The 57,088-nt window shown below is 48.1% G+C and overlaps 4 protein-coding genes and 1 pseudogene across 14 annotated transcripts; 1 reads left to right on the top strand and 4 right to left on the bottom strand.

The window, feature by feature from the left end:
• Positions 1-4,973: 4,973 nt before the first annotated feature.
• On the bottom strand, positions 4,974-11,013 carry EIF2B4 (eukaryotic translation initiation factor 2B subunit delta). Of its 9 annotated transcripts, none has more exons than XM_030799520.1 (13): positions 10,817-11,013; positions 10,409-10,452; positions 9,947-10,082; positions 9,544-9,750; positions 9,187-9,266; positions 8,925-9,016; positions 8,577-8,691; positions 8,298-8,374; positions 8,009-8,111; positions 7,628-7,755; positions 7,313-7,490; positions 5,341-5,521; positions 4,974-5,221 (listed from the first exon to the last, which is right to left on the bottom strand). In XM_030799520.1, exons 1-13 carry the CDS (start codon positions 10,845-10,847, stop codon positions 5,022-5,024), a joined length of 1,572 nt encoding a protein of 523 aa, XP_030655380.1. In that variant the 5' UTR covers positions 10,848-11,013; the 3' UTR covers positions 4,974-5,021. The 9 variants fall into 9 exon arrangements, with proteins under 9 accessions (XP_030655380.1, XP_030655384.1, XP_030655381.1 ...); XM_030799524.1 differs by having other exon boundaries at positions 8,577-8,665; positions 10,817-10,990; XM_030799521.1 differs by having other exon boundaries at positions 9,544-9,747; positions 10,817-10,984.
• Positions 11,014-11,043: 30 nt separating this feature from the next.
• On the top strand, positions 11,044-17,728 carry SNX17 (sorting nexin 17). 2 transcript variants are annotated; one of them, XM_030799529.1, is made up of 15 exons: positions 11,044-11,344; positions 11,802-11,876; positions 13,164-13,281; positions 13,786-13,850; positions 14,403-14,513; positions 14,627-14,717; positions 14,885-14,972; positions 15,227-15,296; positions 15,598-15,690; positions 16,107-16,319; positions 16,445-16,570; positions 16,710-16,787; positions 16,917-16,991; positions 17,083-17,124; positions 17,210-17,728. In XM_030799529.1, the coding sequence occupies exons 1-15, from the start codon at positions 11,282-11,284 to the stop codon at positions 17,321-17,323; spliced, it is 1,422 nt and encodes a 473-aa protein (XP_030655389.1). In that variant the 5' UTR covers positions 11,044-11,281; the 3' UTR covers positions 17,324-17,728. The 2 variants fall into 2 exon arrangements, with proteins under 2 accessions (XP_030655389.1, XP_003270697.2); XM_003270649.4 differs by having other exon boundaries at positions 16,107-16,310.
• A 102-nt stretch (positions 17,729-17,830) lies between these two features.
• ZNF513 (zinc finger protein 513) lies at positions 17,831-21,385 on the bottom strand. Its single transcript, XM_030799527.1, has 4 exons — positions 21,069-21,385; positions 20,690-20,845; positions 19,066-19,653; positions 17,831-18,970 (listed from the first exon to the last, which is right to left on the bottom strand). Exons 1-4 carry the CDS (start codon positions 21,121-21,123, stop codon positions 18,144-18,146), a joined length of 1,626 nt encoding a protein of 541 aa, XP_030655387.1. The 5' UTR covers positions 21,124-21,385; the 3' UTR covers positions 17,831-18,143.
• A 392-nt stretch (positions 21,386-21,777) lies between these two features.
• PPM1G (protein phosphatase, Mg2+/Mn2+ dependent 1G) lies at positions 21,778-51,274 on the bottom strand. The gene is made up of 10 exons (XM_003270656.3): positions 50,873-51,274; positions 27,951-28,020; positions 27,062-27,147; positions 26,616-26,748; positions 25,231-25,646; positions 24,510-24,650; positions 23,924-24,158; positions 23,052-23,181; positions 22,703-22,805; positions 21,778-22,393 (listed from the first exon to the last, which is right to left on the bottom strand). The coding sequence occupies exons 1-10, from the start codon at positions 50,990-50,992 to the stop codon at positions 22,187-22,189; spliced, it is 1,641 nt and encodes a 546-aa protein (XP_003270704.1). The 5' UTR covers positions 50,993-51,274; the 3' UTR covers positions 21,778-22,186.
• On the bottom strand, positions 34,000-34,551 carry LOC105737880 (annotated as a pseudogene). The gene has a single exon (XR_004026946.1). The product of XR_004026946.1 is annotated as a ferritin heavy chain pseudogene (transcript).
• Positions 51,275-57,088: the final 5,814 nt, after the last annotated feature.

Genomic DNA, 57,088 nt, shown 5'->3' on the forward strand with positions numbered 1-57,088 from the left:
ACACTACTGAGTGCAAGCGATCCTCCTGCCTATGCCTCCCAAAGTGCTGGGGTTACAGGTGTGAGTTGCCATGCCTGGCCCGGTTAACTTTCTTTTTTTTTTTTTTTTTTTTTTTTTTGAGACGGAGTCTCACTCTGTCGCCCAGACTGGAGGCTGGAGTGCAGTGGCGCAATCTCGGCTCACTGCAAGCTCCGCCTCCCGGGTTCACGCCATTCTCCTGCCTCAGCCTCTCCGAGTAGCTGGGACTACAGGCGCCCGCCACCACGCCCGGCTAATTTTTTGTATTTTTAGTAGAGACGGGGTTTCACCTTGGTCTCGATCTCCTGACCTCGTGATTCGCCCGCCTCGGCCTCCCAAAGTGCTGGGATTACAAGCGTGAGCCATCGTGCCCGGCTGGCCCGGTTAACTTTCTAAAGCATAGAGCAACCCTGTTGATCCTCTGTTTAATTTTGATGATTAAGTAGTATGTTCAATATGTAGAAATCCATGTATTCATAATGATCTTTAAAAAAAAGTAAAAGCCAAAATATCAGCTATTCATCCTACGCCATTGAAAGTAGTGACCAATTCCCGAAAATTGGCAAAAAAAAAAAAAAAAAAAAAAAAGGAAGAGTAAGGCATTTATCTTGCCTTTCCAGTATGAACTCTAGTTCAAAATAACTGATGAAAGTTTTGTTTGTTTTTTGAGACTGAGTCTCGCTCTGTCGCCCAGGCTGGAGTGCAGTGGTGTGATCTTGGCTCACTGCAACTTCTGCCTCCCAGGTTCAAGCAATTCTTGTGCCTCAGCCTCCTGAGTAGAGGGATTACAGGCGCCCGCCACCACTCCCGGCTAATTTTTGTATTTTTTTAGTAGAGAGGGGGTTTCACCATGTTGGCGAGGCTGGTCTTGAACTCCTGACCTCAGGTGATCCGCACACCTAAGCCTCCCAACGTGCTGGGATTACGGGTGTGAGCCATTGCCCAGCCCAGGATTTTTTTTTTTTTTTTTTATAGATTAACAGCTAGTAAATGTGCAAAGAATGATAGAAAAATCACCATTTTGCATGTCCCAATGAAATAATTCAGGCAACAATCACTAGTGGATGAAATCCCTAAAGAGCTTTTAGGAAGCTTTAAAATGCCTGGACCCACTCATCACTGAACATGAAACCACCAGTCATTGTTCGCCTCCTGATGTGAGGCAATATAAAGCACACAGAACCACTTATTAAGCATTCTTGCCCAAAAAATTGAATAGGAATACAGGACTTAGGGGCCAGGCGTGGTAGCTCACACCTGTAATCCTAGCACTTTGGGAGGCCAAGGTGGGCAGATAATCTGAGGTCAGGAGTTCAAGACCAGCCTGGACAATGTGGCGAAACCCTGTCTCTACTAAAAATACAAAAGAAAATTAGCTGAGTGTGGTGACGCACACCTGTAGTCCCAGCTACTCGGGAGGCTGAGGCAGGAGAATCACTTGAACCCGGGAGGCAGAGGTTGCAGTGAGCCAAAATCGCGCCATTGCACTCCAGCCTGGGCAACAGAGCAAGACTCCGTCTCAAATAAAAAAAAATACAGGACATAAGGAATGAGTTAAATGACAACATAAGAAAGCAAAGTCAAATCTGGAATGCAGAACATTTCATATGACAATCAACATGGCTTCTATAAGCCAATGTCAATGTAAATGTAAAAAGGGGAGAGGCGACGGCCTTTTTTTTTTTTTTTTTTTGAGACAGAGTCTCACTCTGTCGCCCAGGCTGGAGTGCAGTGGCGCGATCGCGGCTCACTGCAAGCTCCGGCTCACTGCAAGCTCCGCCTCCCAGGTTCACGCCATTCTCCTGCCTCAGCCTCCGGACTAGCTGGGACTACAAGCGCCCACCACCACGCCCAGCTAATTTTTTGTATTTTTAGTAGCGATGGGGTTCCACTGTGTTAGCCAGGATGGTCTCCATTTCCTGACCTCGTGATCTGCCCGCCTCGGCCTCCCAAAGTGCTGGGATTACAGGCATGAGCCACCGCGCCCGACCGAGAAGACTGCTTTTTAAGAAATGTAACCAAATGTAATGTGTGGATTTGTTTGGATCTTGAGTCAAACTGTAAAGTCATTTTTCAGCCAAGGAAATTTGATTATGGATTGAATACTAAGAAAGTATGATTTAATAAGTGATATTATGGTAAATTTCCATATTTCTTAAGAGACATTGAAGTTAAAGGAGTAAAATGATATAATGCTTGGATTTTATCTAAAGTAACTTCATCAAGGAAAAACAAGGCTGGGCGTGGTGGCTCACGCCTGTAATCCCAACACCTTGGGACGCTGAGGCAGGAGGATCACCTGAGGTCGGGAGTTCAAGACCAGCCTGACCAACATGGAGAAACCCCATCTCACTAAAAATACAAAATTAGCTGGGTATGGTGGCACATGCCCATAATCCCAGCTACTCAAGAGGCAGAGGCAGGAGAATCGCTTGAATCCGGGAGGCGGGGGTTGCAGTGAGCCAAGATTGCACCATTGCACTCCAGCCTGGGCAACAAGAGTGAAACTATGTCTCAAAAAAAAAAAAAAAAAAAAAAAGGGAAAAACAACAAAAAGAGAAAGTAAATGTGGCAAATTTGATAACTGTTGCATCTGGTCATGGAGATTCTTTGTATAGTTCTACTTTTACTATGCTGCTTAAAAATTTTTGATAAAACCAATATGGCATATGTATACCTATGTAACAAACCTGCACGTTGTGCACATGTACTGTAGAACTTAAAGTATAAAAAAAAAATTGATAAAATGGTTGGGTGCAGTGGCTCACACCTGTAATTCCAGCACTTTGGGAGGCCAAGGCGGGTGGATTGCTTGAGGTCAAGAGTTCAAGACCAGCCTGACCAACATGGTGAAACCCCGTCTCTACTAAAAATATAAAAATTAGCTAGGTGTGGTGGCAGGCACCTGTGATCCCAGCTACTTGGGAGGCTGAGGCAGGAGAATTGCTTGAACCCAGGAGGCGGAGGTTGCAGTGAGCTGAGATAGTGCCATCGCACTCCAGCCTGGGAGACGAGTGACTCTGTCTCAAAAAAAAAAAAAAAAAAAAAAAAAAAATCAATAACACACATATATACCCAATAGATAAACTCTTCATTTTAAGCTAACCAGTGGTTGGACTCACAGTCTGGCCCCAACTTACCTTTGCAGTTTGATCACTCAACAGTAAGACTCAGTTCTAGCCTCACTATACTATGTGACACTTTTACATTGGCCACTCACTTGAAGGCCTATTCTTTGTGTTCAAGCTGTTTCCTTTACTATGTGACACTTTTACATTGGCCACTCACTTTAATGCCTATTCTTTGTGTTCAAGCTGTTTCTTCTTTTTTTTTTTTTTTTTGAGACAGTCTCGCTCTGTCACCCAGGCTGGAATGCAGTGGCACAATCTTGGCTCACTGCAAGCTCCGCCTCCGGGTTCACGCCATTCTCCTGCCTCAGCCTCTCCGAGTAGCTGGGACTACAGGCGCCCGCCACCACGCCCGGCTAATTTTTTTGTATTTTTAGTAGAGACGGGGTTTCACCGTGGTCTCGATCTCCTGACCTCGTGATCCGCCCGCCTCGGCCTCCCAAAGTGCTGGGATTACAAGCGTGAGCCACCGCGCCCGGCGCTGTTTCTTCTTCTTTTCTTCCCTAACTGGGCAATTACTTATCTTTCAAGGACTAGGTTAGATGTGACTTGTGAAGTTTTCACCAATCTTTTGTTCATACTACTGGGTTACCTCATACTGTAGATACTATCTTCTTATGCCATGGTAAGCACTCCTTAAGGGAATATAGCACAAAAGTTAAGGGCACAATCTCTAGATCCAGACTGCCTGAGGTCACATCCTGGTTTAGCTACTGACTAGCTGTGCTACCTAGGGCAAGTAACTTAATCTCTGTGTTACTTGGGTAAGTAACTTAACCTTTCTGTGTCTGAGCTGTGTTGCCTTGGGCAAGCAACTTAACCTTTCTATGCTTCCATTATCTCATCTGTAAAATCGCATTTACTTCATAGAGTTGTATTATTATTTTTATTTTTAGAGATAGAGCCTCACTTTGTTGCCCAGGCTGGAGTGCAATGGTGTGATCTCGGCTCACTGCAATCTCCATCTCCTGGGTTCAAGCGATTCTTCTGCCTCAGCCTCTGGAGTAGCTGGGATTACAGACATGTGCCACCATGCCCAGCTAATTTTTGTATTTAGTGTAGAGACAGGGTTTCATCACATTGGCCAGGCTGGTCTCAAACTCCTGACCTCAGGTGATCTGCCTGCCTTGGCCTCCCAAGGTGCTAGGATTACAGGCATGAGCCACCGCACCCAGCCTTCATAGTTGTATTAATCTTCCTAAATGGGTAGGAAAGGGTTCAGAACAGTTTCTGACACACAAAAAGTATTCAACAAATGCTAATTTATAAGGTTAGGACTCTTTTTTGAGACAAGGGTCTCACTCTGTCACCCAGGCTGGACGACTGCAGTGGCACAATCATGGCTTACTGCAGCCTCTACCTCCTGGGCTCAAGCAATCCTCCAGCTTCAGCCTCCTGAGTAGCTGGGACAACAGATGAGCACAACCATGCCCAGCTAATTTTTATTTTTTGTAGAGACCGGATTGCCATGTTGCCCAGGCTGGTCTCAAACCTCTGGGCTCAAATAATCCTCCTGCCTTAGCCTCCCAAAATGCTGAGATTATAGGAATGAGTCACTGCACTCAGCCCAGGACTATTTGTTTTCATATTCCTCCTCATACCCAGTTTAGTGTCTGGCATGTAGATGCTCAGTGAATGATTGATTTGGGTAGTTTTGGTTCTTTATACGGGTCTTCAGGTTAGCCCCAATGCACTGGCATGGAACTAGTTACCTGAGCAGGTCTTCACAAAGGTCTGAGGTTAGTAGCAGGTGATAAAAGGGGTTGTGGAGTCTGGACTCCTAACTTAAGTGGTGGAGATGCTAAAAGAGAAACAAAGGCAGCAGAGTTGCTGAGGGTAGGGAGTATGGCATTTATTAACCCTGTGTTTTCCCCCTCACTGGTCACTGCTCTTGACTCGTAGAACAACAGGTACAGAACTGCAAGGGATCATCCCCAGCTCCGTGATTACCAGGTCCACAAGCTCTGGGGGAGTCACATCATAGACTAGATTCAACAACCGCAGGGATGCGTGGTTCTGCCAGTTAGCCAGCGTGACATGTTCTCCCCGCTTACACTGCAGATCATCAGGGTCATCTGCAATGGAAGGTGTACCCATTATGTTCTTTCAGAAAAGAAGTCCTAGTTTATCCACCCCTCTCCCTCCCTCTCAAGTCTTCACAGGTAGCTGCAGGCTTCTCTTTTGCCCTCCTTACCTAGCTCATTAGAGACAAAGGCATCAGTCTGTACACGCTCACAGAACTTGTATGTTTCACAGCAAACCAGTACTGGTACGTTATGGGCTCGAGCCACCAGGGCTAACTGTGCTGTCCCTACCCGTGACATCACAGACCCGTTGGCCAAGAGTGCATGAGCTCCCAATAGCACCTTGGAAACCTGTTTGTTTCACAGGAGAAGGGGAAGAAAAAAATGTCATTGTTGTATCAATGCAGAATAAGGTCCCCTACTTATAGGACAGCAACATTAAGACAAGTAATAAACCTCAACACCTGTGAAAAGGGAAAGAAACAAAAACAAAGCGACAAGTAATAAATTTTTTTTTTTTTTTTTTTGAGACGAAGTTTTGCTCTCGTTACCCAGGCTGAAGTGCAATGGCGTGATCTCAGCTCACCACAACCTCCGCCTCCTGGGTTCAAGTGATTCTCCTGCCTCAGCCTCTTGAGTAGCTGGGATTACAGGCATGCACCACCACGCCCAGCTGATTTGTTGTATTTTTATATTTTTAGTAGAGACGGGGTTTCTCCACGTTGGTCAGGCTGGTCTCGAACTCCCAACCTCAGGTGATCTGCCTGTCTCAGCCTCCCAAAGTGCTAGGATAACAGGCGTGAACCACTGAGTCCGGCAATTAATAAATCCTTTTTTTTTTTTTTCTTGAGACGGAGTCTCGCTCTGTTGCCCAGGCTGGAGTGCAGTGGCGTGATCTCAGCTCACTGCAAGCTCCGCCTCCCGGGTTCACGACATTCTCCTGCCTCAGCCTCTCCGAGTAGCTGGGACTACAGGCGCCCGCCACCATGCCTGGCTAATTTTTGGTATTTTTAGTAGAGACGGGGTTTCACTGTGTTAGCCAGGATGACTGCAAACTCCTGACCTGGTGATCCACCTGCCTTGGCCTCCCAAAGTACTGGGATTACAGACTTGAGCCACCGTGCCCGGCCTAATAAATCTTAATGATGGCTTTTCTTCTGTGAAAACACCTGACCACTGACCCACCAAATCTCCCACAGGAAAACTAAACTTTGAAGTTACTTTTGTCTTGTTCCCTCTTCCTGGTTGCTAGTTTAATGTAATGTTTTTGCAATAGCTAGACTGCTATAATATACTGTGAGTGTTTTTCCAATTAAATATAAACAGGGCTATATAATTATTTTTTTTTGACACAGGGTCTCACTCTGTTGCCCAAGCTGGAGTGCAGTGGTGCAATCACAGCTCACTGTAGCCGTGTGTGTGTGTGTGTGTGTGTGTGTGTGTGTGTGTGTGTATAGACAGGGTCTCATTATGTTGAGCAGGCTGGTCTTGAACTCCTGGGCTCAAGTGATCCTCCTGCCTTGGACCCCAAAGTGCTGAGATTGCAGACGTGAGCCATGGCGCCAAGCCAGGGCTATATAATTCTAATATTTTTAAATAATTGTGATACAAAAAATTAGCCGGGCGTGGTGGCGGGCGCCTGTAGTCCCAGCTACTCGGAGAGGCTGAGGCAGAAGAATGGCGTGAACCTGGGTGGCGGAGCTTGCAGTGAGCCGAGACTGCGCCACTGCACTCCAGCCTGGGCAACAGAGCGAGACTCTGTCTCAAAAAAAAAAAAAAAAATTGTGGCTGGGCACAGTGGCTCATGCCTATAATCCCAGTACTTTGGGAGGCCGAGACGGGGAACTGCTTAAGCCCAGGAGTTCCAGCCTGGGCAACGTAGCGATATCCCATCTCTACAAGAAAAATAAAAAACTAGCTGGCCATGGTGGCACACACCAGTAGTCCCAGCTACTCAGAGGCGGAGTTGGGAAGATCACCTGAGCCCAGGAGGTCAAGACTGCAATGAGCTGTGATCACGCCACTGCACTCCATCCTTATCTCAAAACAAAAACAAAACTGTAACTTTGGGAAGGTGAGATTATGTCTATACTACTGCACCTTTTTACTGCCAACTTTGGAGTCCTTTTCCTCTGTACTCACCTCTGGGAGCACATAGGAGGCTGCAGGAATCAGCAGGTAGGAGGCTGGGACACCAGCATGGACTAGAGAACGTAGTGTGTGCCTTCCTTCCAGCCATGGCCGGCTGTCCACCACTACCACCCGAAACCGCCGGCCCTCTGTCCAAGCCTCCTGAAGAATTCGTGATACCAGAGATGAGCTAGAGTGAATGAAGAGGAGGATTCAGTTATAAATGTCAGTAACTGATGACTAACTTATTCCCAAAGGCAAGTGGGTAGTCCCTTCTTCAGATCATTCCAACTCCCAATCTGCTCAGTCACAGGGTCTGGACCATACCATCCATATACCAGGATCACATCTCCATTACTGATCTTCTGGTAAGCAAAGCGTGAAATTGCCTGAGCTGCAAGCACAATCTTCTCTTGCACATACCGATCAATGGCTGCTCGAAGTTCTGACTTGGCCTAAATGGAGTAAAATCTTTAGTGAACAAGAAATGGACGCTTTTAGCTCTCTGATGATCATGCCAGGTGCTTGAATATGTATGATGACAAGCCTATAGAGGGCCCAGAGATGGCATAACTCAGAATGGACAAACCCTTCCTTAACCCTTGACTAGGGCAAAAAAAGGCTTATGATGACCTTCCCGGGAGTTTTTAACATGTTTCTTAATTTTACCCACAGGTGCATGCCTTCCTTATTTCTCATACTCATCACCTCCTCTTCCCGCTTGGAACTGCCCACACTGGTGATTTCCTTGTTAAGGAACTTGATGGCGTTGTGCATGCTCGCTGACAGGGGACGGCACTGAGTCAGGAAGCTATAATACAACAGCAATACCTTGTATCTGTGCAACTCTTCACAACTTACAGAGCTTTCACATTTAAAAAAAAAGTCTTTTAAAAGAAAATAGAACACAAAATGAAAAGAGAGATAGAAAAGCAGGAAAAAGAGTACAAGACAAAGATTGGGCGAGGTGGGAGTGGACTTATAGTGTTGTCCCTACCTCATGTAGGGTTTTAGTTTATTCACTAGATCCCTGGAGAGTTCTTCATTGGGCGGTGTTGTGTAATCCTGAATCACCTATAGGGTACACAAGGTGATCTGCAAAATGCCCCTTAATAAAGATCTCTGAACGGGGGCTGGGGGTAAGCTCCACTGAGGAAAATGTTCTGAGGGTAGGAGTATTCCCTCTGTCCTCCAGAGATGACCTTGGGTGACAGAAGCTGGGGTAGTGTTGGGGGAGGTGGGGTTGGATCATAAGAGAGAACAGGATGGGACATACCTGCTGCAAGGCACGAAGCAGGGCAATACACCGGGCATTGGAGCCACTGACCAGGCCCTGGGAGTACTGCAGGCCGAGTCGCACCATGGCTGGGTGGATCACAGAGGATGGGATGCTGATGGGATGGCGGTGTCACATACTTTGAAAGGGAGCTTGAGCATCTACTGCCCACCTGCCCCTGATGAAAAGGAACTCCCTTCACTAGCAGATTTCCCCACTTCCTCTACAGTTCTGCCTTGGGTTCATACTTTTTCCTACAGAGTCCATCTCAGATTACTAGACACTTTCAATACTGAGTTACTAAAACTCCTCAGACTCAAAAGTTATGACAATTTCATAGGATCCTACCTCATAAACTGGGTCAGAGAGTTTTGTCTGCTGTACTGGGGTAGGTGAGAGAAGAGACTGACTTTGGATCCATAATCCTTTCGTGTAGGAACCTTGACAAAACAAGGGAACAGGACCAATGGCCCAGAGTTTAAAAATGATGGGATAAAGCTGGAAAGGAAGTGAACAGTAAGACTACTCTGACCCAAGCACCCATCACCTTTCCTCCCTCCAGTCCATTTCCCTAGGCTCTTTCTAGCCAGGCACCAAACCCACTTCCTACCTGTTGACGCTCTGGTTTTTTAACAAGCCTTCTCAGAAGTAGGTCATCAACCTGAGGGTACTCAGGGAGACGCTTCACTCCTGAAAGATAATGATCATGTTTTCAGGACACTGTAGGTCTTGAAATGTGTAATTTGCTCTTAGGGTATAAGGGGCATCAAGAAAAGCAGGATGAGGTGGAGAAAACGAGAGAATAGGGTAGAAAAGGAAATAGGGATAGGATGATGGGGTTGCAGGAACAATTCAGAACTCTGGGTCCCAAGGTGAGAACGGGAGGGGAGAGCTGTTTTACTATAGGGCAGCCTGAGCTGGCATTAGAATTAGGAGTAAGGGAGGTCTTAAAATGAAGGGAAGATACCTGAGGGGGTTTCTCCAGCTGTGCTGGGGCTGGCCTTAGGAGGTGGTCCTCCTTGTTCCCCTTTTCTTGCCTGTTTCAGGGCCCGCTCAGCCTCCTGCTTGGCTCGACGCTCAGCCCGAAGTTCGGCCTTACTCCGACCAGCTGGAACTTTCTCTCCAGCAGTGCCCAACTGAATGCCCGATTCTGGCAGTTCTCTGGTTGGGCCTACTAAAAGCATTTAAAAAAAAAAATGCCCAAGCTGCAGGCAGGTGATATCCGTGCCCCAGCTAAAACTAGCTTCTCTCCTTGTAAACCTCTTTGCTTTACACACGCTCAAATCAACTTTGTCCTGTCTCTCCCTTCTCTCTCCCACCACATCCCTCTACCAGCTCCACACCCCGGCCCTTTAAAAGAGACCCCGCACCTTGACATTGGGCTGCAGATACAGCAGAGCCAGTTTCTGGTTCTGCCCCCTTTTCTTCCTTCCGTTTCTTCTTCTGCTGTTTCTTTTCCTTCCGAAGCTGCAGCTTCTCTTCTTTGGTCATTTCCCTCCCCACTGCCTGAGACACAGACATAGGATACTGCTCTTCCCCAACAATTCCAACGGGGAACAAACACTATTGGATGCTTACAAGATTTCCACACGGTTAAATCCCTAGTTCGTCCTAACTTCCACAAGCTACCTGTTACAAGCTTACATCCACAGAGACTGACGTTTCTCCTCCAGGGACAGAATCATCTATCGCTAGGGTTGCAAGACCTCTGTAAAATCTCCTGGCTTTACTGAGAAATAAACCGACACGGGATGGGAGCTGGGGCGGAATAAAGCTGGCACAGCCTCCTGCGTAGCGCTTGGCAGGCGGCTTGGGAGGGAAGCCTCACTTACCCCAGGCCCAGGGGGAAGCTCCGCCTTCATCCCGGATCCCGAGTCTGCATCAGAAAACAGGGCACAAAGTGAGCCAGAGAGACTCCGAGAGGGTTTGGGGGCACTAGTACTCGGCGCAGCCGGCTGCTGGGTTGGCATGACCACGGCTCCGCCGGCAGGCGCGGGGCGAGCCAGGGATCCGCGTGGGGACGCACTGCGCGGCGGATCAAAGGAAAGGAGGGGTCACCGACCCTCCTCACAGCAACCAGCCGGTGCGCGGCGCGGGACTGCGCTCGAGACTGTGTAGACCGGAGCCCAGCGTGGCAGTGGAACGGAGCGGCGGGGCCCAAAAGGGGTCAGGGCCCGGCACTAGCTGTCCGGAGTTCGTCGGCCCCGCGTACCGGTAGGCAGGCCCGGCTTTTCACTCACCCTCGCGAACAGCCACGGCCACAGCAGCCATCGCCCTCAGTCCTAGGCTCCGCCCGCCGTGGTCACGAAGCCGCCCCGCTGCCTGGCTCCGCGGCTGCAGAGTCCACAGCGCCACCTGGACTGGAGGCTGAGCCGCAGAAGCGAAGCGCGCAGCCCCGATCGGACTACAATTTCCGACGGGCCCTGGGGCCCCGCCCCGCACTACGGGTTGCAATGAGGGCCAAGTCCACTTTGGGCTCCCTGTCCGGACAGGCGGCTCTTGCCCTTTAGACTACAGTTCCCAGTATGCCCAGGCGATTGCGTCCCAGAACCGACGTCCCACCGCCTTCCCACATCGGATCGCAGGGCTCCCAAAATGGCGAGTGAGGCTGCGGGGACTCGCTGAGCAGCGGAGGGGGAGCGTGCAGAGCCGCTGCGGCCCTCACAGTCCGGAGCCCGGCCGTGCCGTGCCGTGCCGTAGGGAACATGCACTTTTCCATTCCCGAAACCGAGTCCCGCAGCGGGGACAGCGGCGGCTCCGCCTACGTGGTGAGGAGCGGCCGGAGCCGGGCCGGGCAGGGGCGGGGATAACGGGCCCGAGCCGTCTCGGAGCGGCCTCTGAGACCTGACCGCCACCCTTCGGGCCTGGTCCTGGGCCGCCGACTCCCGACGGCCTCTCTGGGAGCTTATCTCGTGTGTGTGATTCGTGCAGTGGTCGCCCGAGTTCCTGTAGGCCCTTAGGCCGGGTCGCCTCTCTGAGCTAGGCCGCAGCTGCCCTGGTGGGCGTCACTGGCCTCTTGGGCAGGGAGACTGCAACACAAGCGTCCGAATTTCCCCCGGACTGGCTCTTCAGCTTTGGGACCTGGCCCTGGCGAAAACAAGCGAACTAACCCTCGGGAGATTAGCGCGTTACTCCGGCGAGTTGCCAGGCAACTTCCGGCCAGGGTTCTCAGGGGGGTTGTGCAGACCGCAACCCTAAAATGCTTGACTACTTTTGTGTCCTCAGGCCTATAACATTCACGTGAATGGAGTCCTGCACTGTCGGGTGCGCTACAGCCAGCTCCTGGGGCTGCACGAGCAGGTGGGACTAGCACCCCTGCCTTCAGACAGCTTCAAGCCCTTCCCTACACGTGGACATCAGTGTCTCCCTTTACCCGCTCTTCTTGTTCCCGTAGGCTGTAGTTCCCCTTTAATCACTGCCACAGGGGAGGGTCCTGGTTTATCTTGTCTGACATTTCCGGGAACTCCCTAAGAAGCTTAATGTCCGCGCAACAACTGCTCCTTGCTGTTCTTATATTCTGGTTCTCTGTCCAGTCTTACTGCTCTAGTAGCCTTTACCCCTGCATGGACAAACCAACCCCTCCCCCCCCACCACCTCCACCCAGGCTGTCAAAGCACATTCCTTCTGTCATCTGAGCGGCAACTTGAAATTCTTTTCCCTGCCTATACAAACGATTCACTGATTTCCTTTTGTGTTCTTCGGCTCATTTCAGTGTGTTTAGCTGTGCCAATTATCGTTATGTATCTGTGATGCAATGTTTCTCCTCCTTCCTTACCAGATCATAAACTCTATTTAATTCAGTAGAGCTCCACTGATAATTAGTTGTGCAACCCTGAGCAAGTTACCTGATTTCTTTTTTTGGGACGGAGTTTCTTGTTGCCCAGGCTGGAGTGCAGTGGCACGATCTCGGCTCACTGCAACCTCTGCCTCCTGGGTTCAAGCGATTGTCCTTCCTCAGCCTCCTGAGTAGCTGGGATTACAGGCGGCTGCCGCCACACCCGGCTAATTTTTGTATTTTTAGTAAAGACGGGTTTCACTATGTTGGCCAGGCTGGTCTCAAACTCCTGACCTCAGGTGATCCACCCACCTTGGCCTCCCAAAATGCTGGGATTACAGGCATGAGCCACGGTACCCGGCCGTTACCTGATTTCTTTGGGCCTCAGTTTCTACAACTGAAAGATGGACTCTTTGATCTGCAAAGTCCCTTTAAGTCCTAAGATATTTTGTGAACAGACCTAGCTATTAACTGTGCACTTTATAAAGCCCTTTCCTTCCTTTGAGGGTTCAGTGAACAGTCTTGCTAGGTGGTCAAGGGGCTCCCTATAGGTCTTGGCCCAGTGCAAATCCTCCCCATACTGTGGAGGGGCTGACTTGTACACAGTAAGATAGAGAACAACTTATATCTAGGACAGCTCCCTTGAGATGCTACTGCTGTCAAAGGAATTGTTTCTCAGATGACCAGGGTAGACAGGGGAACAGGGACTGAGGGAAGGGAGGGGCACCCAAGAGAACATTATGAGCATGTGTAGATTGCCTCCTCTCATTTTCTGTGTTTATGTGAAGGGTTGTATCTCTTTCTCTAAATAGCTTCGGAAGGAGTATGGGGCCAATGTGCTTCCTGCATTCCCCCCAAAGAAGCTTTTCTCTCTGACTCCTGCTGAGGTAGAACAGAGGAGAGAGCAGTTAGAGAAGTACATGCAAGCTGGTGAGTGGTTGCAGGAAACTAGGTTGACTATATTGAGGACTATGGGGAGAGACTTAAAAACAGGTGGTTCTGTCGAAGGGCCTGATTTAATTTCTAGATCTAGGAAGGCTCTTGTTTGATCTGTTATGCAATTAGCAAAGTAAATAGTCTACGAGGATGTGTAACTCTGTGTACTAGCAAAACAATTTGGGCACTAACATCTATGAGAAATAGTAGTATAACACTAGTCTTAATATCAGTGGAGAGAACTTAATTTGTATCTGATGTGCTTTAGGTTAACATCATTGTTATTTCCCTAGTTCTATAGACTGGACTCACCTAGATGGCAGCCAAGGGTGGGGCAGGTGAAGAATTTATGCAAACAGTGAGTGAGGTGAGGCCAGCTGGGGGATGTGGCAGGCCACCATCAGCCCAGGAAATGGGGTCGGGGGAACCTACTGAGGAGGACTGGGGAGCCGAGAGTGAGTGCTAAGTTCCTGTAATAATGTTCTTTTGTCCTCATAGTTCGGCAAGACCCATTGCTTGGGAGCAGCGAGACCTTCAACAGTTTCCTGCGTCGGGCACAACAGGTAGGGCTTTGGGTGGGACCAAGATTTAAGGAAAGGACCTTGCTGGAAGGTCATGTCTTTTATTTTTTTGAGACGGAGTCTCGCTCTTTTGCACAGGCTGGAGTGCAGTGGTGCAATCTCAGCTCACTGCAATCTCCACCTCCCGGATTCAAGTGATTCTCCTGCCTCAGCCTCCCAAGTAGCTAGAATTACAGGCGCCTGCCACCATGTCTGGCTAATTTTTGTATTTTTAGTGGAGACAGGGTTTTGCCGTGTTGGCCTGGCTGGTCTCAAACTCCTGACCTCAGGTGATCCACCCGCCTTGGCCTCCCAAAGTGCTGGGATTACAGGCGTGAGCCACCACACCCGGCCAGGCCATGTCATCTTGATAACAGAGGAGTCATCTTTTTTAATGGAATGGAACTTCTTCTATTCCTATGAAATCAAAGAAATCCCAGCCTATATTTAAGCAGCTGAGAATAAAGACACACAAGGGACCTAGAAATAGAGTTGGGCATAGGTCAAGGCAAGGGACAAGGCAGTGCCTCCCATCCCCATGTGTGCTCACAACAGGAGACACAGCAGGTCCCCACAGAGGAAGTGTCCTTGGAAGTGCTGCTCAGCAACGGGCAGAAAGTTCTGGTCAGCGTGCTAACTTCAGATCAGACTGAGGATGTCCTGGAGGTGAGGCACTTGTTCAGCACTGCCCCTTCTCCCCATGCATCCCAGGGTCCTGGGCTTAGAGAATGACTGGAACCAGCCAGTATGATGAGCTGTACTTTTGTCCCTATCCCCAGGCTGTAGCCGCAAAGCTGGATCTTCCAGATGACTTGATTGGATACTTTAGTCTATTCTTAGTTCGAGAAAAAGAGGATGGAGCCTTTTCTTGTGAGTTTCTCTGGACTTGACTGCTTCCTTGTACTTCAGTAGTGAGTTTGCAGCCCCTCTAGCTCCCCACGCCCATCCCCAGAATGAACATTGCCTCAGGGCACTTCTTTCTTGATTTCCCTTCCTTTAAATCTCACTACATTTTCCTTTATTTTTTAAATCCATAGTTGTACGGAAATTGCAAGAGTTTGAGCTGCCTTATGTGTCTGTCACCAGCCTTCGGAGTCAAGAGTATAAGATTGTGCTAAGGAAGAGGTCAGGGCTGGGCCTGGAAGGGGCGGGGTGGGAGGTGCTGTGCTGGATTGGATTATTGGGTCACATACTGAGACAGAATAATCTGGACAAGGGGTGCAGTGCTGGGTGTTTCTGCCAGGCCTACCAAGCTTCCTCCCACTATACCATTAGCCCCTGATAGTTCCAGATTGCCCCTGTTTTGCCCGTTTTCCATTCTACCTCTTGCCTCACCCCAGCTTAGCCCCATTACCCCTTTCCACCCCTTGGCCTCACAGTTATTGGGACTCTGCCTATGATGACGATGTCATGGAGAACCGGGTTGGCCTGAACCTGCTTTATGCTCAGGTGAGCTTGGAGCTGCCTCAGAACCCTTCCCCTGAAGAAAATAACTAGTGACTCACTCGCCCGAGAAAACTGCTGTCGTGTCTTTGTTCCCAGTTTGTGGGGAAGTTCCCAGAATACTATCAGTGCTGCTGGCACAGTATCTACTCTCCCTACTTTTATTAAGCTGACAAGATCAAGGACTTACTGCAAAGAGGTCGCTCAAGTATGGGGCTAGGGGTCAGGCTGGACAGAGGTAATGGTAGACACTTTCCTTGGATTGCTGACTGGGACCTCCTACTGCCTGCCCCTGTCTCTACTATAGACGGTATCAGATATTGAGCGTGGGTGGATCTTGGTCACCAAGGAACAGCACCGGCAACTCAAATCTCTGCAAGAGAAAGTCTCCAAGAAGGAGGTGAGCCCTGCCTCCTCTCTCTGTCTTCCTCCAAGGGCTTGCTTTTTCTTGTTTTGTTTTTTTTTAAGACATGGAGTCTTGCTCTGTCGCCCAGGTTGGAGTGCAGTGGTGGGATCTAGGCTCACTGCAAGCCCTGCCTGCCGGGTTCACGCCATTCTCCCGCCTCAGCCTCCCGAGGAACTGGGACTACAGGCGCCCGCCACGACGCCCAGCTAATTTTTTGTATTTTTGGTAGAGACAGGGTTTCACCATGTTAGCCAGGATGGTCTTGATCTCCTGACCTTGTGATCCGCCTGCCTCTGCCTCCTAAAGTGCTGGGATTACAGGCGTGAGCCACCGCGCCCGGCTGGGGTTGCTTTTTCTGAGCTGCCCCATTCCCCCTCCTAATCTACCCCCATGTGATGACCATTTTTCAGTTCCTGAGACTGGCCCAGACGCTGCGGCACTATGGCTACCTGTGCTTTGATGCCTGTGTGGCTGACTTCCCAGAAAAGGACTGTCCTGTGGTGGTGAGCGCGGGCAACAGTGAGCTCAGCCTGCAGCTCCGCCTGCCTGGCCAGCAACTCCGAGAAGGCTCCTTCCGGGTCACCCGCATGCGATGCTGGCGGGTCACCTCCTCTGTGAGTCAGGTTAGGAGGGGGAGGCCTGGGTTGGGGGCCTGGCAAGCCTTGAGCTTAGGTTTGGGCTGCAGTGGGTCAGGGAGCCAGACAGGTTGGTCAGAGTGAACTCAACTGAATTCCCCTTCCTGTCCCAGGTGCCATTGCCCAGTGGAAGCACAAGCAGCCCAGGCCGGGGCCGGGGTGAGGTGCGCCTGGAACTGGCTTTTGAATACCTCATGAGCAAGGACCGGCTACAGTGGGTCACCATCACTAGTCCTCAGGTGTGAACCTACCCTCAGGCCTCCTGTGGAGCACCTTAGATAAAAGTGTAGAGTTTCCAGTACCCCATATGGGAGCCATTAGTGGTGCTGGGCTCAGAGTGACCACTCTCATCAAGCTGGACACTCTTCTTGCCCTCAGGCTATCATGATGAGCATCTGCTTGCAGTCCATGGTTGATGAACTGATGGTGAAGAAATCTGGCGGCAGTATCAGAAAGGTAGGCAGCAAGTGTGGACTGAGCAGTGAGCAGGTGTGCTCCCCTTGCCTTTTGTCCTAGATGTGAGGCTTCTCTTGAGAGAGAGGGGAAGTGATCCTGCCCTCACCGGCACCTTGTATCTGTCCCCAGATGCTGCGCCGGCGGGTGGGGGGCACTCTGAGACGCTCAGACAGCCAGCAAGCAGTGAAGTCCCCACCACTGCTTGTAAGTATTACCTCCTGGTCAGAACCCTGGCTCTCAGCCCTGCCTCACCTCTCCTAGTGAGTTTCTGACACGTCTGCCTCTTTTTCCCCAGGAATCACCTGATGCCACCCGGGAGTCTATGGTCAAACTCTCAGTGAGTTCCAGGGTTGGTGAGGTTGCTGTTTGTTGGGGGATCTTGCACGCCCAAGATCTCTGACCCCACCCTGCCTTTGTTACAGAGTAAGCTGAGTGCTGTGAGCTTGCGGGGAATTGGCAGTCCCAGCACAGATGCCAGTGCCAGTGATGTCCACGGCAATTTCGCCTTCGAGGGCATTGGAGATGAGGATCTGTAATCTCCACTGCTTGGATGTCTGCCCTCTACCCCAGAGGAATTTACAGAAACTTGCCCTGTGCCTGTGTCCCCCATGCTAGGGGCGGAGGGGTCTTTTCCTTCTTCCTTTCTACCTTCCCCCTTTCTCTTGGCCAGGGGCCTCATAACCTACCTTTCCTTGTCCCCTGGGCTGGCTGCACAGAGGATTGCCCCCTCTCTTTTCAGAGCTGGCCCTCGATGCCAAATTAGCATTTAGTATTTTGCACAAAGTCTAAGGGACCATGGCTGCCTGCCTTGGGGAGGAACTATAGCTCCCTCTGGGCCGCTTCTGGCTTCTTGGGGCCATGGGCCAAAGGCCAAGGGGATGGGCAGAGGTCTCTGGTCTGGCCCAGTTACCCATCATTAAACTCAGCCTGACTGCTGCCTACCTCTGGTTCCCTCTCACTGCCCCTGCTTCCCCCATCACAGCATGGACTACTATGCTAAGGGTAAGGCCAAATTGCCTGCCATTGCCAATTCAGCATAGACATGGCTTTGTTAGTGTTTCCTTTATTACAAAGCACTGAAATAAGTTAAATAAACAGGTGGGAGGCTGGGCAGTCCCCCAGCTGGTTTGTCCACAGCCCCTGGGAGCAGTGGAGGTGAATACAGGGCCCTTCTCACTGAGCTCGTGAAGTGCATCAGTCAAGGCAAGGCCCCCTGGTCCATATGGGCCCCCCGCCCGTGGGGTTGGGCTGGTCCTTATAGTGCCTAGGTTAGTCTGTGTGGAGCCCCTGGCCAGCGGGGGAGAAAAAGGTGGCTTCTGGTCCGTCTGTATAAAACATGGGGAAGAAGGACCTAGTTCAGGGTAAGTCTGTATGGACAGCCCGGCTGCCAGCAGTCCCCAGGGCTGGTGGGCCCCGAGAGCTCAAAACAGAGGATGGGCTATGAGGTGGGGCCCAGCCCTCAGAGGCAGAGAGACCAGGCCCTCCTGCCCCACCGTGGCCATGCACCTTCTGGTGGCGCTTGTAGTTGTCCCAGTGGCCCGTGGTATAGGCGCAGGTGGCACAGCGGAAGGGCTTCTCGCCTGTGTGCCGCAGCATGTGACGTTTGAGGTTCATGCTCTGGTTGCAGCTGTAGTTGCAAAGGCTACACCGAAAAGGTTTGTCACCAGAGTGGATGCGACCATGACGCTTGAGGTTGGCCAGATTGCCACAGGCATAAGGGCAGAGGGGGCACTTGTAGGGCTTCTCTCCTGTATGGACACGCTGGTGCCGTTTCAGGTTATCCAGATGAGCAGAGGCATAAGGACAGCGGGCGCAGCGGAAGGGCTTCTCACCACTGTGTGTCTTCATGTGCCGGGCCAAGTGGTTGGGATAGTGAGTGGCAAAGGGGCAGAGGCTACAGGCAAAGCCTTTGTCACTGGGGCCCTGGGGCCCCCCACTGGCACCCCCTCCAGCCTCTCCTCGCATGCAGCGCCCACACATGGCAGCTCCCAGCCGACTACCCTCACCCTCCTCCAGCTCTTGTCCACAGCCCCGGCAGGTCCAAGGGAATAGCAGCTCTGGCAGTGGTTCTGATACAGTCCCGCAGAGGCCCTCCCCTTCACCCCGCAGCTGCCCACAGTCTGGCAGGAAACTGGCACCACCTGGTGGCACATGGAGGCTCAAATCTGGAAGGAGCAGAGCATCTGTGGGGACAAAGACCTGGGCTATGAATCCAATCCAAGCATTCCTAGGGCCAGCCACCCATGTCCCAAGATCTTTGGTCCCTGGTGTGTCTTACCTTCAGGTCGCCGGGGCACCGCCCCGTCCTGCTCTGTGGGACTGGGAGGCCGGGCTGGTCGTGGAGCACAGCAGCGGAAGCCACAGGTCGGGCAGGGAGGAGTGGGGGGCCCTGCGTGGGTACGCTGATGCCGCCTCAGGTTGCCCAGGCTGCTGCAGGCAAAGGGGCAGTGGGGACAGCGGTAGGGCTTCTCGCCAGTGTGGGTGCGGGTATGTCGTGTCAGGTTGACGAGCTGGGCTGAGGCGTAGGGGCAGCGGCCACAGCGGAACGGCTTCTCTCCGCTGTGTGTCTGCATGTGCCGCTTCAGGTGGCTCGAGTAGTGGGACACGAAGGTGCAGAGGCGGCATGAGTACAGTAGCCGTGGGGGCAGCAGGGGCCCCCCACCCTGCCCTCCTGCCCCACAACACGGCCCCTCACCTGTCGGCCCCCCACACAGCTGGCAGGCTGGGCCTGGCCTCTCACCCCTGGCCTCCCCTGGACCCCTGGCTGGCTCCTCAACTTCACTCTCCGCACTTAGTGCCCGGCCGCCCCCAGACTCATCGTCGCTCAGCCCATAGGGAAGCCCAGGCCTGGCCCCCAGAGAGTCTCCTGGTGAAATAGACATGAGAAGAGACATCAGCATGGGGTAGGATCAGGCTCCAAACTCTCCCCTTTTCACTTATGGTCTCCCCACTTGCTTGGCTCCACCCTTAGCTTTGATGATCCCTTTAGTTCCCTCCTAGGAATCAAGGTCTCCCCTGCAGTAATTCCAGAAAATTCAACATGAATTGTCTACCTCTTATACTGGACTAATCTAGTGATGGTAGAATTGATCTGTATCTAGTTTCACTGAATGGGCAAGGATCAAGGGCTCACAGTGGATCACAGACTGAAATGAATCCATAATGTAATTAATTCTTGAGATAAGAAAGTAAAAGTACGAAAGGCAGAGAGCCCCAAGACCTTTTTCTAAGCTCTATTGCTAAGGCCCCTTTTAGTAAGGAACTGATACAAAATAAAACCTATCTCTGAGGCAAAATTTGGAGGGAAGTGGAGACAAAGTAATGCATGTAATACCACTTGCCTGCCTAAAGAACAGATTGATATTTACATGGATCCCCTCAATGACTTTCAAAAAACATCTTGCATAAGTGGATGGGTAGTGCAGCAAATTAGGGTAGGGTGATGCTAAGATCACAGGGAAGAGGGACATGGAAGGATAAAGACAGAAACTAAAACCTCTCAATACAAAAGGAGCTCACGCTGCAGGTGAAAGGGAGTTAGATTAGACCTAAGTACTGGGTTGAATGATTTACAGAGAGTTTGCTTCCCTGAACCTCTCTTAAAAGTAAATACACATAAGGAATGGGCTAGGGAGAGGAACAGGGCATTTACTTTTAATCAGTTGCTCCATGTGATTTACCAACCCTCCTATTCCTATCACCTTTGACCAGGCCTCAGAACTTCACCTCAACAAAGTGATGGAAGTGATTGGACATTAAACAAATGAAGTCATCTAGCTCAAATGTAAACTAAACCAGCCCTCGGTTGTGGCAGGAAATGGTGTACTGTTCACCTAACCTGCCTCCTGAAGGGCTGGGGTCTCCAGCGGCCGCTAATCCTTAACCAAGACCCGAAAACCCACCTTCCGAGTCTCTCTCGAAGCCCATGAGCTGGTCACTGTTGCCGTCGCCTTCCTCCTCTTCCTCTTCCTCCTCAAACTCCAGATCCTGGCCTAGTAGCAAATCACTCTCCAATACCAGGGCCCCGGGTCCTTCGTCGAGGGAGTCTTCAGTATCCACTGAAGAGGGGAGGGGGCTTGTGGATTCTCCCTCAGGAACCAGCCCTCGTGGACCACACTTCCCGTACTCGCTGACCCACTCTGATTCCCTTAGTGCCTCGGTGGGAAGCTAGGAGTCTGGATCGCCCTCTTCATCCCTCAGGAGTCCCCCTCCACCCAGACCTGAGCCCACTCCACTGACCCCACCCCCACTCCTCTCCCCTCAAGGCCCCTGACCCCTGACCTTTGACCCCCTCGCATTTCACGGGCTGCGGGTGGCTTTGCTTCCTTCGGGGCATCGTGACCGGCTCCAGCCCGACGAGCCTCCGGCCTGCGGCCGCCCGACCCCGCCCCTCCTATCTCGGCCCGCCCGTCTGCCCTTCCTTTCAGGGACCGCGGGCCGCCCCCATGCAGCGGCGCGGGCCCTGGGCAGCCCCCGGCCCTGGCCCCGGCGCCCAGCTCAGGCCGCTCCCGCCGCCGCCGCCGCTTCCATTCATGGAGCCCCCTACCCCCCTACGGAGACCAGCTGGTACCTCCGTACTCGCTTCCGCTTCCGCCGCCGCAGAGACGCACGGGACGCGTAGTCTGTGGGAAGGGGCCACGGCAGGAGCCTCAAAGGCGTGACCGGGAAGTGATTGTGACGAGGCGGGGAGCAAGCCAATCAGCGGCCGGGGGGAGCCGCGCAGGAGGCTTCCTGCCCGACTCCAGGCTTCAGGCCAGCCAGACCGGTCCGGACCTGTGCCTGGGGGAGCTAGATCATTTCTGGCTCCAGGAGGGGGCGAGGGGCAGCCGCGACGCCCGCCAGGCCGGCCTGCCAGCAGCTTGCTCTGGGCTCCCCATACACGCGCAGGACACACACGAGCACACGCACACACTCACATGGGGGCTCGCCAGATGCTACAGATGGGTCCAAGTGGGGGGCCACGGCAGCAGAAAAAAAAGGACACGATGCGTACGATTATGTTTTGGCCTTTAGTCTGAAAAAGTGTTGATTGAAAGTGTACAACAGAGAGCGGGTGCAAGCGGCCGAGGGCCATGGAGCCGCCAATAAAAAAGAATGTCCTTAAATAAAGTGTTCACAGAGTAAAAACCAGAACCGCCAGTCCTTCCCTCCAACACAACAGAGCACAGGCACAGAACCGGTGATGAGCCCGAGGAGCAAAGAGGCGGCTGGGGAGGACAGCAGAGGCTCCCGGCTGCAGTGTGGAAGGAGAGCCCTCTTTGGAATGGGCGGAGTGAAGCCACCCAGCTCCCCCTGCACACCTCATACCCACTGCTAAGGCTAAAGGAAAAAGACAAAACTCAGTCTCAGGTCCGGAGGGCTCAGAAAACAGTCTAGGTGGGCAGGTGTCTGGATGACTGCTAGTCCCGCTTGGCCTTCTTCTTCTTGTCGCTGCTGCCATTTTCTTCAGCCCCCTCAGTAGAGAGTACCTCCTCTAGTTTTCGCTTGCCACTCTCTGGCTGGAGCTCTGCTGTGTTTCGGGGCTTGAAGCAAATGATGATGCAGGTCATGTTGTCACACCCTGTACCATCCCCCGAAGTGTCTGGTGCCAGGCACTGATCCAGCAGCTAAAAAAGGGATGGGGGTAGTTCAGCCACAGGGTTTGAACACCTTGCTGGGAACCTAGAGGGCTGGCTTGCTGAGTCAGGGTGGTAGGAGAGGAATGGGCAAGAGGTATCACAGAACGGCCACCCTGCTAGTACATAAGACATAAGGCTAAGTCAGGGAAATGAGAGAAGGTGGAACTTTGTAGTCGGGGTTTAGCTTCTGTCAGCAATTAATGATAACGCTCCCAGATTGCCGACTTAGCTCAGATGAAAAGAGTAAACCATGGCTGTGCAGACCAGACAGCCTCTCTTCTCCACCCTGGTACTCACCTCTTCCACAATGGATGACAATAGCCGAAGCTCCCCATTTTCATCACGCTGGCCGATCTTTGATTGAATGAAATCTACAACTTCCTGGCTGCTCATCACATTCCTGGGGTTGAGAACAACAGTCAGAATCTTCCAGTCTCACAAGGCAGAGTAGAGGAGTATGGACAGAGGTGGTGGCCCAGGCCAGTGTAAATAACTACAGAAATTCTCAGCTCTGCCTTAGTCTGGGTGCTCTTCACTCACCAAGAGGTCTAGGCCTGCCTAGGCTCTAACCCTAGAGGTGCCCTGAGCCCTATAAGAGAAGACATGCTGCAGAAAGGGGAATTTAGGGCATTCTGCCAGTGCTCACCAGATGCCATCACAGGCAATGACCATGAATTCATGGTCGTCAGTGAGAGTCAGCACCTTGATGTCAGGAAGGGCTGAAATCATCTGTTCCTCAGGTGGCAGGTTCTTGTTTCTCTTATAGAAGTGGTCCCCTGGAGTAAAGGAATGGTTGGTTGATGAGCAGTTTGGATACTTCCCACAGACTTGTGTTTGTGGCAGATCAAACCTTGCCATTCATTTCCCTTCTTTACAAAGTTCCATAATCTAGCGGAATGGAGAACTGAGTCCTAAGTCCTATTTTTTCTAGTTTCAACCCTGCCACCAGACTGCTGAACCTTAAGAAAGTCACTCACTGGTCTTTTTCTTTTAAATCTTTTTTTTTTTTGAGACGGAGTTTCGCTCTTGTAGCCCAGGCTGGAGTGTAATGGCACGATCTCGGCTCACTACAACCTCCGCCTCCCAGATTCAAGCGGTTCTCCTGCCTCAGCCTCCCGAGTAGCTGGGATTACAGGCTTGCGCCACCATGCCCAGCTAATTTTTGCATTTTTTTTTTTTTTTTAGTAGAGATGGGGGTTTCACCATGTTGGCCAGGCTGGCCTTGAACTCCTGACCTCAGGCAATCCACCCGCCTCGGCCTCCCAAAGTGCCGGGATTACAGGCGTGAGCCACCGCACCCGGCACTCACCGGTCTTTTTCATCATTCAAATGTTACATGAGATGGGTATAATGATACCTATACCCATCTTAGTTATTTCACAGGAATATAAGAACAGAGGTAGTAGATATTAAAGTGCTTTGAAAGGCACAAGCACTAGGAAGATCAAAGTTTGCTACTAGGTAGTCTGGGACAGAGAGAAAGACCCTAGAAGTCTTTCCCAGTTTCTTAGCCCTTACCAATGGCTCTGGAGAGGTTGAGGCCCCCGTTGACTCGCCCATCCATGGTGACCTTGCCACCAGCATTCTTGATGCGTGCTAGTTCTACTTCATCCTCTGGTTTGTGATCATAGGACATGTCTAAAGCTTTGCCAGCCTCAGATACCACACAGCGAGAGTCTCCTGCGTTGGCTACAATCAACTGCTTCCCTCGTATCAGGGCCACCACCGCTGTTGTACCACTGTCAGAGCCAGGCTTAAGAGGAAGAAAGGGAGCATCATGGGAGCTTCTGAACATGCGTTCCTCACTGATGTGCTCCTGACTGTTCACCTATGCTTGCTTTCACTGGGACCCCCAAAAGAGCTTTAACAAACAGCAGAAGCACAGATTGCATCTTTCTAGAGACAGCAGCACACTCCCTCTCCCTTGTTTTTAGATAATTCGACCCCAAAGGCTTACCATCTCATTCCCCTTGCGGAATAAATCCCCATGACTATTACTTCCATCCTAAAGTATCAGGGGGATCCTCTGTCTCAAAATCAAAATTAGGGGACTCACACCTGCCTTGTGGCTTTTCAAGACTCATTGCTCCCCTTCCCCACACACCTCCTCTTTGCCTTCCATCCCTGGCACCATCATCTCTTCTTCTTCTTCTTCATCGTCCTCTTCAGCCTCCTCGGTGTCATCCTCATCTTCCTCATTCTCTGCCTCCTCACTGCTGTAGCCATCCTCTTCCTCGCTGCATTCCTGCCATGGGGAGGATCCCAGACTGCTGAGACTGGGATGATACCCTCCCTCCCCACAGCTCATACTCAGAATCAAGAGGCCCTGACTGAACACAGGTCCTCAAAACACTGAAAGATATAAGTATATGGTCATGAAAATTGGGGGGATGGAAAGGGCTAGCATGAGTACAACTGACATCCTGAGCTGGGCTTAGCAGTCACTAGCAAAAAGCCCAGGACAAGGCAAGGGCTGCCAGCCAAAAGTATCTTTCAGGCACTGTGGCCAGAAAATAAATTTTCCAGAGAAGAAAACAGTCAACTAGCCAAGGTAACAACTATCTCCTTGTTCTCTCTCTAGGAGACAGACTCTGAAAAGCCAGAATTAGATCTGCTTGTTATAGTATCAACAAAGGAAGAGGTAAGAAGGCAAATGGTACCTGCGATGATGGAGCTCAACGAATTCAAAGCTAAAGCTTAGAATACAGTGGGTCTTGGGGGATGATGTCAAAATAGGAGAAGGAAAGAGAGTTGAAAACTACAAACGGCAACCATATAGGACCTCTCTGCAACTTCAGCATCTGCCTGCCCTCACAGGCCCTTACCTCACTGTCTTCCTCTTCCTCCTCCGCCTCATCTGACTCATCCTCACTGTCCTCAAAGAACTTGGACTTAGCAACTCGAGGCAGCTTGTCAGAGGCTGAAGAGCAGGAAGGCCCAGCCTCACCAGTGGGAATGCCAGGCTCACCAACTTGGCCTGCCTCAGTCCCACGTTCCGAGTTGGAGGAAAAGCCTGTGTAGGCCTTGGCTGTAGGGCCATTTTCCTGTGAAGGAGTTTCCCTAGTTGAGTCCTCAGGTCCTGCCTCCCCATTGAGGCCCTGGGACCCTGGTTCCTCGCCTGTCCCAGCTCCAGATTTGCTGTGGGGAGGGCCCTTGTGACAGTTCTGCCCGTAGCGTGTCAGCAGCTCTTCAATAGTCATGGTAGCCTCTTCATGCAGCAGTGCAGCCTCCTCATTGTCCACTGCAGGGAAGAGGCTAAATCAGAGCCCCCATGCCAGACTCCTCATGGGATCCGTCCCTCTCACTACCTCAACAGCCCTTGCAGCCTCTAACTTCCCCACAACCTCCCACTCCTAAGGTTCCTCTCACTCAAGTCTCAGAAGAACACGCCCTAGCTCCTCCTCCTCCACAGACTTCTTTTGGTTTTTGTGTTTCATCCCCTTCTTAATCAAAACAACACTAGTTACTATACTTCCCCTCTGACGTCTCATTTGTTATTGTTAACTTGTAAAAACCCTATTCTGGCTGAGGATCCAGGAAGCCCACAGTGCTATTGTGAATTAGGATTTAGGCTTAATGACTGGCTACTGGAGCTAATAACTGCTCCAGTCTTGAGGGGAAAAAAAAGCACATAAATACCAGCAGGAACCAGGAAGACCCCATCACAATGACAAAAGATAATGTATATACAATGCTTACAGCTCAGATGCCACTCAATGAAGATAATTCTCTCCCTCCTTTTCTTTTTTCTTTTTTTTTTTTTTGAGATGGAGTCTCGCTCTGTCGCCCAGGCTGGAGTGCAGTGGTGCGATCTTGGCTCACTGCAAGCTCCGCCTTCTGGGTTCACGCCATTCTCCTGCCTCAGCCTCTCCGAGTAGCTGGGACTACAGGCGCCTGCCACGACGCCTGGCTAATTTTTTTTTGTATTTTTAGTAGAGACGGGGTTTCACTGTGGTCTCGATCTCCTGGCCTCATGATCCACCCGCCTCGGCCTCCCAAAGTGCTGGGATTACAAGCGTGAGCCACCGCACCCGGCCATCTCTCCCTCCTTTTCATAACCACATACAATGCAGGAGAACACCATAGGTTTCTTTAACATAAGGACTCCCCAGGTCCCTAGAAAGCCATCCTATCTTAGAATTGATAAGTAATATTAAAGAATATTTCTTAAAAGGCTGATTTCCCCTCAAACAAGGGATGCCACACTCACCATCATCTTCATCAGCTACTTTTTCTTTTTCATCTTCATCCTCAGTGGGTCGCCCTGCAATCTGTGCCAGCTCTTTAATGACTTCCTCAGTGGTCAGTTTGGCATCAATAGCCAAGAAGGCATCTTCTAAAGCCTGAATATAAGCAAAATAGTCTAAGACTGGTACAAAATGAACTCCCTATATACAATCCTGAGCACAAGGATGGAATACAAATTAGAGTGTGAGCCACCACACTAAGAGACACTCACAGATAAAAACAGTTCAGAGGCCTAGGAATAATAAGGCAAGTCTAAAAGGCGGCCAATAAGCTCGTTTTAGGAACAGAATTCTTCAACAGTAAATAAGCAGCAGCAGCTACAGGACAAAAAGAAAGGAAAAGCCCAAGGGCTAGAGAACAAGCGAAAAGCCTACACAAGTGAGGAATGGGCAGTGTAAGCAGACAGACCTTCTGTAGCTTGCCTTCCTTGTAGGCCTTCTGATCTTTGATGATATCAGGAAGATATTTGGCACAGTACAAGGCAACTTCCTCCCCTAGAAGGAAAGGAAGGAAGGTCACCTGGAACACTGCTCCCCACACATAGAAAGTGATACAATATTTATATGCCATACTGGAGTGAACCCCAAGGGTTGAGGGGATAAATATCTTAGCACCCCTGAACCCTATTTGAAGGACACTGTTTGGGGAAGTTCTGATCCAAAAAAATGGATTTCACCATCAATTCTCTTGGTTATAAATATCTCGTCTTTTCTCACCTGTATACTTAGTTCTCCAGTGAAGATAAAGAATCAGCTCATCTGGGTACACATTTTTTTTTTTTTTAAAGACAGTCTTGCTCTGTTGCCCAGGCTGGAGTGCAGTGGCATGGTCTTGGCTCACTGCAACCTCCACCTCCCAGGTTCAAGCGATTCTCCTGCCTCAGCCTCCCGAGCAGCTGGGACCACAGGCGCACGCCACTATGCCCAGCTAATTTTTGTATTTTTAGTAGAGATGGGGTTTCACCATATTGGTCAGGCTGGTCTCGAACTCCTGACCTCGTGATCCACCATGCTGGGATTATAGGCGTGAGCTACCGCGCCTGGTCTAAAAATTTTTTAAAATAAAAATAAAAAAAGATAAAGAGGCTCTTTGGATTAAAACAAGTCCTGGTGAGATTATAAACCAATACAGTACCGACTGGGAAAAAAGAATGACAGAATACAGAAAAACAGCACCAGGCAGGAAATGATAATGAGGGCCAGACCCTGGAAAGTAAATGAACAAGGGAACTGTTCTTGCCCTGGAACCTCTGGAATTGGGGTCCTATTATGTTACCAGTATGATCTGTTAAAGTTACCTCCATGTCCATCGTAGACAGAAAACATGGCTGTCTCACTGTCCAGCTCAGGAATACAGTTGTGAGCATCCTAGGAAAAGAAGAGCATAATCGGCATGTCTCAAGGTCAAAGAATATTCCTCAGGTCACAGGGATCAATGCCACACCTTACTAACCTTTCCCTGGCTGGCCTATATGGCCTAGAAATAAGAAAGGAAGAAGGACTGATAAAATAAATACAGAGAAAGAAAAGAGGAGGGAGGCAAAGGAGGAAAGGGGAAGGAAAAACGGAAGAAAGAATCAGGTTACTACTTCTATAATAACCTCAACCTAGGAGATATCTCAGTCCAGATGGCAGAATATTTGGCTGCTGGGAATAAACCTGACCCTTTTGGATCTGTGGAAGCTACGGGAAAACCAGAATAAAGGATTTCTTTTTTTTTTTTTTTTTTTGAGACAGAGTCTCACCCTGTCACCCAGGCTGGAGTGCAGTGGCGCGATCTTGGCTCCCTGTAACCTCCGCCTCCTGGGTTGAAGCGATTCTCCTGCCTCCGCCTGTTGAATAGCTGAGATTACAGGCACGTGCCACCATACCTGGCTAACTTTTGTATTTTTAGTAGAGATGGGGTTTCACCATGTTGGTCAGGCTGGTCTCAAACTCCTGACCTTGTGATCTGCCGTGATCTGCCTGCCTCAGTCTCCCAAAGTGTTGGCCAGGCTGTATACAGCTTGCTTTATTTATTTATTTATTTATTTATTTATTTATTTTATTTTATTTTTTTTGAGACGGAATCTCGCTCTGTCGCCCAGGCTGGAGTGCAGTGGCGCAATCTCTGCTCACTGCAAGCTCCGCCTCCCAGGTTCACGACATTCTTCTGCCTCAGCCTCCCAAGTAGCTGGGACTACAGGCGCCCGCTACCACGCCCGGCTAATTTTTTGTATTTTTAGTAGAGACGGGGTTTCACCATGTTAGCCAGGATGGTCTCGATCTCCTGACCTCGTGATCCACCCGCCTTGGTCTCCCAAAGTGCTGGGATTACATAAGTGAGTCACCGTGCCCGGCCTACAGCATTATTTATAATAAAAAACAGTTGAGGCCGGGTGTGGTGGCTCACACCTGTAATCCCAGCACTTTGGGAGGCCGAGGTGGGCAGATCACGAAGTCAAGAGATCAATACCATCCTGGCCAACATGGTGAAACCCCATCTCTACTAAAAATACAAAAATTAGCCAGGCGTAGTGGTGTGCGCCTGTAGTCCCAGCTACTTGGAAGGGTGAGGCAAGACAATCACTTGAACCCGGGAGGTGGAGGTTGCAGTGAGCCAAGATCACACCACTGCGCTCCAGCCTGGGCGACAGAGTCAGACTCCATCTCTAAATAAATAAATAAATAAACAAATAAATAAATTAATTAATTAAATAAAATAAAAAAAACAGTTGTAACCATCTAAATTTCCAGGAATAGATTACAAATGGTACATAACTCCAGTGGAATACATGTAGCTGTTAAAAGCAAATATATGTTAATTTGGAAATGAGTTCACAATATCTTAAGTGGTTAAAAGCAAAAAGTTAAAAAAGTATCTACATGTGAGGACGGCCGCAGTGGCTCACACCTGTAATCCCAGCACTTTGGGAGGCCCAGGCGGGCGGATCACCAGGTCAGAAGATCGAGACCATCCTGGCTAACATGGTGAAACCCCTTCTCTACTAAAAATACAAAAAATTAGCTGGAGGTGGTGGCAGGTGCCTGTAGTCCCAGCTACTTGGGAGGCTGAGGCAGGAGAATGGCGTGAACCCAGGAGGCAGAGCCTACAGTGAGCCAAGATTGTGCCACCGCACTCCAGCCTGGGCCACAGAGCAAGACTCCGTCTCAAAAAAAAAAAAAAAAAAAAAAAAAAGTATCTACATGTATATGTGAGTCTGGAAGATCACATAGCAAACAACCACAGAGGGTGAGATTTGGGTAATAATTTCTACTTTTCGACATTCATTTTTAAATTTTTGTACAATAAACCACATTGTTCCATTCTGAATAAGGACAACAAACACACCTAAGAACTGGCCTCAAGTTGCCATTCTACCATATACTGCATGATCTCTGGTCAGCTACCTTATGGTGTGCCTCAATTTTATCCTCTGTGATGTGGAATTACAATATCCACCACACCCACATCATCACAGAACTGTTGATAATGATGCAAAACACGTAAAAGCCCTTTGTAAACTGGAATTTGCTACATATATATATATATACACACACACACACATATACACATATATGTATATTCTGCTCTGAAATTTAGCACGGATTTCACATTTTTCTTTTTTGTTCTTTTTCTCAAAGAGGACCACCCACAATAAAGATTCATCTTACACCTTGAGGTCTCAGTCCCGAGAACTACTGCACAATTACCCTCTCCTTCACTTCTTGGTGAGGCTTGGGATCTATATTATGATTTGTAACTGCTTCACCTTCCCTAAACACTTTAATTTGCCCCCTTTACATGTTTGCTCATAACCTTTACCCATACCTTTGCTTCTCTCTATCCCTTACTGAGACAGAGCCAAGTATTTCAACATGGTCTCTTAGTAATCTAGAAAAACTCACCCAACCTTGTATAACCCCACCAACTGATTTATGCCTGAATCAGAACTACTAAGTTTGCTAGTCATAAAATGTTATCAGATTGGCTGGGTGCGATGGCTCACACCTGTAATCCCAGCGCTCTGGGAAGGTAGGCAGAACTGATTGAGATGAGGAGTTGGAGACCAGCCTAGGCAACATAGCAAGACCCCGCCTCTACAAAAAAATTTTAAAATTAGCCAGGCATAGCAGCATGCACCTGCAGTCAGTCCTAACTACTTGGAACACTGAGGCAAGAGGACCACCTGAGCCCAGGAGGTGGCGGCTGCAGAAAGCTATGATGCACCACTGCACTCCAGCCTGGGTGACAGAGGGAGACCCCTTCTCTAAAAGAAAACAAAGTTATAGGATCACATTGACTATGGTCATTACTTCATTTCAGCATCTTTTTTTTTTTTTTTGAGATGGAGTCTCCCAGGCTGGAGTGCAGTGGCGTGATCTAGGCTCACCATAACCTCCACCTCCCAGGTTCAAGCAATTCTCCTGCCTCAGTCTCCCGAGTAGCTGAAATTACAGTAGGCACCTGCTACCATGCCCAGCCAATTTTTGTATTTTCAGTAGAGACGGGGTTTCACCATGTTGCCCAGGCTCGTCTCAAACTCCTGAGCTCAAGAGATCTGCCCACCTCGGCCTCTCAAAATGCTGGGATTACAGGCGTGAGCCACTGCGCCTGGCCAGAGAAATTATCCTCTCTTCCTGGATTAACATTTTTTCTTAAACTCCTGATCTCAAATCCTTCTCCTTCAAGATCTTACTTCACAGAGAATGTAATAACCTTAACAGCAATTCAAATAGCCATTTTGGCAGTGGCTCATGCATGTAATCTCAACATTTTGGGAGGTCAAGGCAGGAAGATTGCTTGAGGTCAGGAGTTCAAGACCAGCCTGGGCAACATAGTGAGACCTCATCTCAACAACAACAACATCCCCAAATAGCCATTCTGCAGACTTATTTCCCCTAGCTATTATGTCAGATTAAACAGTACAAACCATGTCAGTTTTTTTTTTTATTTTTCAATGTTTATTTTAGAATTACAGAGTACATGTGTAAGTTTGTTAGAAAGGTATACTGTGTAATGCTGAGGTTTGGGGTATGACTGAACCCGTTTCCCAGGTGGTGGGTATAGTATCAAATAGGTAGTTTTTCAGCTGTTCCTCTGCCACACAACCCCCACTCCCACCCTGCTGCGCCACCACCTCTAGTAGACCCCAGTGTCTATTGTTGCCATCTTTATATCCATGTGTACTTGATGTTCAGCTCCCACTTACAAGTGAGAACATGCAGTATTTGGTTTTCTGTTTGTGTTAGTTCGCTTAGGATAATGCCCTCCAGCTACATTCATGTTGTTGCAAAGACATTATTTCATTATTTTTAATGGGTGTATAGTATTCCATGATAGCTATGTACCATATTTTCTTTTCTTTTCCAGTCCACCTCTGATAGGCACATGAGTTGATTCAATGTTTTTGCTATTGTGAATAGTGCCACAATGAACATACAGGTACATATGTTCTTTTGGCAGAATGATTTATTTTCCTTTGGGCGTATATCCAGCAATCAGATTGCTGGGTCTAATGGTAGTTCCACTCTTTTTTTTTTTGAGACAGAGTCTCGCTCTGTCACCCAGGCTGGAGTGCAGTGGTGCAACCTCGGCTCACTGCAAGCTCTGCCTCCTGGGTTCATGCCATTCTCCTGCCTCAGCCTCTCCAAGTAGCTGGGATTACAGGCGCCCGCCACCATGCCCGGCTAATTTTTTTGTATTTTTAGTAGAGACGGGGCTTCACCGTGGTCTCGATCTCCTGACCTCGTGATCCGCCTGCCTCGGCCTCCCAAAGTGCTGGGATTACAAGCGTGAGCCACCGCGCCCGGCCTGGTAGTTCCACTCTTAGTTCTCTGAGAAATCTCCAAACTGACAGTGCCTAGACTAAATTAATTTACACCTTCACCAACAGTGTACAAGTGTCTGCTTTCCTCTGCAGCCTCACCAACGTTTCTCATTCTTTGACATTTTAACAAAAGATGTTCTGACTGGTGTGAGATTATCTCTTTGTGGTTCTGATTCGCATTTGTCTGATTAGAAATGAGCATTTTTTCATGTTTGTGGGCCACATGTACGTCTTTTGAGAAGTAACTGTTCATGTCCTTTGCCCACTTTTTAAGGGGGTTATTTGCTTTTTGTTAGGTTCCTTATAGATTTTGGATATTAGACCTTTGTTGGATGTATACTTTGTGAATATTTTCTCCCATTCTATAGACTGTTTACCCCCTTGATAGTTTCTCTTGCTGCATGACACTTTTCTTGAAAGATCTCTTGGATTCTGTGTAGTTCTATACCTCTGACTGCCTGTTTCTACAGGATATTCATTTTTTCTTTTTTTTTTTTTTGAAACAGAGTCTAGCTCTGTTGCCAGGCTGGAGTGCAGTGGCGCAATCTCGGCTCATCACAACCTCTGCCTCTCGGGTTCAAGCAATTCTCCTGCCTCAGCCTCCTGAATAGCTGGGATAACAGGCACGCGCCGCCACACCCAGCTAATTTTTGTATTTTTAGTAGAGATGGGGTTTCACCATATTGGCTAGGATGGTCTCAATCTCCTGGACCTCATGATCTGCCCACCTCGGCCTCCCAAAGTGCTGGGATTACAGCGTGAGCCACCGCGCCCGGCCAGGATGTTCTTTCTTTCTATACCTCAAACTTAACACATGTAATCAGGAAATCAGCAGTCTGCAAAAAAAAAAATCAAGAGCTTCCCTACAGGTCTTATTTCTGTAAATGGAATCTTAACTCTCCCAGGCAACACTTAATACCAGAGTCATGCTTAACTTCCTGGCTGTCTTCCACCATCCATCACTGAGTCCTGCTGCATTCTCCTTCATCATGTTGTTGTTCCTGGATTACTTTGTTTTGTTGGTTTTATTTATTTATTTATTTATTTTTTGAGAGAGAGAATGTCTCCCTGTCACCCAGGCTGGAGTACAGTGGCATGATCTCAGCTTACTACAACCTCCGCAGCCCAGGTTCAAGTGATTCTCATGCCTCAGCCTCCCAAGTAGCTGGGATTACAGGTGCGCACCATCACGCCTGGCTAATTTTTATATTTTTAGTAGACATGGGGTTTCACCATGTTGCCCAGGCTGGTCTCAAACTCCCGACCTCAGGTGATCCTCCCGCCTCAGCTTCCCAAAGTGCTGGGATTTAGGCATGAGCCACTACGCCAGCCCATAGTACATTTTTTTTTTGGGCGGGGGGGTGGTTACCAAATTTCTTTATTTGAAGGAATGGTACAAATCAAAGAACTTAAGTGGGTATCTTGGTACAACTTACAGAAAAGGTAAAGGAAACCCCAACATGCATGCGCTGCCTTGGTGACAAGGAAAGTCACCCCCTGGCTATGGGGAAATTAGCCTGAGGCTTAGCTTTCATTATCACTGTCTCCCAGGGTGTGCTTGTCAGAAATATTCTGCCAAGCCAGATTCAGGTGCTCCCATCTTGTGCAAGTTGGTCACGTGGTCACCCAATTCTTTGATGACTTTCACCTGTTCATTCAGGTAATGTGTCTCAATGAAGTCACACAAATGGGGGTCATTTTTGTCAGTGGCCAGTTTGTGCAGTTCCAGTAGTGACTGATTCACATTTTTTTCCAAATGTAATGCACACTCCATCGCATTCAGCCCGCTCTCCCAGTCATCACAGTCTGGTTTCTTGATATCCTGAAGGAAGATTCGGCCACCTCCTTGGTTCTGCAGCTTCATCAGTTTCTCGGCATGTTCCCTCTCCTCATGAGATTGGTGAAGAAAGTATTTGGCAAAGTTCTTCAAAGCCACATCATCGCGGTCAAACTAGTAAGACATGGACAGGTAAACGGAGGAGGCATAGAGCTCCAGGTTGATCTGGCGGTTGATGGCGGCCTCTGAGTCCTGGTGGTAGTTCTGGCGCACCTGTGAGGTAGACGCGGTCGTCATGGCGGCGACTAAGGAGAGGCGGCGGCAGCGGCAGCGGCGGCTGCATGGCGCTGGAGCGGCGGTGGGGGCCTTGGGGCAGTCCAAGGGCGTTGTAGAGGTGACGGAAGGCTGGCTATGGCCCGCCGGCTGGGGTGGGGGACAAGAGCTAGGTTCCGTCCAAGCACTGTTGAAGCAGGAAACCCTGACGACTCTCGGCGAGGAATGTCTTAACTTTTAATTATTTTTTTTCAGACGGAGTCTCACTCTGTCGCCAGGCTGGAGTGCAGTGGCGCAATCTTGGCTCCTCGCAACCTCCACCTCCCGGGTTCAAGCGATTCTCCTGCCTCAGCCTCCCGAGTAGCTGGGACTACAGGTGCGTGCCACCACACGCAGCTAATTTTTTATTTTTATTTATTTTTTTAGAGACAGAGTCTCACTCTGTCGTCCAGGCTGGAGTGAAGCGGCGCGATCTCGGCTCACTGCAAGCTCCGCCTTCCGGGTTCACGCCATTCTCCTGCCTCAAAACTCCTGAGTAGCTGGGACTACATGCGCCTGCCACCACGCCCGGCTAATTTTTGTATTTTTAGTAGAGATGGCGTTTCACCGTGTTAGCCGGGATGGTCTCAATCTCCTGACCTCGTGATCCACCTGCCTCAGCCTCCCAAAGTGCTGGGATTACAGGTGTGAGCCACCGCGCCCGGCCTAATTTTTTATTTTTAGCAGAGATGGGGTTTCACCATATTGGCCAGGCTGGTCTCAAACTCCTGACCTCAGGTGATCCACCTGCCTCAGCCTCCCAAAGTGCTGCGATTACAGGTGTCAGCCACCGCACCCAGCAACAGTAAACTTTAGTAATAAAAATTAGTAAACTTTTCCTTTCTGGAGTAGTAATTTTTAAAAAATAATTACTATTTCATCTTACCATATGCTTTCATCTTCAGGAAACACACTATAATGGCTTTAAGCTGTTTCTTAGTTCATAAGTGATAGCTCAGAAGCGTCTGAATTATTTTCCCTGAATTTCACTACCTGGCCTAGTGCCTACATAGGCTAAATCATTTCTGATCATTCACATGCTCAAGATCTTCTTGTGGCTGGGCACAGTGACTCCCGCCTGTAATCCCACCACTTTGGGAGGCCGAGGCAGGCAGATCTCAAGGTCAAGAGATCGAGACCATCCTGGCCAACATGGTGAAACCCCATCTCTACTAAAAATACAAAAAAAATTATCCAGGCATGGTGGCACGTGCCTGTAGTCCCAGCTACTTGGGAGGCTAAGGCAGAAGAATCACTTGAACCCGGGAGGCGGAGGTTGCAGTGAGCCGAGATCGTGCCACTGCACTCCTGCTTGGTGACAGAGTGAGACTCTGTCTTTAAAAAAAAAAAAGATATTCTTGCAACTGGAATGGTATTTCATTTTCCAGGAGTTTGACACAATTTAGGAGGTTTTTCCTGCACACAATGGCCACCCATTTCCAATTAAACATTCATAAAAACACCACAACCACCCACCTCACTACCTCATACCCATTAGAATAGGAACTATTAAAAAATAATAATAAAAATAAAACCAGGCACAGTGGCTCACGCCTGTAATCCCAACACTTTGGGAGGCCAAGGCGGGTGGATCACTTGAGGTCAGGAGTTTGAGATCAGCCTGACCAACATGGTGAAACCCCGTTTCTACTAAAAATACAAAAAATTAGCCGGGTGTGGTGGCGCATGCCTGTAATCCCAGCAACTCGGGAAGCTCAGACAGGAGAATCGCTTGAACCTGGGAGGCAGAGGTTACAGTGAGCCAAGATCGTGCCATTGCACTCCAGCCTGGGTGACAGAGTGAGACCCTGTCTCAAAAAAAAAAAAGAAAAAAAAAGAAAAACTTAATTCTAGCACCTTGGGAGGCTGAGGGGGGCAGATCACTTGAGGTCAGGAGTTCAGGACCAGCCTGGCCAACATGGCAAAACCCCATGTCTACTAAAAATACAAAAATTAGCTGAGTGTGGTGGTGCACCTGTAATCCCAGCTTCTCAGGAGGCTGGGGCATGAGAATCACTTGAACCTGGGAGGCAGAGGTTGCAGTGAGCTGAGATCATGCCACTGCACTCCAGCCTGGGCAACAGAGTGAGACTCTGTCTCAAAAACACAAAACAAAACAAACAAACAAAACTGGCTGGGCATGTTGGCTCATGTCTCTAATCTCATTATTTTGGGAGGCTGAGGTGGAAGGATCACTTGTGCTCAGGAGTTCAAGACCAGCCTGGGTAACACAGTGAGACTCTGTCTCTACGAAAAAATTTTTAAAATTAGCCATGCATGGTGGTGCACACCTGCAGTCCCACCTATGTGGAGGCTGAGGTGGCAGGACTGCTTGAGCCCAGAGGTTGAGGCCGCAGTGAGCTATCACACTGCACCACTGCACTCCAGCATGAGCAAGAATAAGACCCTGTCTCAAAAAAAGAGAAAAAAGAAACCATTAAAAAAAAAACAAACCGATAATAACAACTGCTAGCAAGGATGTGGAGAAACTGAAATTCTTGTGTACTATTGGTGGAAATGTAAATGATACATGTGTTGTAAAAAACAACATGGAGGCTGGGCACAGTAGCTCACACCTGTAACCCCAGCACTTTGGGAGGCCAAGGCAGGCGGATAATTTGAGGTCAGGAGTTCGAGACCAGTTTGGCCAACATGGTGAAACCCCGTCTCTACCTAAAAATACAAAAATTAGCCGGGTGTTGTGGCGAGCACCTGTAATCCCAGTTACTTGGGAGGCCGAGGCAGGAGAATCACTTGAACCTGGGAGGCGGAGGTTGCAGTGAGCCAACATGGCACCACTGCACTCCAGACTGGGCAACAGAGCAGGACTCCGTCTCAAAAAAATTTTTTTTAAATTAGGCAGTCATTAAAAGAAAAATACTGTATGATTCCACTTACAGTATGAAGTATCTAAACTAATCAAATTCATAGAGACTGAAAATAGAATGCTGTTTGCCATGAGCTGGGGGAAAGAGAATGGGGACTTATTTAATGGGTATAGAGTTTCAGTTTTGTAGGATGAAGAGTTCCAGAAACTGGGTACACAACAATGTGAATGTATTAAATACTACTCAACTGTGCATTAAAAAAATTTTTAAGGCTGGGCGTGGTGGCTCATGCCTGTAATCCCAGCACTTTGGGAGGCCGAGGCAGGCAGATCACTTGAGGTGAGGAGTTAGAGACCAGCCTGGTCAACATGGAGAAACCCCGTCTCTACTAAAAATACAAAAATTAACTGGGCATGGTGGCGCATGCCTGTAATCCCAGCTACTCAGGAGGCTGAGGCAGGAGAATCTCTTGAGCCCAGGTGGCGGAGGTTGCAGTGAGCCAAGACTGCAACCATTGCACTCCAGCATAGGTGATAGGGCAAGACTCTGTCTCCAAAAAAAAAGAAAAGAAAAGAAAAGAAATTACTAAGATGGTAATTTTTATGAAAACTTTTTTTGTTTCCCTTGAAACAGAGTTTTGCTCTTGTTGCCCAGGCTGGAGTACAATGGCATGATCTAGGCTCACCGCAACTTCTGCCTCCCTGGTTCAAGTGATTCTCCCTCCTCAGCCTCTCGAGTAGCTGAGATTACAAGCATGCACCACCATGCCCAGCTAATTTTGTATTTTTAGTAGAGATGGGGTTTCTCCATGTTGGTCAGGCTGGCCTCGAACTCCCGACCTCAGGTGATTCACCCATCTTGGCCTCCCAAAGTGCTGGGATTACAAGCGTGAGCCACCACACCCAGCCACAATGAAAATTTTTAAAGAAAAAAAAAAAGCCAAAAACTTTCCACAAAGAAGAGCCCAGGCTCAGATGGCTTTATTTGCGAATTCTACCAAACATTTACAGAAAAATTAATACCAATGATTCACAAACTCTCCCATCACATAGAAAAGATGGCAACATTTCCCATTTCATTCTATGAGGCCAGCATTACCCTGATTCCAAAACCAGACAAAGACATTACAAGAAACTACAGATCAATATCTCTTATGAATATAGACACAAAAATCCTCAACAAAATAGTAGCAAACTAAATCCAGCACCATATAAAAGGATAATACACATTGATCAAATAAGACTCATACACCAAAAAAATGCAAGGTTGGTTTAACATTCAAAAAAATCACTTAATGCAATATAGGATATCGGGAGACTAAAGAACAAAACCCTATGATCATCTCAATAGGTATTATAAAAGGCACTTGACAAAATCCAGTGCTCATTAATGATAAAAAGACTCAATGCCAGTCTGGGCAACATAGTAAGACCCTGTTTCTATAAAAAAAAATTTAAAAAATTAGGCCAGTATGGTGGTGCATGCATGTAATCCCAGCTACTAAGAAGGCTGAGGCAGGTGGATCTCTTGAACCTAGGAGTTCAAGGCTGCAGTGAGCTATGATTGAGCCACTGTGCTACAGCCTGAGTGACAGAGCAAGACTGTCTCTAAAAAAGTAATATAAAATAGACTCAACAACCTAGGAATAAAAGGGAACTTCCTAAACCTGATAGAGTACATCTATGAAAAACTCAGTCGGCCGGGCGCGGTGGCTCACGCCTGTAATACTCCCCCAACTGATCTACAGATTCTGCATAACCCCTATAGAAACCCAGGTGCCTTTGTGCAGAAATTGACAAATTAATCCTAAAATTTAGATGAAAAACAAATTTTAAAAACATTTCAAAACGCACTAAAAAGCTACAGTAACCAAGATAGTGTATTACTGGCATAGGGATATGTAGACCAATGAAATGGACTTGAGAGTTCAGAAATAAAACCCTCACATTTACGGTCAATTTATCTCTGACAATGATGCCAAGATAATTCAATGGGGGAAAAGAACAGTGGTTTAAACAAATAGTGCTGAGACAACTTGATATCCACACACAAAGAATGAAGTTGGATCACTCCCTCATAACATTCACAAAAATTCACTCAAAATAGATCACAGAAACAGCTAAAACTGTAAAACTCTTAGAAGAAAACCTAAGAGAAAACTGTTGTGACTTTGGGTCAGGCAAAGCTTCTTAACAAAAACAAATAAACAAAATAGACAAATTGGACTTTATCAAAAGTAAAAACTTTTGTTTAAAAGACACCGTCAAGAAAGCAAAAAGAAGGCCGGGCGCGGTGGCTCACACTTGTAATCCCAGCACTTTGGGAGGCCGAGGCGGGCGGATCACGAGGTCAGGAGATCGAGACCACGGTGAAACCCCGTCTCTACTAAAAATACAAAAAATTAGCCGGGCGTGGTGGCGGGCGCCTGTAGTCCCAGCTACTCGGAGAGGCTGAGGCAGGAGAATGGCGTGAACCCGGGAGGCGGAGCTTGCAGTGAGCCGAGATCGCGCCACTGCACTCCAGCCTGGGTGACAGAGTGAGACTCCGTCTTAAAAAAAAAAAAAAAAAAAAAAAAAAAAAAAGCAAAAAGAAGCTGAGTGCGGTGGCTCACGTCTGTAATCCTAGCACTTTGGGAGGCCCAGGCGGGCGGATCACGAGGTCAAGAGATCGAGACCATCCTGGCCAACATGGTGAAACCTCGTCTCTACTAAAAATACAAAAATTAGCTGCGCATGGTGGCGCATGCCTGTAGTCCTAGCTACCTGGGAGGCTGAGGCAGGAGAATGGCTTGAACCCGGGAGGCAGAGGTTGCAGTGAGCTGAGATCATGCCACTGCACTCCAGCCTGGCAACAGAGCAAGACTCCGTCTCAAAAAAAAAAAAATAAAGAAAGAAAGAAAGAAAGCAAGCAAAAAAAAAAAAAAGCAGGGTGCAGTGGCTCATGACTGTAATTCCAGCACTTTGGGAGGCTGAGACAGGCAGATCACCTGAGGTCAGTAGTTCAAGACCAGCCTGGCCAACATGGTGAAACCCGGTCTCTACTAAAAATAAAAAATTATCTGGGAGTGGTGGCACACACCTTGGTCCCAGTTACTCGGGAGGCTGAAGCAGGATATCTTGAACCCAGGAGGCAGAGGTTGCAGTGAACCAAGATCACGCCACTCCATTCCAACCTGGGTGGTCAGAGCAAGACTGTCCCCCGACCAAAAAAAAACCAACAACAACAAAAACAAAACAAAACAAAAAAAGAAAGCAAAAGTCCACAAAAATTAGAGAAAATATTTGCAAATCATATATCTAACAAACTTGTATTCAAAACATACAAAGAACTCTTACACATCAAAAGACAAAAAGACAATCCAATTAAAAATGGACAAAGGCTTTGAATAGACATTTCTCCAAAGAAGATACACAAATGGCCAATAAGCACATAAAAGATGTTCAAACATAAGGCCTGGCATGGTGGCTGTAGCCTGTAATCCAGCACTTTGGGAGGCCCAGGGAGGCGGATCCTTTGAGGTCAGGAGCTCGACACCAGCCTGAACAACATGGTAATGCCCTGTCTCTACTAGAAATACAAAAAATTAGCTGGGTGGGTGTAATCCCAGCTGCTAGGGAGGCTGAGGCAGGAGAATCGCTTGAACCTGGACAGAGTAAGATTCTGTCTCAAACAAAAAATTCAAACATCATTAGCCATTTAGCTATCAGAGAAATACAAATCAAAACTACAATGAGATACCATCTCACACCCACTATTAGTCATTATAAAAAAGGTGGAAAAGTGTAGTGAAGATGTGAAGGAACTGGCATCCTCATATATTGCTGGCAGGAATGTAAAACGGTACAGCCACTTTGGAAAAGAGTTTAGCAGTTTCTCAAAATGTTAAACACGTAGTTACCATATGACCCAGCAATTCCACTCTTTGGTATATAACCAAGAGATATGAGGACATATTTCCACACAAAAATTTGTACATAGTATCACTATTTCTAATAACAAAAACAAAAAAAATATGGAAATCCAAAATGTCTATCAACTAATGAATGGATAAACAAAATGTGATATATCCATACCATGGAATATTATTCAACCATAAAAAAGAATGAAATACTGATTGATTCATGACACAACATTGATGACACTTAAAAATATTATGCTTGGCCAAGCGTGGTGGCTCACACCTGTAATCCCAGCACTTTGGGAGGCCGAGGCGGGCGGATTGCCTGAGCTCAGGAGCTCGAGACTGCCCTGGGCAACATAGTGAAACCTCATCTCTACTAAAATACACACACAAAAAATTAGCCGGGTGTGATGGTGGGTACTTGTAGTCCCAGCTACTCAGGAGGCTGAGGCAGGAGAATCGCTTTAACCCAGAAGGTGGAGGTTGCAGTGAGCTGAGATCGCATCACTGCACTCCAGCCTGGGTGACAGAGGGAGACCCTGTCTCCAAAAATTAAAAATTAAAATTAAAATTAAAAAATTATGCTTAGGCACAACTATGATACATCAACCGAAAAATATCAGGCCGGGTATGGTGACTCATGCCTGTAACTCCAGCACTTTGGGAGGCTGAGGTGAAAAGATTCCTTGAGGCCAGGGGTTCAAGACCAGCCTGGACAACATAGTAAGACCCTGTCTCCATGAAAATAAATGAATAAATAACAATAATTAAAATTGACCTCCTGGAGATAAGAAAAAGAGTTAACTAGGAGATAAGAGAAAATTCAAGAATTGTTAAGTCATTAATTTGGGATGGAGTACTGGGTCTTTTGCTTCCCTTCCATCAACTAAGTGAGGAAGGTTCCAACAGAAGCAAATGGGAGTGCCTAAAAGAAAACTTGCATCTCTTTCCTGGTTACACAGGCAACAGACTTGGTGATCTGCCTGAGCTCTGTCTATCTGAACAGAAGGAGAGAATTTTAAAAAGTGCCCACTGGAGCCTGAACCATCCTGCTGGTATCCATCCAAAGGAGTCCAGCAGTATGAGGTCAAGGATACACAGCAGGTGGTAAAAGCCAAAGAAAAGTCTAAAAACCACAAGTGGAGCTCAAATCCCTCTAGGCCAGGCCTGGCTATTGCTGCAAACAAAGAGATGGTGAGTGATAACTGGATATGAGACTGGAGTTTTAAAGAGAATTCTGATTCTATTAAGCTCTATAAAATAAAACCTGCAAGGCAATGATCTAGAAAGAAGCAAAAGAACCCTGGGTCAGCAAAATACTTATCCTTAAATCTACTACAACAATGCATGTGTGATTTTTTTTAAAAAAACTTACAGGCAAAGCTGAGGGTAGAGTGGGGTGGAGAGTAATTTACTCTTCCAGGGGCCAACAGGCTTCAAAGTCAATTTCAAAAATGCACATGCTTAGTAAAAGCATCCAGATATAAAAGATAGTGTATTTAGAATTCCATTTATAAAATGTTCAGAATAGGCAAATTCATAGAGGTCATGTAAATTAGTGGATGCCAGGGGTTAGTGGAAGGAAGATAGGGAGTGACTGGTAAAGAGTACAGAGTTTCTTTTGGGGGTTCTAAAACTGATTGTGGTGACAGCTGGTACGACTCTGTTTGAATACACTACAAAACAGGCAGGCATGGTGGCTCATGCCTGTAATCCCAGTACTTTGGGAGGCTGAGGCAGGCAGATCACTTGAGGCCAGGAGTTTGAGACCAGCCTGGGCAACATGGTGAAACCCTGTTTCTACTGAAAATATAAAAATTAGCTTGGTGTGGTGGCGTGTGCCTGTAGTTCCAGCTACTCAGGATGCTGAGGCAGGAGAATTCGCTTGAACCTGGGAGGTGAAGGTGGCAGTGAGCTGAGGCTGTGTCACTGCACTCCAGCCTGAGTAACAGAGCAAGACCCTGTCTCGAAAAAAGAAAAAAAGAAAAAAAAAGAATATACTAAAAGCCACTGAATTATACCCTTAAAATGACTGAATTGCGCCCTTAAACCCACTCAATTATACTCTTAAAGTGAGTTCATATACTGTATGGTATATGAACCATATATGGTATGAACCATACAGTATATGAACTCTATCTCAATCAAAGCTGATTAAAAAGGAACCTGTAAGAAATAAAATAAAAAGGAACCTGCATACACATTTTCAAATACTAAATATGATTAAAAGGTGTTGTTTTTCTGCTAGCATTGGGTCAAAAAGGAAAAAAAAGTTGATATACTTCATCTCTGAACTAGATCTAGAAAGAAAAACAACTATACTGAAATCATACTCTGTCTACAAAATCTCACTAAACATCTTAAGTTCAGTTCTAAAGATTTGTGTTTCCAGATAATACAATGTCAAGAACTACTGATCAGACCTGTATAAATTTCTATGCTCAAATTCAAGCCCTTACCTCTCAAAATTCAATTCTAAGACTAATAACCCAATAGAAGATTAGAGGTAGGGAAACAGTAGTAACAACTGCTGAGGAATCAGACAATAGAACTTTGTGTAAAATATCCTTGAAATCTTGAGGAATAAGTTCTGATTGTATTTTCCAGTTGCTTGAGAACTTATAAGGGAATGGTATAAAATATAAAATAATTTCTAGACCAGGCACGGTGGCTCACACCTGTAATCCCAGCACTTTGGGAGGCCAAGGCCGGAGAATCACTTGAGACCAGCCTGGGCAACATAGTGAGACCCTGTCTCTACTAAAATAAAAAATTAGCTGGGCATGGTGGCATGTGCCTGTAGTCCTAGTTACTCAGGAGGCTGAGGCAGGATTGCTTGAATCCAGGAGGTCAAGACTGCAAGTGAGCTATGATCGTGCCACTGCACTCCAGCGTGAGCAACAGAGGGAGACCCTGACCCTAAAAAATAAAATAAATAAACAGGCCGGGCACGCTGGCTCATGCCTGTTAATCCCAGCACTTTGGGAGGCCGACGTGGGCGGATCACGAGGTCAGGAATCGAGACCATCCTGGCTAACATGGTGAAACCCTGCCTCTACTAAAAACACACACAAAAAATTAGCCAGGCGTGGTGGCGGGCGCCTGTAGTCCCAGCTACACGGGAGGCTAAGGCAGGAGAATGGCATGAACCCGGGAGGCAGAGCTTGCAGTGAGCCGAGACTGCGCCACTGCACTCCAGCTTGGGTGACAGTGTGAGACTCTGTCTCAATAAATAAATAAATAAATAAATAAATAAATAAATAAATAAAATAAAATAAAATAAATAAACATAAATAAAATTCCTCAGCCTGGGCAACATTGCAAGGCCCTATCTCTAAAAAAAAAAATTAGCCAGTCATGGTGGCATGTGCCTATAGTAGGCTGAGGCTGGAAAACCCCTTGAGCCCAGGAGGCTATGCAGTGAGCTATGATCGAGCCACTGTAAAGGTAGGTAAGTGTAGTGAGGATGTGAAGGAACCGGCACAAGAAATCCTATACTCCTTACCACTCAAGCATGGGCAAGAGTGAGATCCTGTTTCAAAATAAATACATAAATAATTTTAAAAATAAAAAGGCCAGGCACGGTGGCTCATGCCTGTAATCCCAGCACTTTGGGAGGCGGAGGCCAGCAGATCACCTGAGGTCAGGAGTTCGAGACCAGCCTGACCAACATGGAGAAACCCCATCTCTACTAAAAATACAAAAAATAAGCCAAGTGTCGTGGCACATGCCTGTAACCCCAGCTACTCAGGAGGCTGAGGCCGGAGAATCACTTGAACAGGAAGGCCATTGAGCCGAGATCACACCACTGCACTCCAGCCTGGGTGACAGAGTGAGACTCTGTCTAAAAAAAAAAGAGAGAAATTCTAACCTGGTTTAGTAAGTAAAAAGCGCTTTAAGCTATTAGCTATTGATATGTTAATCTGAAGATAAGAAAATAAATGCTTTTCAAACTTCAATGCCCTAAGGTAGAACTCCATAGCATACTTGTGATACTTCTTTTTATATTTTTCCATTAATTTAATGACTGAGACTAATATGCAGGTATTTTAAGAATTTTCTGCTCAATACTATCTTTATAGTTAATTCCAGACGACCCCTTGACCATTAATAAGCCAGCTTCTACACAGCAATAAATAGCCAGCCTACTCAAAATTATACTGTAGATATTGACACTGCCTTTAATAAAAGGAAAATATGATTTATAGGACAAAAAATTTCTGGCCGGGCATGGTGGCTCACATCTGTAATCCCAGCACTTTGGGAGGCCGAGGCAGGCGGATCACAAGGTCAGGAGTCTTGAGACCAGCCTGGCCAACATAGCGAAATCCCGTCTCCACTAAAAATACAAAAAAAAATTAGCTGGCCTGGTGGTAGACTCCTGTAATCCCAGCTATTTGGGAGGCTGAGGCAGGAGAATCACTTGAACCCAGGAGGCGGAGGTTTCAGTGAGCCAAGATCAAGCCACTGCACTCCAGCCCAGGTGACAATGCGAGACTCCGTTTCAAAAAAAAAAAAATAATTCCTATCTCTCCATAGAAAGCAGTTTTGTCACTTCCAGAGAACCTCACAACCAAATGTTCAATGTACTCTTGTCCCCTTAAGACTACATCAACTGATGGGCCAGCCATGGTGGCTCACGCCTGTAATGCCAGCACTTTGGGAGGCCGAGGTGGGCTGATCAAGAGGTCAGGAGTTGGAGACCAGCCCGGCCAACATAGTGAAACCCTGTCTTTATTAAAAGTACAAAAAATTAGCCGGGCATGGTGGCAGGCGCCTGCAATCCCAGCTACTTGGGAAGCTGAGGCAGGAGAATCGCTTGAACTCAGGAGGCAGAGGTTGCAGTGAGCCAAGATCATGCCATTATACTCTAGCCCGGGCAACAGTGCAAGACTCGGTCTCAAAAAAAAAAAAAAAGAAGACTACATCAACTGAATCTATTTTCAGATTTGACTTCTTATTTAGCCAACAAAAACTCAATGGCCTTACCTTATATATTTCTCAGGCAACCCTCCACAACCTACCTCTTTTTTTTTTAAGATGGAGTCTTGCCCTGTCGCCCAGGCTGGAGTGCAGTGGTGCGATCTCGGCTCACTGCAACCTCCGCCTCCCAGGTTCAAGCGATTCTCCTGCCTCAGCCTCTGGAATAGCTGGGACTACAGGCACGCGCCACCATGCCCAGCTAATTCTTGTATTTTAGAAGAGACAGGGTTTCACCATATTGGCCAGAATGATCTGGATCTCTTGACCTCGTGATCTGCCCGCCTCAGCCTCCCAAAGTGCTGGGATTACAGGCATGAGCCACCGTGCCCAGTGCCTACCTCTTAATCCCAAAGTACATACCTCATCCACTTTTTTCATGGAGAAAGAAGGAGGGAGGGGAACATCAACTGTGGTGTTTTTTTTGTTTGTTTTTTGAGACGGAGTCTGTCACCCTGGCTGGAGTGCAGCGGTGAGATCTCGGCTCACTGGCCTTCCTATTCAAGCAATTCTCTGGCCTCTGGCTAATTTTTGTATTTTTAGTAGAGACGGGGTTTGACCATGTTGGCTAGGCTGGTCTTGAACTGACCTCAGGTGATCTGTCCCCCTCGGCCTCCCAAAGTGCTAGGATTACAGGCGTAAGCCGCCTCAACTGGCCTGTGGTATTTTGATTATCTTTTCTCAAAACACCCTGATTGCTGGGCTTGGTGGCTCACAGCATTTTGGGAGGCGGAGGCGGGCCGCTCACCTGAGGTCAGAAGTTCGAGACCAGCCTGACCAACACAGAGAAACCCCGCCTCTACTAAAAATACAAAATTAGCCAGGCGTGGTGGCGCATGCCTGTAATCCCAGCTACTCAGGAGGCTGAGGCAGAAGAATCGCTTGAACCCGGGAGGCAGAGGTTGCAGTGAGCCGAGATCATGCCATTGTACTTGAGCCTGGACAACAAGATAGAAACTCTGTCTCAAAAACAAAACAAAACAAAACACACAACAACAACACCCTGGTCACACAGGAAGAGAAGCTGGAAACAGGCAGAAAGTAAAAATGCCAGCTATTGATGACTGCCATTTCTGTCTCAAGAGTCCTCTCTACGGCTAAATCTATCCATCAGTCAGGATGTCAACAACCTTTAGTGGTATGATAACCTTACCTCAAATGAAGCATTAGGACCCAGCAAATAGTTAAGTAAATAAACTTTATTAATTTTTGGATTAAGCCCTAAAGCTTCAGAGGAATGGGAGTACTTTATATTTTCTGGAAAGATAAGATTCAGGGAAGAGGCTAGAACTCACAGTTATTTTCTTGCAATAGCAAAGAAACTATGCTACACTTTGAAGAGAAAAACAAGCCAGAAGGAAAAGTATCAATGAAGCAGAATAGGATCCCAAACAATACTCTTCAAGAGGATTTGATTAGGCATATTTAACTATTGATTAGGCATATTTATTCAAACAAGGGCAACTTCAGAAACAGCACATTAGCAAGATTTTAATACTCTAAGCAGTTATCTCTCAGGAGGAAGATTAGGATGTAAGGAATAGTCTAGTAAGATCTCTACACACTAAACCGTCCCTGACAAAAAAATCATTTTCTAATTGAGGAGAAACCAAAAATAAAGGGAAATGCCCTACAGAGAAGCAGCAAATAGTATGGAATCACTGGGCAAACCAACATGAAACACTGAGTAGCCAAGCAACTCAATCCGTAAATAAAAGTAGAAAGAAGGGTACAAAAGAAATGAAAAAACAACAGCAAAGAAGTGAAAAATATTAAATGAGAAACCTGGAAGAAAAGTTTTACTGCGAGATGGAATATTCACCTCAAATCTCACAACGTTAACAGAAAATGCCATGGAAATGGAACTTCTTGACTACCTACTTTACAAAAAGACTTTCCTATGAAACTATATCCAGATTTATTTATTTTTTTTTTTTTTTTTTTTTTTTTTTTTTTTTTTTTTTTTGAGACAAAGCCTCACTCTGTCACCCAGGCTGGAGTACAGTGGCACGATCTTGGCTCACTGCAACCTCCGCCTCCGGGGTTCAAGCGATTCTCCTGCCTCAGCCTTCCAAGTAGCTAGGATTATAGGTACGCATCACCACATTCGGCTAATTTTTTATATTTTAGTAAAGACGGGGTTTCGTCATGTTGTCCAGGCTGGTCTCGAACTCCTGAGCTCAGGCAATCCGCCCGCCTCAGCCTCCTAAAGTGCTAGGATTACAGGCGTGAGCCACCGAGCCAGGCCTATTCATTTATTTTTTGAGACAGCGTCTCGCTCTGTCGCCCAGATTGGAGTGCAGCGGGGCGATCTTGGCTCAATGAAGCCTCTGCCTCTCAGGCTCAAAGTGATTTTCTATCTCAGCCTCCCAAGTAACTGGGACTACAGGTGGGTGCCACCACGCCCAGCTGATTTTTTTGTATTTTTTGTAGAGACAGGGTTTTTGTCATGTTGCCCAGGCTGGTCTCGAACTCCTGAGCTCAGGTGATCTGCCCGCCTGGGCCTCCCAAAATGCTGGGATTACAGACGTGAGCCACTGCGCCTGGCCTAGATATTTCTTTCTTTCTTTTTTTTTTTTTTGAGGTGGAGTCTCGCTCTGTCGCCCAGGCTGGAGTGCAGTGGCGCAATCTCGGCTCACTGCACGCTCCGCCTCCGGGGTTCACACCATTCTCCTGCCTCAGCCTCCCGAGTAGCTGGGACTACAGGCGCCTGCTACCGCGCCCGGCTAATTTTTTGTATTTTTAGTAGAGACGGGGTTTCACCGTGTTAGCCAGGATGGTCTCGATCTCCTGACCTCGTGTTCCGCCCATCTCGGCCTCCCAAAGTGCTGGGATTACAGGCATGAGCCACTGCGCCCGGCCTGGGCCTAGATATTTCTAATAGACAATTACATCTACCAAATAGTTATACTGTGTATGGTGGTGAAGTATGAACGCTATGCTTCAGTTTGACATACATGATTAACAATGTCTAGTGTCTTCAACGATCTGATCCTACAAATTCTTTCCACCAAAACAGTGTCCTAACCTTTCTGGGCCTCAATTTCTTAGCTATAAAATGTGGGAGCCACAGGGTGTGGTGGTTCATGCCTGTAATCCCAGCACTTTGGGAGACCGAGGCGGACAGATCACCTAAGTCAGGAGTTCAACACCAGCCTGATCCACATGAAGAAACCCTGTCTCTACTAAAAATACAAAATAAGCCGGGCACGGTGGCACATGCCTGTAATCCCAACTACTGGGGAGACTGAGGCAGGAGAATTGCTTGAACCTGGGAGGCGGAGGTTGCAGTGAGCCGAGATCACGCCATTGCATTCCAGCCTGGGCAACAAGAGCGAAATTCCGTCTCAAAAAAAAAAATAAAGAGGGAGCCAAAGCAGATGAGATGAACTATAGGATCCACTCCAATCTTGAAATTTTATACCTAATTATAAAATTGTTATTAAGGTCAGTTATGAGTATAAAATTTGAATCGCAAAACCAAACATTTAAGTTCATAGTGTCATTCCAGAGCTAACCACAGGGAGGAGCGAGGGATTTGAAACAATTCCCAAGGGAGACAGTATTTCGCTGTTACCTGAAGCCCACCCGGTAGGTGGATAAACCCTTAATACCAGACAGAGTATTTCCCTAGCCCTTTTGCCTAGACTTCAGAATGCTCTTCACAAAGACACGGTTAACCCGTCTTCCTCCCTTTCCTACCTACAGCAGTTTTCCCTCTTCTCTTTTGTGGTTTCACATCAAGTTTTACCTAATACTACTACTTTCCCCCCCAATATTTTTCTTTTCCGCTTTTGTCCAGAGTAAAATTTTCTAGAAAAGCTCTTTGCAGGTAGGTTGTGATGAAAAAAACTGATGAAATGACTTACAAGCAAAGAAACGATAAACTACAACAATTACAGGCAAATGACAATTACTGATTAAGTTTTAGAGAAATCCTAAGAGAGAAAGAAAACCAAGCATAATAAAAAGGAAAATCTAGGGACTGATATAATTCAAGTTTTCCAAAGTTACTAAAAGGCCCTGAAAAGAGTGCAAATGAGTGACAACTCCTGGAGATTGGGTCCAGCCTCTGAAATTAACATGCAGGAGCCCAATGCCAGGCAACCAGAACGTGAAACAGACTCTGCCCGGGCTTCCTTTCACTGTCAAACTCCTAGCCAAAAGAGGCTTCCCACATCACATATTTTAAATATTAAAATTTTTAAAGTTATTCACATCTATTCACCTCTCCCTTGAAAAACAAATGAATAAATAGCCCCTCTTTGCGTCTTTACTCCCACACTAAACCTCACACCGTTGATGAGCCTGGAGGGCTAGGTTGGCACGAGACGATGGCGCCAAAGCTCGGGGAGAGGGCGGTCAGTGGGCGGAAGGTGCCTCTTCCCACATGGCCGAGCCCTCGCCGCCACTGGCCACCGACACACGGTCCCCAAGCATCAGGAGCTCCCTCTCGGCCCCGACCCCGCGGTCTCTGTCGCCCCGCAAACGGCCGCTGCGGCCGCAGGCTCCCAACTGGGACCCTTCCCAGGGGAGGACCCCATCCCCCGTTCCCTTTCTCCGTCAGATTCCCGCCCCGCAGCGGCCAGCCTATGGGCCCCTGCTTCCTCACCTCCATGGAGACGCGCCAGCCTTGCATGGCGGAGAAGCCGTACGGCAGCGGCAGGCGCGGGGCGCCGACCCCGTCCCCGGAGCACTTCACCGTGTTGGGCTGGGAGAGGTAGGCACCCATGGCGGCGGCTGGCCGGCGGCCTCAGGGGCAGGAAAGCTGGGCGCGACCCGTGCCGGAGCCGAAGCCCCGGGGGTGCGCGCGACAGGAGCAGGCCCCGCGGCGCGACCGACGCAAGGTGCCGGTGAAAGGCGCGAGGCCGGCCAGGAGGCGGTAACGGGACGGGAGCTGAGAGGGAGCGGAAGCGGAAACGGCGCCGCTCCAGACCCCGCCCGGCAGGCGCGGAGGGGCCAGGCGCTGCGGGCAGTCATTTCCTTAGCAACTCGCCCCGCCCGCAGGGACAACGGCCCGCCCAACGGCCGCTCCCGCGAGACTGGCGCGACCACGCCCACCAACGGCCGCCGTCCTACTCCGCTGCCTTGCGGAGGTGGCAGGTTCCCCCTGGCGGCACCTCTTCCTTCGTTCCCAGTCCCCAGCCTCTTGGCGTTTTGTGTGACGCCTCTTTTGTGTCGGACTCGACGTTTCCAGCCCGTCCTCCAGTGTTTTCATCCCCCTCTCCCCAACGTTGCACCCTCAGACTCCGCAAACCCCGCCCGATTTGGTTCTATTAAAGTTGACCAGTATTTGTTCCGAGCTTAGGAAGTACTTGGCCAGGCCCTTGCGAGGCCTATATGAGAAGAATGTGAGTCCCTTCTGAAAGCAAAGACCTCGATCTGTGATATAATTCGAGTTAATACAATGTAGAAATGTGGCCGGGTGCGGTGGCTCACGCCTGTAATCCCAGCACTTTGGGAGGCCGAGGCGGGCGGATCACGAGATCAGGAGATCGAGACCATCCTGGCTAACACAGTGAAACCCCGTCTCTACTAAAAATACAAAAAAAAAAAAAAAAAAAAAAAAATTAGCCGGGCGTGGTGGCGGGCGCCTGTATTCCCAGCTACTCGGGAGGCTGAGGCAGGAGAAAGGCGTGAACCCCGGGGGGCGGAGCCTGCAGTGAGCCGAGATCGCGCCACTGCACTCCAGCCTGGGCGACAGCGAGACTCCGTCTCAAAAACAAAACAAAACAAACAAACAAACAAATGTAGAAATGTTTGGTACAGCCTATTCTGGGTGAGAAAAGCTCAAGGATGGGAGGAGGAGCTGTTTCTTGGAGGATTGAAAGGATGTAGACTCTCAGAGAGGATGCCTCTGGATTGCATTATGCCATCCAGGGAATAATGTTATAAGGTTTGGAGGAGTGAGGGAAGAATGTGAACTGCATTTGGGGAGGATTTTTGAGGAAGCTGGCTGGCCTCGGAGAATGATTCTAAGTGGTAATATTAACTAGCTAGCTTGATAAAAAGAAGGGCCAAGATGAGTAACTTGGATTTCACTGTCGTCCTGGTGTAACCTTTGGCATCGTTTGTCTAGTCTTTGTATGCAGTGTACGTTGGAGGGAGAGAGTCTGGGGTACTGTTGTGTTGTTGTTTTTTGTTTGTTTGTTTGTTTGTTTTTGAGACAGAGTCTCGCTCTGTCGCCCAGGCTGCAAGCTCTGCCTCCCGGGTTCACGCCGTTCTCTTGCCTCAGCCTCCCGAGTAGCTGGGACTACAGGCGCCCACCACCATGCCCAGCTAATTTTTTGTATTTTTAGTAGAGACGAGGTTTCACCGTGTTAGCCAGGATGGTCTCCATCTCCTGACCTCGTGATCCGCCTGCCTCGGCCTCCCAAAGTGCTGGGATTACAGGCGTGAGCCACCGCACCTGGCCTACTGTTTTTTGGTTTTTTTTTTAAGACAGAGTTTCGCTCTTGTTACCCAGGCTGCAGTGCAGTGGTGCTATCTTGGCTCACTGCAACCTCCGCCTCCTGGGTTCAAGCGATTCTCCTGCCTCAGCCTCCCGAGTAGCTAGGATTCCACGCCTGGCTAATTTTTGTATTTTTAGTAGAGACGGGGTTTCACCATGTTGGCCAGGCTGGTCTAGAACTCCTGACTTCGTGATCTACCCGCCTCAGCCTCCCAAAGTGCTGAGATTACAGGCGTGAGCCACCGCGCCCAGCCTGGGGCACTGCTACTGGTTAGAGAGCTCTTGCTCTAAGCAGGAGATGAGAAGAGCTGGGAGTAAGGTGGTACCAGGCAGGGTGGCAATGGGAATCCAGATGAAAGGACAAATTAGACAATAACAAATAAGACAGATTTGGTAATAAATTGGATTCAAAGGATGGAGAGAGAAGGAGAAATTCTCCAAACTATGACAAAATTGATTCTTTTCGGCCGGGCATAGTGGCTCACACTTGTAATCCCAGCACTTTGGGAGGCCAAGGCGGGCGGATCACGAGGTCAGGAGATCAAGAGCATCCTGGCTAACACAGTGAAACCCCGTCTCTACTAAAAATACAAAAAAATAGCCGGGCGTGATGGCGGGTGCCTGTAGTCCCAGCTACTTGGGAGGCTGAGGCAGGAGAATGGCGTTAACCCAGGAGGCGGAGCTTGCAGTGAGTGGAGATCGCGCCACTGCACTGCAGCCTGGGCAACAGAGCGAGACTCCGTCTCAAAAAGAAAAAAAAAAGATTCTTTAAAAACATAAAACTAATCATGGCTTCTTCACGCTCTTCAGATAGTCCAAATTCCTTATAATTTACAAGACCCTTCGTGCTAATCACCCAGATTCACGTATGCCTCTCTTTAACTCTCCATTTCTCCTACAACTCTCTTCAGCAATGTCTTTGGGTGCATCTAAAGCCATGCTTTCTCTTACACTTTTACCCATGGAGCACACCTCTCCACACCCCTCTTCACCATCACTTTCTCCAGGAAATCTTCTCTACTATCACTAAACTAGTTTGGGTCCACACTTGTTTGTCTTTCCTGATAGAATATAAGCCTTTATGAAGGCAGAAGTTCCATTAAACTTACCATTGTGTTTTCCAGCATCCCTTGCAAAGTTGTATGTGCTGAATAATATTTAAATATTTGTTGAATGAATGAATAACACCAAGATTTTGACTCTGCATAACAAAATGTGGTGGAGCCATTAACAGAAAAAGGTGCAGTTTGAGGGGATGCTAGTTTTGGGGGGAAAATAGTGGTTCAGTTTAGGGTGACAACTAAATATAAAAACATTGAAATATTAGATTGAAGTTAAGCCATGAGAGTGGAAAGATGTTAATTAGGCTTGCAGGTTGCCAAGAACCTAAATGAGATCTCTGACCAAAGCAGTGTAGAGGGAGCATATAAAATTACTCAGCTTCGGTTGCAGTGAGCTGAGATGGTGTCACTGCACTCCAGCCTGGGCAACAGAGCAAGACCCTGTCTCAAAAAACAAACAAATGAACAAAACAACAACAACAAAAATTACTCAGCCTCTTCTTTCTTCTCCTTCTGCTCCTCCTCTTCCTCCTTCTTCTAAGAAATGAGGTCTTGCTATGTTGCTGAGGCTGGTCTTGAACTTCTGGGATCAAGCAATCCTTCCACTTTAGCCTCCCAAATAGCCAGGACCACAGACATGGGCCACTGTGCCCGGCTTCTTTTTTTTCTTTCTTTCTTTTTGGCCTTTGTTTTTTCCTAAGAATAGAATGTGACATTGTTTAAAGAGCATGAATTTTGCCACGTATTACCTATGAGATCTTTCACAAGTTACTTATTCCCTCTCAGGCTAAGTTCATGTGCAAGACAGACATACAGCATCTACTCTTCAAGGTTGCTTTAAGGATAAGAGGAATTGAACGTAAAGTGCTGAGTTATCCATAAATGTTGTATATTATTCAACAAAAGACTGCTGTTTATTAAGTGTCCATACACACACACTAAATATGGAATGGAAGCCACATCTAATTGTGTTCACAAAAAATAGGAGGTGGCCTGAAAATAAATGGGAAAAAAACAGACAAGAAAAAAAGTGGAAAAGAAAATATAACTCGAGGCTGGGCACAGTGGCTCACGCCCGTAATCACAGCACTTTGGGAGGCCGAGGCAGGCGGATCACTTGAAGTCAATAGTTCGAGACCAGCCTGGCCAACATGGCGAAACCCTGTCTCTACTAAAAATACTACATACACACACACACACACACACACACACACACAGTGACTCAAGGAAAAAGTAAGGCACTGGGAGAGCAATGATGTTACAGAGAGGGGAGATAGATACTAAGGGGGATCATGGAAAGAGGTGAAAAAAGAGGAAGAGTATGAAGATTATCCCCTCGCCATCCTATTCCCCTCAAAGTCACTACAGTATATTTCCAATGACGTAAAGCTTTCATGCTTTGACTAGAAGGGAGAAAGAAAAAAATTAAAAAAAAAAAAAAAGGCCGGGCACGGTGGCTCACGCCTGTAATCCCAGCAATTTGGGAGGCCGAGGCGGGTGGATCACGAGGTCAGGAGATCGAGACCAGCCTGGCTAACATGCTGAAACCCCATCTCTACTAAAAAAATACAAAAAATTAGCTGGGCATGGTGGCGGGCGCCTGTAGTCCCAGCTATTCGGGAGGCTGAGGCAGGAGAATGGCATGAACCCAGAAGGCGGAGCTTGCAGTGAGCCGAGATCACGCCACTGCACCCCAGCCTGGGCGACAGAGCGAGACTCTGTTTAAAAAAAAAAAAAAACCCAAAACGCAATACTGTATTCATAGATCGATTGATAATGCTGAGTCTGTCTTTAAAGTATGAGCTGCAAAAATCTGGCTAATCAGACATGGTAATAGAGCCAGCTCCTGAACATGTACTTGAGGTGTTAGTCCACATGAAAAAAGGGTTTGTATGGTGGGCATGGTGGCTCACACCTGTAATCCCAGCACTTTAAGAGACTGAGGTGGGTGGATCACCTAAGGTCAAGAGTTCAAGACCAGCTTGACCAGTATGGTGAAACCCCGTCTGGCTGGGCACGGTGGTTCACGCCTGTAATCCCAGCACTTTGGGAGGCTGAGGCGGGCGGATCACGAGGTCAGGAGTTCGAAATCAGCTTGACCAACGTGGTGAAACCCCGTCTCTACTAAAAATACAAAAATTACCTGGGCGCGGTGGTGCGCACCTGTGATCCCAGCTACTTGGGAGGTTGGGGCAGGAGAATCGCTTCAACCCAGGAGGCAGAGGTTGCAGTGAGCTGAGATCATGCCATTGCACTCCAGCCTTGGCAACAGAGTGAGACTTTGTCTCAGAAAAAAAAAAGGAAACCCTGTCTCTACTAAAACTACAAAATTAGCAGGGCATGGTGGCACATGCCTGTAATTCCAGCTACTTGGGAGGCTGAGGCAGGAGAATCACATGAACCTGAGAGGCAGAAGTTGCAGTGAGCTGAGATTGTGCCACTGCACTCCAGTCTGGGTGACAGTGCAAAACTCCATCTCAAAAAAAAAAAAAAAGAAATTATGAACCCTGAGGCATGTAATTATAGATCTCTGGGAATGTTGCCAGCCTGGGAGACATTGCCTTAAAGGTTAAATGTGGGTGGGCGTGGTGGCTCACACTTGTAACCCCAGCACTTTGGAAGGCCGAAGCAGCCGGATCACCTGAGGTCAGGAGTTCGACACCAGCCTGGCCAATATGGTGAAACCCTGCCTGTACTAAAAATACAAAAATTAGGTGGGGGTGGAGGCAGGCGCCTGTAATCCTAGCTACTTGGGAGGCTGAGGCAGGAGAATTGCTTGAACCTGGGAGGTGGAGGTTGCAGTGAGCTGAGATCGCGCCATTGCACTCCAGCCTGGGCGACAGAGCAAGACTCCATCTCAAAAAAAAAAAAAAAAAATTAAATGCTCTAACTTTAGAGTATAATGTGACATCAGTTCAGTTGTAAATTTGAATGTGAACTGAAGACCACTCAAAAAAGTGTTAATCTAGATCATCCAAAATATGCCAATATGCTCGTATTTATATTGCATATTATAAATTTATATGGTCTTCCTATGTTACCCAGGCTGGCCTCAAACTCCTGGGCTCAAGCAATCCTCCCACCTCAGCCTCCTGAGTAGGTGCATGCTGCTGTGCCTGGATCTAATTGTTTTTGACCCTTTCTTCATATACATGTGATTCATATACATCTTGATATTATATATTCATGAAATGATACCTTTAAAAGCTAAGCAGTTTTGGCCGGGCGCAGTGGCTCACGCCTGTAATCCCAGCACTTTGGGAGGCCGAGGCGGGCAGATCACGAAGTCAGGAGATCGAGACCATCCTGGCTAACA

The sequence above is a fragment of the Nomascus leucogenys genome, chromosome 19 (assembly GCF_006542625.1).
Source record: "Nomascus leucogenys isolate Asia chromosome 19, Asia_NLE_v1, whole genome shotgun sequence".
NCBI lineage: Eukaryota > Metazoa > Chordata > Mammalia > Primates > Hylobatidae > Nomascus > Nomascus leucogenys.

Coding starts and splice junctions, on each gene's coding strand:
- ZNF513 (XM_030799527.1), bottom strand. CDS start 21,123: ATGCCCCGAAGGAAGCAAAGCCACCCGCAGCCCGTGAAATGCGAGGGG. Junction 20,846..21,068: donor GAAATGCGAGGGGGTCAAAG/GTCAGGGGTCAG, acceptor TCCCCTCTTCAG/TGGATACTGAAGACTCCCTC. Junction 18,971..19,065: donor GGTGCCCCGGCGACCTGAAG/GTAAGACACACC, acceptor TTGTCCCCACAG/ATGCTCTGCTCCTTCCAGAT.
- PPM1G (XM_003270656.3), bottom strand. CDS start 50,992: ATGGGTGCCTACCTCTCCCAGCCCAACACGGTGAAGTGCTCCGGGGAC. Junction 24,651..25,230: donor AGGAAGAGGAAGACAGTGAG/GTAAGGGCCTGT, acceptor TCCCCATGGCAG/GAATGCAGCGAGGAAGAGGA. Junction 22,394..22,702: donor TGTCATCCATTGTGGAAGAG/GTGAGTACCAGG, acceptor TCCCTTTTTTAG/CTGCTGGATCAGTGCCTGGC.
- SNX17 (XM_030799529.1), top strand. CDS start 11,282: ATGCACTTTTCCATTCCCGAAACCGAGTCCCGCAGCGGGGACAGCGGC. Junction 16,320..16,444: donor TCACCTCCTCTGTGAGTCAG/GTTAGGAGGGGG, acceptor TTCCTGTCCCAG/GTGCCATTGCCCAGTGGAAG. Junction 16,788..16,916: donor CTGGCGGCAGTATCAGAAAG/GTAGGCAGCAAG, acceptor ATCTGTCCCCAG/ATGCTGCGCCGGCGGGTGGG.
- EIF2B4 (XM_030799517.1), bottom strand. CDS start 10,546: ATGCCAACCCAGCAGCCGGCTGCGCCGAGTACTAGTGCCCCCAAACCC. Junction 9,751..9,946: donor ATCTGCAGCCCAATGTCAAG/GTGCGGGGTCTC, acceptor AAATGCTTTTAG/TAGGCCCAACCAGAGAACTG. Junction 9,267..9,543: donor AGCTGGAGAAACCCCCTCAG/GTATCTTCCCTT, acceptor ATTATCTTTCAG/GAGTGAAGCGTCTCCCTGAG.